General features: G+C 44.1%; 1 long non-coding RNA gene across 4 annotated transcripts; it reads right to left on the reverse strand.

The window, feature by feature from the left end:
• Positions 1-9,315: 9,315 nt before the first annotated feature.
• Positions 9,316-54,475, reverse strand: LOC116855261. Of its 4 annotated transcripts, none has more exons than XR_004380321.1 (3): positions 54,411-54,475; positions 9,890-9,969; positions 9,316-9,445 (listed from the first exon to the last, which is right to left on the reverse strand). It is a non-coding gene; the product is annotated as an uncharacterized LOC116855261 (long non-coding RNA). The 4 variants fall into 4 exon arrangements; XR_004380320.1 differs by having other exon boundaries at positions 9,890-10,014; positions 54,411-54,445; XR_004380319.1 differs by lacking the exon at positions 54,411-54,475 and adding an exon at positions 12,041-12,198 and having other exon boundaries at positions 9,890-10,014.
• Between the last annotated feature and the right edge of the window lie 10,634 nt (positions 54,476-65,109).

Below are 65,109 nucleotides of genomic sequence, written 5' to 3' on the forward strand. Positions count from 1 at the left end.
CTCTATCAAAAAGTTTGGAAGGAAAAAATGGAGCCCTCTCAATGTGAGGAGGGAAAGCACCCCCAGCCTGGGAACTGGCCCCAGCTGAGTACTGTAGAGTCTCCTGGACTAAAGTACTATCCTGGATGAAAACAGTTTAGACAGGGTGGCCCTACACTTATTCTCCAAAGTGTTCATCACATTGCCCAATTAGTCCTGAAATTGACAGAATGTTCTAGATCTCCTTCTTGTTTTTCCTATGCTCCCATTTAGAAGTTTCTTTGTCAAAACTTCCAGATGTATTCAAATTGATGTTTCTGTGGGAACTTCCCAGAATCCTGGTTTCATGCAGAAAGACTATCCTACATAACAGAAAGTTTCTTCCATCAAGCAAGTCAAAAACGTTCATACAATGTCCGTATAACTTGTGTGACCAACATGGGGACCCTTGCCAGAGTACTGGCTGCAGGTAGACCTTATCAGTGGGGACCCTGTAGCATGAAAGCATGGGCTTTGGCCGGCATGCATCCTCGTCTACCACCAGTCAAGTGGTCCCCAACACAACCCATCACCCTACATTGTGTTCCCAGTTCTGTTGTGGCTGCTGCTGTGGCATGTTTTGAGGGCAGGAATAAAATCTTGAGAAGGAAGAGAGGGATTCATACTGAAGAGCTGGCAGGTAAAGAAGACAAGCCCAAGGGGGTCCAATGTGGACCCCAGCCTCACCAAACACTAAGCCACCTGGTTGAGTTGTACATAGAGAACAACATCTGAAAGGCTGAAACCGTGGCTCTTAGTGGACTGGTTGTGCTCGTCCTCCTGTCCGCTGCCTAGTCTGGCCATGTATTATAGTAGCTGCTGTCTGTATTCCCCCAGGAGAAGAAAGCCCACATTTCCCCCTTTACTGGGCAGCGTCTTAGGCTCCAAGACCTCCTGGAAAAGGCTCATGCAAACTCCAGGGCCCTGTGGAAGCCGGGTGAGTTTGAACTCTGGCAATCCTTATTACCAAGCCTGGTGGGATTAAGCTGGATCTTTCCAAATAAGCATGGCACCAAGCCATGAAAATACTTGCTAAACTAAGCTTTAGTTTGTCTGTATTGAGCTCCTTTGCTCTCTATTCTTTTTTAAAACATCATAAACAGGGGCACCTGGGTGGTCAGTGGGTTAAGCATATGCCTTCAGCTTGGGTCATAGTCCCAAGGTCCTGGGATGGAGTCTCATGTCAGGTTCCCTGCTCAGCTGGGAGCCTGCTTCTCTCTCTTCCTCTTCCCCTCCCTCTGGCTTGTGCTTTTTCTCTCTTGCTCTCTCTCTCTCTCAAATAAATAAATACAATCTTAAAAAATAAGAAAATAAGTAAATAGAACATCAATAAGACCAGTCAAACTAACAAAAATCCTTAATACTACCTAAGATAGATAGCCTAAAGATGATTATTTGAATTCTGAGCAGTGATAGTTATTACAATAATCAGAGAAGAGATTATTGATTCCTTAAGCAATGCACCGAGTGCTTCACTGCTGCTGGATCAGAAAGCCTGCCATAGGGGGTCCTGAGGTTGTTGTCTTTTTGGCCTTACTATAAGTGTCCCCCACCTCCCTTTCTTGAATAATTTTTGTGGGATTTTGGTCCCTTAAAATCAATAGGCTTTGACAAAAATATCGGTAAGAAGCAGGGGCACCAGGCTTGGCGCTAGGGCCATTGTGGGTAATGTTTTGATATCCTAGAGTATTTCCACGGCAATGACAGACAGAAAGACTCCCGGAAATGAAAGATCAGTTCCCTGTTCCAGCCTGGGGAAAACAAAACAAACACCTGCAGAAAGGCAGCAGGAAAAGCACAAACGTACCCCAAACCCCACACAAGATTAGCACACGTTATCAGCAGAGAGAAGCCATGTAAAGGAAAGATAGCGCCTGAGCCAGTACGCAGGCTAATCTCTCCAGGAATTAAAGCTTCGTTAACTTGTTTTCAGTATTTCTCAGCAAGAAACCACAGATTTTGAACTTTGGCCGTTTGAATATTATTTCTTCATATCTCTAAGGAAAAAAAAAAAACCAACACAATCTGCCACATAGTGATTGCTTGATAGGGAAGACATGATGCTGACTGATATTTGGATCCTGTCACTTATTGACAATGTCTTTCCTTTTCCCTTCCGAGTCTGCCCTTACCCACACTTCTGGCAGAGACACTCACTATTCCCCTTGCCCTCTCTCCCTTATTTGCTCCTTGGAGGGATGAGTAGTGAAGGAAGGGTTGGCCAGGAAGCACCACTCTTTTTCCTCTCAGACTCTCCTGTCTGGGCTCACTGCCTCCCAGGAACGGGGCCATAGTGCCCCTGATGGAGGCAGAGGAGCACCTTGTCCCTCTGTCCTGGGTCACTGCCACCTTCTGAGACAGGGCTGCTCTGGAGCCACAGGAAGAGGCAGAGCCCAGAGGCTGTTGGGAGACTCCAAGCCCCTCCCAAAGGGAAAGCGAGTTTCCTGGAGCGAGCGAGAGAGAGAGAGAGAGAGAGAGAGAGAGAGAGTGTGTGTGTTCTGAGGAGAAGTGAGGTCAGATAAGGACCACAGAAAAGCAGAAACCATTCTTTGCACACCTGCTGCTTTCCAGACACTTCCCACAGCCAGGCCCCTTAGCTCATGGGGTCTTACACTGCAGTCTAGTTTGTGGTTTGGGGGATGCCCCCTCTGGACATTTGATAGAAATATCAAGCCTTCAAAAAAATGCCTGCAGTTGCCCAGCACCCAGAGCAGAAAAAGCCTAGAATTCTGTATTGGGGAAACCGAGATTCCAGCTCCATGCTGTGGGTTTTAAGGCCTCAGGCAAGGGGGTCCCTGGCAGGGGTGGGCAGTATCAGTGAGTTGTGGGCCCGCACACAGGCAGGATCCATGTGAGGCTTCCATGGGACTCCTAATGCCAGCAGAATGTTTGGGGTTTGAAGAGGGGTGATGGTATAAAAGGGAGAAGACTGAAGGCATGGTCCTGTTCCAGGAAAAGTACTGCTCAATTGTCCATCCTGGGGCAAGGGCCACTGTCTGGCGGGTACTTACCTCCTCCCGACAGGCTAGGAGGTATGACAGAGGGGAGGGGCTTATACCCCTGTTCTGCTGTGAAACAAAATCAATAGCCATTAAAGTGGCTGAAAACAACACATGGTTTCCATCTCACAGTGTCTGGGGCTTGGGCGTCCAGAGGTGGCTCAGATTCTCCCCAGGCTGGAATCAAGGTGTACGCAGGAGCTGTGATCCCATCCAGGGCTCCCCTTCCAAGCTCTCTGGCTGTTGGCAGAATCCGGTTCCTTGCACTGGGGGGACCGATGTGCTGTTTTCTTGTTGACTGACTGCTGGCAGTGGTCAGGCTCAGCTTCTAGAGGCCGCCCTTGGGTCCTGCCCTGATCTGCTCACCCACACACAGCATGGATGCTTAAAGCTGCAGGAGAATGGCTCTCCCCTTGAATCTCCCTCCCGGCAGGTATTAAGAATGCCTCGTACAATGCATACACGTGTACCGTGACCCAAGTACACCTTCCCTTTACTAATGTAATGTAACCTAATCCTGGGAGTGGCTATCCTGTAATAGTCACAGGTCCCACTCTCTTCAGGGGGAGGGTTATACAGGATGTGTACACCAGGGATGGAATCTTGGGGTTCATCTTAGCATTCTTAGAATTTGGCCTCCTACCAGGAGAAATTGTTCTGAGTCTGGGCAACAGGGAGGGGCAAGGGTGGGGCTGCCCACAGTTAGCAGGAAGCCTTGGTGCCCTCTTGGCTTCTAGAAAATACCATTAAAGTGACAGGACTTTGAAAGGGGTGGGGTGAAGCCAGAGCAGCCCCAGGCAGGTTTATTTCCTGACTTTCCCTTAGAATCATGGATATTTTCATGTATATTGAAGAAGTATTGGCAGGGGTTGGGGGATGCGGGTGGCACAGCTTATTTCTAATGCTGCTTTTCTGCGTAACGTGGCCCAGATCTATTTCTGAGACACACGGCATTATCAGAGAGGCGTCTGGAAGCTGTACGCATACAGAAATCATGCCAGCCAGCAAACAAGTTATCCCCACTTTAAAAACCTCCTTCAGAAGGGATACCTCCTTTTGAAGAGATTCCTCAGGCTGCTTCAGGACCCTCTTGTCCTAGTTTGTATCTCTGCCGGCAGGACAGACTATATTTCACCAAAATCCTTCAAGCTGAAGTTTCTTTTGCAGCCTTGGTGAAGGCAGAGCAAACGATTCAGACTCCACAAATGACAGAAAAAGAAACAGAAAGCTACAGAAAGGCAGAAAGTGACAGAGACTTGTACATCATCCATCCCTCATCTTAAAGATTAAGAAAGCCTCAGTTTGGGGTTAGGTTTTTCCCCAAAGACCAAGCTACAAAGCAGGCTAAGTCTCCTAATGCCAGGGAACCACTGAGGCAGGGAAACAGAAATTAAGGCTAGCAGTTGACACCGTCAGGCCAACTCTCGTCCTTTCTGAACACTGGTGCGCTCCAGCCCTGTCTTTGAGCTCCTACCTTAGGCTGTTCTAAGTCTTTCCCGTCCTCTTTTTGATAGGGTTGCTTGCAGCAAAAGCATTCCACGGGAGCTATTTATTGTGTGCTTACAATGTGCGAGGCTCTGCAGGAGCTCAATAAAGAGGCAGACATAAATGTGTGGAAAATTAAATGGCAGGACTGAATGCAGAAAACAAAAGATGCCAGGGGGTGGTGAGTGATTAATTGCCAGAGGGTGGGGATAAAAACCTTCCCAGAGTTCCGAAGAAGCAGTGATCACCTCATGCTGGGGTGCTGAGTCAGGGACTGACTTGATGAAAAATTTTAGCATGGGCTCAGTCCAAACCTTTTCCCCCCTTTCCTCACCCTCCGTTCCCCTCTCCCCTGACCTTCTGGGTGTCTGAAAGTAGCAGTGTTTTCCAAGCAAAGTTCTAAGGAGTCATCAGCTGGGGGTTCAAGCTAAACTGGCTTCCAAAGAACAACAAGAAAGCTCAAAAAGGGAGCAGCTTTTGGAAGTAACAATTCCTTTTTACTTGATGCAGTGTCTTCGTTTCAGCAGAAGGCACAGAAAGTCATGGATTGCTACCTTTCCTTTCTTTAATGACTTCTATTCAAATAGAATCGAAATAATTAATCACTCTGTCTAATGCCAGCTGGTCACAGGTGGTCAGTGATGCTGCTGAGTCTGAACTAACCTGAGGAACTTGAGAAGTCATTCAAAAAGCCTTTACTCAGCCCCTACTTAGAAAACAAAGCAGACTCTGAACCTGTCTTTCTAGAACTTTAGTTTATTGGCAGAGAGAGAAGTAACAGGTAATTCACAAAGCAGTGTGTTTTGGTATCTACTCCTGTATAAAAAACATCCTAAAACACAATGGCTGAAGAAAAACCAAAGATTTTTCTTTCTCACGATTTGGTGGGTAGACTGGGCTTGGCTGGAAGCAGCTGCTTTCAACTGGGAGCTTGGTGGGGGCTGGAAGGTCCAAGATGGCCTCTCCATGGTCATGTAGTAGCTTACCTTGGGCTTCTTGACAGTGTGGTGGCTGGCTTCCAAGGGAGAATGTTCCAAGAGAATAAGCCCCAGTGTGCAAGTCATAGCAATCATTTGTTTGTATCATTTTGACTAGGGTTTCAATGGCCAAAGCAAGTCACATGACCAAACCCACAGTCAACATGGGAGAGAACCACATAGGTTATGAAAACCAGAAGATGTGGTTCTTTTGGGAGCCACCAACATAACAATCTTTCACAGCGTGTGAGTCCTAAACCAGATTTACAGGTCAAGGGTGACTTCCTGGAAGAACAGATGTTAACTTGAGACAGGAAGGATTGGTAGTTATGTCAGGGACATCCATAGTTCTTACCTGCTGACCAACCCCACAATTTGTTCTTTCTTAGAACACTACTTGTAAGATTTGTATTAAGTATACCAAGCATATAAAGTGATTAATTGTTTTCACAAGTGATTGTTTTCACAAGAATTAATCAACAGGCAGAAGAGAGACTCATGAACATGCTTTTCACTGGCTGATTAGACGCCACCATTCTTCTCCTACTTGCTCCTATCCAGGTTCCCAGAAATACTGACCCTAACTTGATTCTACATAGCATTTCCAGCTCTTGCTTTCAACTTTGTTATTCTGGCTTTCAACTCCCTCAAACTAGTTATATCCTTATGTTGATTGTTAAGCTTTAATTCTTATAAGATTTTGACTGCCTGATTTCTCAACTGATTTTTCTTGAGATTCTGGGAAACATGTAAATTCCACCAGGAATGGCTGAGAAGGAATTCTTGCACAGGTAAACACTACTATTGTGATTGAAACAAAGAGTAAGAGGGGGAGTCAGTCAAATGAGGGAGGAGAAGTAGACAAAATAGGAAGAGGGAGGGTCTCATAAGCCATTTTCATTTAGAACTCTATCCTGAGATAAACAGGAAGTCATTGAAAAGTTTTTAAAAGGGGAGTGACATGATCAGAACTGAACTTCAGAAAGACCACCAAGGCTGAGATGTGGACAGTGGATTGAGACAGAGAGATCTGCTAGAAGGCTGATGAAATCATCCTAGAGGGAGGGAGTGAAGGTCTGAGCGAGGTAGTGGCCAAGGTGGTAAGTACAAGTAGACAGATTTAAGAAAATACTTAGGAGGTGGGGGCTCTTGGGTGGCTCAGTCTGTTAAGCATCTGACTCTTGATTTTTGCTCAGGTCCTGATCTCACAGTCGTGGGATCAAGATACTGTGCTGGGTATGGAACCTGCTCAGGATTCTTTCCCTACCCTCTTCTCCCTACCCTCCACTGTTTGTATGTGTGCTTCCCACCCCCTCTCTAAAAAAAAAAAAAAAAAAAAGAAAGAAAGAAAGAAAGAAAGAAAAAAGAAAAAGAGATACTTAGGAGGAACCCTTGACAAGGTTTCCTAATTGACTGGGCACAGGACATGGGGGATTGGGTGAAGTTTTTGCAGACTTTGGTCTCCTGCCTGATGACTTGCCCAAGAAGATACCCTAAGTCTTACCTGTTCAGAGAGCAGAGATCAACACCACTTCTTCTTATAACTATCCTTCTGCTCCCCCAGTTATTTCCTTTTGTGAACTCTCTCCCTCCCTCCTTATTCGGTATTTGCTTTAAACTTGGAGTTTCTTAAACAAAACTTGTCTTTAAAATTACAATTTTTCTATAATAATACTCAAAGGATCTCCCAGAGATAAATCTGTCCTATCATGTCTATTTTAATCTTAAATAGTATTTTATCTCATTTTTCTGCCAAAATCAAGCCAAGACAAATTCAAGTGGAATTCCAAGATAAAGAAAAGCAGTAGAGAAGATGTCTTTTCATGGAGCCACTGCTAGCCTATATGATGCCTGTGCATTTCCAGAAAAGGCACTGATTCTGCTTGGCCCATGCAGCACCCTGTGATTTTGTTTCTGGGGCTTACAGCTGAGAATGCGACCTGATTTGATGAGATAGAGACCTCTGCCTTCTGTAGGGAAGACGGGTCTCCATGGGGTCTCACGTTTCTGCCCCTCTTGCCAGCAGAGGCACTGTCTTTTCAAGGATGCATATACAGCAAATAGCCTGAAAGCAAAGATAGCATCTCTGTCAAGAGTAAAAGGCAAGTTTGCTTACCATACAGTATAGAAAAGATGACTCCATCCAAAGCCAGTCAGGCAGGTTGGCTTGCTTCCCATTATAAAAGATGGGGATTCCCTAAGCACAGGGTTCCTCAACTGTGACACCAACCTGCTGCATGGGCAGCATCCACTGGACGTTTCCATGGAGACTTGAGAAGCCAAGGGAATTGCTGCTTAAGCAGAGAGCTCACGCTGCTCCTGTGCTGTAAAGACCTTTGTCTTGGACCAGGAGCCTCTTGCCTTCTGCCAGCATCCACTAACCAGTGACAGGCTAATTTGTTGGCTTGTTAGTAGAGTAAAACCTCCAATCCTTCAGACTACTCATGGAGTTTACATTCTCACTGGGGAAGAGCAAACTAGTAAACAAATTAAGTAACTAGAAATTGTCCCAGTGTCAAGAAAACAGATTAAGGGTTAAGATAGAGAATGTGGGGCATGGCAGGGCACAGAGACGGAATGGGGAGGGAAGACCACTCAGCACCATTCCAATGTCTACAAGAGGAGTCAGAACCACCATGTGAACAATGAGGCCCAAGGAGGCCAGGCAGAGGGAACAGCATACACATCCTAAGGTGTATGGGGCAAATGGAAATAAAGACCAATGTGGCTCCAGGAAGGCAACGAGAGCGAGCTGTGGTCTGAGAGGAGGTGAAGGATGGGGGCGTGGCATGATCACACACAAATCCTTGTGTGTCATGGATGGGAGTTTGGCCTTTTGCCAGAGTTTTCAAGCAGGGTATCAACTCGCCTGGTTGACCTCCTAGAAGGTCACTGTCTCAGTGGCACTTCGAGTGGCAGGGGAGAGGAGTGGAGACAGAATGGCTAAAGAAACACTTGGGGAGAGAATGTAAATAGCACGTGGTAATGCAGGGTGGTGGACACCAAGGCCAGAGATCTGGCCATCAAACACTGATGACTGGCCAGAGGGCTCTAGTTTTTAGAAACAAGCCCGACTCTTTAGAAAAGATTCAGGGTTGTAGAAAAACATCTATAGATACATTTTCTAAAGCTAACATTTCCCCAATGACTTGCAAAAATGCAATGGGTTTATCTCCAGTTTGATTTTCCCCTGGCAGTGCCTCTGAACACTCTTCTCTGACCACCCTTACTAGTGCCCTGTAGGGAAAAACTGAACGTGCTAGGGACACTGCCAGGAACTTACAAAATGAATTCTCCCTCCTTCATTTGTTTTGCAAGCTCTGAGAGCTGTGTTCTTCGGGGGAGAGCATGCAGGTTACTTAGGTGAAGCCTAGTCTATGCCATGAGTCTTGCAGGCTGACGGGGCACTTGGCTAGCCGCTCCGGCTCTCGCAGTGGCACCATCGGAACACCAGCTCTCCAGCAACGGGAACCAAGGAGCCCTGGTTTTTAATTGCCTCAGCTCAGAAATGGCACAAATCACTTCCACTTATGGTTCCCTGGCCAAAAGGAGTGCTCTGGCTTCCACGTACTGGCAAGAAAGTCTGAGAAATGTAGAAAGTGTTTGGGGAACATCATTTCTGCCACGGCTTATCTATAACACATTTAGGAACCAAAAGGAAGAGGAAATGACATGGAATTTACTAAGTGGTGCCTCCTCGGTGTCAGGCACCTTGACTTGTATCCCCATATTAATTTCCCGTTGCTCCATAACAAATCACCACAGACCTAGTACCTTAAAACCACACCCATTTATTTGCTCACAGTTCTATAGAGCAGAAGAATGGGGGAGGGGCTCAATTGGGTCCTCTGCTCGAGGTCTCCCACTAAGCTGAAATCAACATGCTGGCCGGGCTGGCCTCTTCCTTGGGGACTCTGGGAATGATCCAACTTGGAGCTCATTCAGGTCACTGGCAGAATCCAGGCCCTGCAGAGCAAGGATGGAGGGGTCTCTCTCAAGCCCTCTGGCCCTGGCTTCATGCTTCAGACTGCTCTGACTTCTCCTTTGGCTACCAGTCTGAGGAAACTCTCTTTTTATAGAATGATAGAGGAGAACTTGTGAGATTCTTAGGCTCTGGCAGTTCTCAAAAAGCTGGGTGGGGTTCTGCCCCCCTGCTTCTTAGGCAGAGCCCTTATAAACAGAACTGGTGGTGTAGCCAGTCAGGACTGGGGGCTCTGTCATGTTCTTAGAGCTGTCCAAACCTGAGCATGGAGCACAGGCAGCAACACTGCATCTGTGCCCTTGAGTGCTGTGGAAGGAAGAAAACCACTAAAACTCAGGGGTCATGTGGACAAGAACAAGGATCTCTCTGTGGCCACCTGCACAGATCAAGGACAAAGGCCCATGCTGTAGATTTTAGGAGGTACTTACATGAGCCGAGAACAGTTTGGGGGCACCCATTGGGTCCTTTGGTATAAGGTACGCTCCCTGGAACTTGATGTAAGCCACAACTTTAGGGAAAAGAAAAGGTGAGTTTCTATCATCCAGGATATAACCTGGAAACAGAAACCTAGTTGAGATGTAGACACATGGGAAATGCTATATTTCTTATATACCTTGATTTTGCAACGTCTATACAGGTATCATTACTGGGAGTCTTTAAGTTGTTGTCCACCTGGGAGGCAGGGAGCTCCCAAAGTCATCTCAACTGCACAGTGTACTCAGTGTCAAGCCCAGACAGAAAAGGGGCTTTTACTTAAAGGGGGACATTTATTCAATGTTGTGCATCCACTTGGTACTATTCAAGGCGGTGGAGATGTTGCAAGGAACTAGTCAGGCATGGAGTTTATATTCTAATGGGGGGTGAGGTCCAATAATAAAGTAAAATATGTAAATGTTAGATTGTGTGAAGTGCCGCAGAGAGAAATAAAGCAGGGCGAGGAGATTGGGAATAGAGAAGTAGATGCGCAATTTCCTACAGGTGGCTGGGGAGGCCTCACCTTGGAGGGGACATGTCAGTGTGACCTGAGGAAGTGCAGGAGGGAGCCTTGCAGATATGTGGGAGAAGGGCATTCCTAGTAGGGGACACAAGAGGCAAGGCCATGAGACAGGTGCACACCTGACATTTGGGGACGGGAGGGAGACCGGGGGTCTAGAACAAGGAGGACCACAGGGTAACTAAAGATGTAGTCACAGAGCCACCAGGGACCCCGTACTGTGTACCCATTATGAAGATTTTGGCATTTATTCTGAGCCACAGGGGGAGCTCCACTGGGATTTGATCTTTGGAAATTAAACAGGAAGAACCTGGGAGAAAACAAGGACTAGGGAACACAACCATCAGCAGCATCCTGACACTCTTAAAAACTAGGGTGGTACTTAAGACTCTAAGACCGCGATCTCAGTGTTTTGCAATATTTCACCATTTTCCCCTTGAAGAGATCATGCAATGACCAGAAAAATCACTGCCCAGCAGCACTTACACAAATGGAAACAAGCCCCTGCTGGTCCTCAGCAGTTGCAGAGGGGCAGCCATCTTGTTTAGACCCAATGGTCGCCTTGTGAGATAGATCCCTACTCAACAGGTAGCAGGGAGGGCAGGGTTCTCTTTCTTTCCATTTGATTCCTTCCCCAAAGGGCAGCAACCCTGCAGGGTGAGTCCTGGTAGAGGAACCCACTCTGGTAAGGGTGCCTCATTATTCCTCACTGGCTTTTTTTGGCACTTCCCATGAGGGACCCTGAGGCCTATTGCACTAGAAGGACTCTAGGACCTACCCTCCTCAGAGTCTTGCCAGGGCAATTTCCAGGCAGCCCACAGAGCTGTATTCCCTCAGGGGCAGGGCGCTCACCTTTACTTTGTGTGTGTGTGTGTGTGTGTGTGTGTGTGTGTGTTTTAAAGATTTTATTTATTTATTTGACAGACGGAGATTACAAGTAGGCAGAGAGGCAGGCAGAGAGAGAGGAGGGGAAGCAGACTCCCTGCTGAGCAGAGAGCCCGATGCAGGGCTTGATCCCAGGACCCTGGGATCATGACCTGAACTGGAGGCAGAGGCTTTAACCCACTGAGCCACCCAAGCACCCCTCACCTTTATTGTTGATGGGGTCCAGACCTGAGGCTGGTCAGGTGGTGTCTCCTCTCTCAGGGCTTTGGCCATCTGTTTAAGACAAACCAAGTCTTTGGGAGGAGGTGGAGGAGGGGAGAGGTCAAAGGTTGGAATGGTGTGGATCTGATCCTTCTGCTCTGTCTAGCTCCAGGAATGTCTCCTCATTGGTATTTCTCCCCTATCTCATTGCCATCCAGGGTTCTGGGTGAAGATGACAAAGGTGCTGTTTCTGGGTCCCACCCAATGCTGGAGCCACTGGAACTCCGACTATATGTTACCCCTCATCCAACAGCTGAGCCCTAAGTAACTCTGTAGACCATGTCCAAGGTCTTGCATGGCTCTGTCTGGACATGCTGTGGCCTCCATGTATACATACCCACAGTCACGGGGATGAGTATCAACTGGGCTGTATAGTGTCACTGTCAGCAACACCTGTGCACCGATTCAAGTGTACCTTCTAGAGCTTGCTACTTTATACCTGTTACAGAACAGACAGTGTTCCCCCGAAATTCATATGATGAAGTCCTAACCTCCCAATGCAACTACATAAGGATTAGCGCCTTTAAGAAAGTATTAAGGCTAAATGAGGTCACAAAGGTGGGCTCTTAATCTGATATGACTGGTGTCCCCATAAGAGGAGGACAGGATAGCAGGGAGGCAACTGCACAAAGAGGACATGTGAGGTCACAATGACAAGGTGACCACCCATAAGCCAAGGAAAGAGGCCTCAGGACAGGCCAAACCTGTCAACACTTTCATCTTGAACTTGTAGCCTGAAGAAGTGGAGAAAATGAATTTCTGTTGTTCTGCCTCTAGTCTGTGGTATTTCATTAAGAACACCCTAGAAACTGTTAGAATACTCCTATGTTTTGATGATGGGGATACAGATACACGGTGAGATTGGGGGGGCACTGTGGGGAGAGAGAGGAGGTGAGAGAGAGAGAGGGAGGGAGAGGCAGAAGGGGGAGGCATTCTATTCTAAGACATCCTCACTTTTTAGTAAGACAGATCTGGGCTGCGAATGAAAAGCAGGAAATGGGACGAAATGCTGTTCAGTTTTATCATGACCCCACAGGATCTCCAATCTATGGATTGCATCCTGTTTCCTTTCCTTAATTATCATCAGGAGCCTAATACAGGGCCAACTGCTCTCCCATAGCCTCGCATTTGCCAGGACAAGACTTCTCTAACTGGGAGCTTATGCAATTCTCACTGCGGCGGGGATGCCCCACCACCCTCAGCCCTCGGACAAGTCCTTATGCTTAAGCCCCTACTTTTCTCACTGAAGTTGGAAACACTGGCATTCCAGGCAGGCAGTGTTAAGCTGGGACTGGGCACAAATAGCTCTCTGCATTGTTCAACCAGAGCACAGCTCCACGTGCCTTTTAAAAATAGCAGCACTGCGTTTGAAATTTTCAAGAGTAGACACGTAGGGTGTGTCTGTGTGTGTCTGCCACGCCCTCCTCTGTGTTCCTTCTAAGGAGGTGCAAAATTAGAACATTTCCGAAGGGAAAGGGGAAGGAAAGACCATGAACGTGTGGCTACGCCCACACACTCCCCCTTCACCTCGCTTCCCGGTGAGGCTCTCATGAGGCACACGGCCTAGAGACAGGGCTCTACTAAGAACTTGTCTTCTCCAAGCTACTAGCATGGACCCATAGGGGAAATCACGAGAAAATAAATGTGTAGACTTAAAACTCAGCCTTACTGATTAAAATCAGTTGAAAAATGCAACACTGAGAGAGAGAAAGAGGAAGAGAGTAGAGTGATTTTATAAATGGGCCAGAAACAGCAAAGGCAAAATCTCTCCTGTCCAAGCCACCTCAAAGCCACGAGGCCACCTTGGCACAAGAGCAGGAGTGGATGCGGGCTGCAGGAGGGCAGGCTCCAGTCTTCCACCCTCCCCTGACCCTGACGCAGCTGGTCATAGGTCTGTACCCAGCAAGGGGTATGACTCCAAGTGAGAGGACCCCAGGCGTTTGGACCCTCGTGAGCAAAAATAGTGGTGCTTGCAAGTGGCAGCTGAGATAGTTGGAATTGTGATGAGAAATTCTAAGAGGGCCACTTTCAGGGGATCCTGTGGGTGGAGGTGGAACAAACCCTCCATGCGGGGAAAGAAAAATGTTTCGAGAACCCTGTCATTCCCAACCATCAGCTCCAAGTTCCAAACTGAGCAAAATTTGCCTTGGAGAATGAAAAGAGAAGCTCGGCTACAAACCCCGTGTCCAGGGTGTAGCTGGCATCAGGCTTTGAGACCTTTCTACGAATCAGGCCACCTGCAGCACCAGCTGCCACCAGCAGCACCGCAGCTGCTTCCAGAAGCAGCTCTGCTCATGCCCCAGATGCTCCAAAAGGACCTGTCTTCTGCTGTGGGTCCCTCACACGACAGACATTTTACCAGAGGCCAAGGCCTAACTCCTGCATGTGTTCTGCTGCCATTTGAGCCACTTTTCCTCCCTTCCTGCTTCCTGGTGCTCCCTCTCTTCTGTTTTCTACACAAGGCAGCCATTATTGAGCACGTACCCGCAACTGCATACTAGTCCACGTCAGGAATTGAGGAGACCCTCAATCATCGCAACTGCCCTCAAGAAAGAGACATTATCCTCCATCACAGAGGAAACAATGGGGGGCAAGGAGAGGTGCCTACACTGGTCTAGACTGTACAGCCAGTTAGGATCAGGACAGGAGCCCTGCACTGTCCCGCCTCACAGGCCTGTGCTTCTCCAAGCCTGCGCTGCTCCCCATATCCTTCTCGCCTGCTTGTGGCATCAGGACCATGTGGGGATGGCTTTGGCAGAGTGTCCTAGGCAAAATGTCAAGATGGCTGCAAGATTTAAAACCCTCACCCGTAGATGTCCAAACCAGAGCCTGCTGCCCCCTCCCCCAGCATGAGACTCCCCCACAGGCCCAGCATCCCACTTCCCCAGGGCCCTTCTCAGTCAACAGCACCACACACTGTAAGCTTTTGGTGGAAGGCAAAGTAACCCCTCTTACAAGAAGGTTAGGGACCTAAGGCTGGTTAGTCACAAAGGTCAAATTGGCCCCAGGGAAAAGGGGACAACATCTTCTCCAAAATCAGACAGAAAGCGGACTCTTTTAAGTACATCGTTTACAAATCTCAGCAGAAACTTGGAGCTTCCACATGGGAAGAAAACCACCTGGAGCTAGCCCGTCTCAGACACACTGCTCATGTCCACACTGAGCCCCTTCATCAGCCCCCAGTCCCTCCAGCCACTGGCGGGCCCCGGACACAGGGCATGGCTGGCCCTGGCTGGGGAGGTCTCTGCACACAGCTGGTCCCAGCAGGCTCTGCTGAGAAAGCATCAGAGCCCAGGGTCCAATATGAGGAGGAATCCAGGTCAGGGTTGGGCCCTGAACAGAGCTGAATTGTTAACCCTTGCAGTGCTGAGTTTCACATGCACCAAACTCTGTAATGGTCAGCTCCCCAGAGCACAGTGTCTCCCCGCCAAAAAATGTCGATTTGTATACTTCCTTTACACCCCCCCCCCAGCTTATTCCCTAATTTTGCCCACCATCTTCTTAAAATATGCAAAAACTGCTTTGGGTGACTTCCCAAAGTAGACAGGAGGGGAGTTAAGCCCAGTTTAACTGTGGGATTAGTGTTACAATCAGATCCTGTGGGAAACACAGTGATTTCCTGCCCTTGCTCCGGCTGCAGAGCCCTCTCAGGTTGCAGGCCAGCACTTGGGGCAGCCTTTGCTTCAGAGCAAAGGAAATGCAGAGAAGGGAACAGGCTACTCAGTTCCTGGGGGCAAGTTTGCAAAAGATAATAACCGTTTAAAGCCCTGGAGGAAAAAGTAAAGAGAGGGGTGTATATGGAGTGAGAGGTAGAGAAAGGAAAAAGACAAGGGGAGGAAGGAAAGGGGTGGGAAGGGCTTGGAGGAGAGGAGATGAAGAGGAGAGGGTAAAAAAGAAGGGGAGGAGAAGGAAGAGAGGGAAGTAGGGAGAGGAGAGGGGAGGGGAAACAAGAGACTGGTCTGTCCTCTCAAAACCAAGGTTTTCAGCACCCCAACCAGAGCAGTTTCCGGGAGCCAGCAGGAAGGGTTAAAGCTCTGCAGGGCAGGAGCAGAAGGCTTGGCAGGACCAGCACCTGGCTGTGTTTGTTCAGGAGGCCTGCTGCCTCCCGCAAGCTATGCATGGGTTGCACACGATTATCAGCTGGCTGGAGGATTTGCTCCGTGAAAAGCAGCAGCTGCTCCTGATTGGACTTTGTTCAGGTTCCCCAGGCAGAAAACCGAGATGTCAAAATTCATGAGCATCTCTCTGGCTCACTAGGTGAGACCAAAAACGGAGCACTTCTCTAGGAACTGCCACCATGCTTGTGGCTAAGGAGGAAGCAGATCAAAGCAAACGAACACTTTCTTTAAGAAAAACACCAGCTGTAAGGATGGTTACCGCCTGGGTGAGGGCAAGCCACTCTGACCCAGGGGACTGGACAGCAGGTCTATGGCTGTGGTTGACACAGAAATTTTTCAATGACACGGTCCACCTGACCTGCTGAAATGAAGCGATGTCATTCCAGAAGTACTAAGACATGCTTTTCTGGGGGCTCCCGCTGTGTTTCTGGCATTTCATATACTGTGTTGGGATAGACGCAGAGAAATTTAGAATTTTCTGAGTAATGAAAGAAAGGCCCTACTTAAAAAATATCACTGTAACTAACGCTGTGATGTGAAGACTGATATCACAACAGTATTAAGAAAAATAGGACTGCCTTATCTAAAGCTTTGCTGCTTCCTTTCCAAGCCATTACTAAGACCAGAAATGAAATGGACTCCCGGTGACTTTAACCTTCATAAAGTGTGAACTTGGCCAATCTGTTGAGCAAACAGCACACAGTTATGGTCAGCCTCTGGCTGGGTGTTACTGGGCAAACATCACAGAAGTAGGACACTTGCTCCCAGGTCACAAGACCTTCTGTGCTACAGCCAGAACAGTCCCAGGCAAAGTGAGACAGCTGGTCACCCTTGGTATAACCCTCAAGGGGGCCCTACGCAGGCATTCCTCTACTCTCTGCCTAATCAAGTCTGGCCCCTGTGTCAGGGCTTAGTTAAGTCTGTCCATTCTCAGTGCCTGAATCTCAGGGATTTCCCCTCAGAGAATATCCGTGACACTATGATCTACCTCAGTGCTCTCCCACTTGGCACTAACGACATGTATGCTCATATGCCCTGCTCTTCTGGAGATTCTAGCCTCAGCACCAGCACCAGCTTCTCAGAATCCTAGCCCCCACCCCAAATCTGCATGTCTAACAAGATGCACCAGAGGTTGGCCTCCATGCTGGAGGCACAGTCCTCTCTCTTCCTCCAACTGATCTGAAAGATGGTCTTATTTCTCCCAACCTGGGTATCAACATCTGCACAAAATGAGGGTCCATCTTCTGCCATGCTAGTCACACAGTGGATGCTGGCGTACCGTCCATGCCTGGATTGGAAAGTAAATTGGCCAAGTGCTATGGGGAAATTATATCATCCTCTTTTCTTCCTCAGCCTCCATCACAATGCTCCCTTCCTGTTTCCAGCTGCTTCACAGCCTCCTCTCCCTGGGCACACCTTACTGTTTCCTATGGGAGTTAATCGACCAAAGAAGAACACGGGCACAAAAACACAGTGTTATGGCATCTGGTTAAGCAGTATGGACATTTGTGATTCTTCTTGGCCAACTTTGCATCTGAGCCCCTCCTGTGTGAGGAGAATCCCCAGCCTTGAGTCTTCAGGGGAGGCAGCCAATGCCTGATTTATGTTATCCTTTGTGGACCAGACTTTGAGTAGTAGGAACCTGACAACAAATAGCATATCCTCAGTGTTCATATCCTTGGTTTCGCCCTTCAGACACTCCACACTAGTCCTTATAGAGAGAACTGGTTCTGCAAAGATAGGGGCCCAGGCAACTACTCCCACTGGAGGTGAGGGTAGCTGAGCAAGATTCCAGGGGCAGACCAGCTGGCAGGGTAGAGCAAGGTGAAGGCTCCAGACCAGCATGGAACAAGACAGCAAGAGACATGGCAGTTCTCTCCCCAGGCTGGTCCACAACAAAATCCGTTTCTTGTAGCAATGAAGTCTCAGAGCCTGGTTCTCAGACTTTCCAATTCTTCCAGCCACTCAGTATACTTTCAATACATTCCATTTCTGCTTATATGGTTCCCTTTAAAAAGCACTGACTTATAAGAGATAGACGTTCATTTGTGAGGGTAAGGACCTCCTTTCTGGACAAAGAGGGTCATAGGTATCAAGGAAACAGGAGAACCCATGGGATTCAGATTCAGATTCATTAGTGCCTGAGAATTCAATCAAAGAAATTACATTTTTTGCTTTCCTACTACATTCTCTAAGCACGAACCAACTGATGATTTGATTACACTGGAAGATAAGACTGCAAGTCCCAGGGACCTATGGAATATCACACACAATGTACTCTTTAACACAGGGAAAAAAAAAAGCCATAATTATTTTTTGCACTTTGGAAACTGCTTGATCTGGCACCAAAGAACTCAGTCAATCCATTAAAAACTATGGATTGAACACCAACCATATGGAGACTTGGCTAAAAGTTTGCCCTGTCTGCTTGGCAGAGAATATCCAAGCCTAGACTCACATCACCCCACAACTGCAATCAGTTAGACTGATTTGTAGTCCGCTTTAGAAACTTTTGAAAAAGTAAATGTCTTCCTAAATCTTCCATTCTCCCTGAAGTTCTTTTTCTTTCTTATTGGGTGATGTGAGAAAGAGGACAACAGAAACAGCGTCCCCCTGAACCATTTCTTCACTGTGACCAGAGCTTCATTATTAAAGAAACAAAGGCAAAACCAAAAACCACAGAGAAAAAAATTATCCTCTACTGGCCAGGAATTAAGTACAATTAGCTTTTCCAGTGGACCCTGACTCTCACTGGTTAGAGGCTTCACAACTGCACAGCCCAGCACAGGGAGAATTCTCTCCAAGAAGAGTGAATGATGTTCCCTGAGCTTGGGTTGTTCTGGCCTGGAGTGCCCTTGGAACACCTCGGAAGAACAGAACCCACTAATCCACTGAACAGACACCTTGTGGAAACTTGGAGGATGTCAGCAGGACAGAACCCATTCCACGTGGGGATCAAAGGGCATCTGAGACACTGACAACAAAATGGTCCTGTTTCATCCTTCAGGACATAAACGAGATGTTCCTTCCCATAGAACGATGTCAACTCTACAGACACCGTGAACACACCCACTGGACTGCTGAAAGCAAGGCAAGTGGTCTCCCATCTTTTCCATGCTGCAGACTGGCTATTTGTGGAGTTTACATCTTGGTGATACTGCAACAGTAGTTATTATAGAGTGGTAAAATTTGCTATGCCCAAAAGATAGATAGATAGATGATAGATAAATAGATAGATAGTTTTTTGTTTTTGGTTTTGTTTTTTGGAACTTATTGGAAAGACAGAACTAATGAATTATTTGAAAAGTTTGGCTAACCCTTGCATTTGGCTATTGTTGAATAACACCCGATTTTTTTTTAAAGATTTTATTTATTTTATCTGACAGACAGAGACCACAAGCAGAGAGGCAGGAAGAGAGAGAGAGAGGAGGAAGCAGGCTCCCCCCTGAGCAGAGAGCCCGACGCGGGGCTCGATCCCAGGATCCCGGGATCATGACCTGAGCCGAAGGCAGAGGCTTTAACCCACTGAGCCACCCAGGCACCCCACACCCAATCTTTTTGAGTAACCTTAGAAACATAATCAATTTAGGGTTTCTGTTTCCTGTGTGGAAATTTTGCTGGAAAAGTTTGGCGCTCCAGCAACTCTCATAACCCTGTGGATGGAAGATGCACATGGAGAGTGGAAGGAAACCATCCCTAACGACTTCACAGAACTGGCCACGTCTCGGCTCCTTTACAGAAGAGAATAAAGCCTGTGTGTTTAAGCTACTGTGACCAGGTTTTTAGCTGAATACAATCCTTAACGGATAAAGGCTGTTCACCATGGCACTGTTCAAAGGAGAAAAAAAGAACACTTCAATCTCCAACAATGAAGGACTAACTAAAAGCTTTACAGTAATAGATCACTGACCAAGTGGCTCTTCATTCAACACTCATTCATTCTTTCATAAATTATTTATTAAGTGCCTACTATGCACCAGGAATAGTGCCGGACATTGGGGATCCAGTGGTAAATAAGCAGATATGGTCCCTGCCCTCAAGGAATTGTAGGAGAATGCAGATGGAACAGAAAGATGTTCCTGTATGGGCTATGATCACATGACGTTGTGTTTCCAAGGTCTGTCCTTTAGGCAGGATGACCTGAGTGGTTATCCTGGACTCCGGCGTAGGATGGGCTGGGTTTGGAGGGAAATGGGGGCACAGCTACTGTCTTGAAGGTCACTGCAATCATTGGGGTGAAAAGAATTCCCTGATGCAGTAGAAGTAGGCAGGAAGAGAAGGGGACAAATGTCCATAATGTTAGAGAAGGAATTTGCAGACCACCAAAATGCAGTGGAAGTAGGCAGGAAAAGAAGGGGACAAATGTCCATAATGTTAGAGAAGGAGTTTGCAGACCACCAAAACCCTGGATTCAGTGGGTGAGGTGAAGGGGAGACTGGAAGGTGGCTCCAGATGTCTAGCCTGAAGACGCAAGATGGCAGTGTCCAGCAATGGAGCTGGGAATGGGGGAGGAGGAACAGTTCTTTGGGATGAAGATGAGTTACCAACAGAGAAAGAGTGGTGAGTTTTATCTATTTCATTCTGCAAAAGCAAAGCAGAGCAAAACCAATTCAATTGGCAGGCAACGTGTGTGCACCTGCTCTGCACTTAGCACAGCATACTCTATAATCTTGTTATCAGACACTGCTGGGAAATATGCTGTCTACACCACCCCTCCACCAGCACTTCTTTTTTCAGATGTCTAAAATTTTTTGCTCATCTTAACTTTTTGGATGGGAAATTTCCAAGCTGTTATTACAGACTTTCTAACTTGTGAGCTCCATTAAAACAAGCATCTTATTCATCTGTACCATCTCTACATCATTCATAATTCTTTGAATATGGAAGGTACTTGGATTGAATGAAACATTTATTAGCCTTTCATACTGACCCAGAGACCATGTTACATACATCAACTATGGCTTTGTGATGCTTTAAAACACAGCCAAGTGTGCCCAGTACATTCTGCAGACACATGTCTGCGCTGCTGACTCTCTCTCTCCTTGATGGGTCTCTCGGCAATCATTTATGATATCTGCAGACTCTTCCTGTGACAGTCTCTACGTCTCTGTCTTTATATGCCACACAAGCAAGGGGAGGGAAAACCTCTTTTTAGTAGAGCCAGTAGGCTCTGAATCACAAAATAAGAACTTGTCTTTTGAGAAAAGCCATGAACTTATGTGCCCGAAGGCACCCAGCAGCTTTAGTGAGCAATGAACACAGACTGACCCATCACCATGCAAGGCCACCACACAAAGTGCTTTGAGAGTTTTTCCATCCGGCCCCCCTCCAGGGCAGGTGCTGCTGTGATGTCTATTTTGTAGAGAAGGAAATCAGAACTGCAGAGGTCCCATCATTAATAAGTCACAGATCAAGATTCAAACCTATGCTGCTGGACTCCTAAACCCATGCTTTGTAATAGGGTTTTACCCTTCCTGGAGGTCTTTCTGTTCTGCCTCTTTTCTCTCTTCCTCCCTACCTCTTCTTCCTCCCTCTTCCCCTTTCATTTTCATTTGTTTCAACATTCAAGGTATTATTCCTAAGACGCAAGTATGCCAGAGTCCAACCTTCAGATAAGCTATTTCTTTTTTTAAAAAGATTTTATTAATTTATTTCAGATAAGTTCTTTCTATATGATTTTACACTTGCCCTCAAGTAGTTTAAAATGTTGTTGAGGACTCTGGGTGTGGAATACAACACGAGAGCTGGAGAGACCGTGTCTGACTCCGTGATCAGCTATGTGTAATGAAGAGTTGGTTAGGTCTTTAATCCCCACCACAACGTGTTCTCATTCTGATCGCCTACCACCTTGGCCTTTGACACCCTATATCCCAATCTTGATCACCTTCCAGGTTTGTACTGTTTCTTTCCTGGAGTGCCCTCCTTCCCTCACGTCCCAATCCATCAGAAATTATATTTAGTCTTCAAGACACAGTTCAGGTCGTACCTTCAGAGTGCCTTCCAAGCTCCAGCTGCAACTAGCAGCATGCTGTGTTCCTTCTTTACTCAATCTGCTCTCTTCTTGTTCGTCTTCTTTGGGGTTTATGATGGTGTGTTTCTCTCCCACTACATTATGCCCAAGAGGCAAGAGTCTCAAAGCCTTTCCTGAGTCCAGAAGGGGAGCCACTGCTCGTGTTGCAGCGTGTTAGCTGAAATCTTCACGGGGAAGACACTATGTCTTTCAGCATGATCATGCTTACATAATCCCCAACACAAACAGTGCAGCTTTGGGGAATTTTATTCACTCTTGCTCTCCAATGGCCCCATCAGCAGGAAATTGCTTCTAGCAACATAAGCCTTGGAATGTGCTAAATTAAGTTGCATGTCTTTGTCCCATTCATGCTACAACAGGCACAAATGGCATGACACTTTGATTCTTCTCAGTAAGGCTCAAGAGGTTTCACAATTTAAATTAATAAACCTTCAAAATCTATTTTAGTGAGACTTGATGAAGTTTGCTTTAATCTAATACCATATTCAATGGAAGTGACTTTTTAGTGTATTTGCTTGAAACTATGACCTACACCAAAAATTACCAGAAAGGTCAGCAAAATAAATTGGTGGCTCTACTTAAAGGTTTGGGGGGCACTGCCCAGACATCTCAGCAGTAACAATCAGTCCAGTATTTTTTATGGCTGCCCAATCAGTATAGGAAAGGTCAGCTAGTAAATCTTCCTTAGTCTGTACTGAAAGTGATCTTTACTTATCTCTTCCTACAAATGACCGCGACCTATCCAAATATATGGACTGGAAACTTACCTTAGTAACATTTTCAGAGGATTGCTGTGTGTTATTTACTTAGTTAATTCAAATATTATCAAATGCTTACTCTGTGCCCGACATAATTCTGGGCACTTGAAATCTAGTAGTCCATAAAGCAGGTAAGAATCTCTGATTCAAGGAGCTCTTTTCAATGGATCACCTAGGCACTGTGCTGGGCAAGCTTTCGTCCCTATGAGGTAGATTTTAGCAGGCTCATTTGTTGATGATATACTGACGCTCCTGCAGAACAAGTTGCTTGGTCAGACTAACCAGCCAGTCAGCAGACAAGTCGGAACCCACAGCAGTTCTTCTGGTTGCAAGTCCTGCCTCTGTTAACCATGTGTTCCAAATCTATGTTCTGTGAACACTTCTCTGGGAGACAGGTGTTTCATACAAATGAATAGTCCATATTCCAGTATGTTTGGGAAGTTCTTTTTGTTATAGGCTGGGTTCTCCTAGAAGCAGCTGCTGAGATGCAGTTGTGGGTGGAAGAGGGTTCTTCGGGAATGCTTCTAAGATCAACCCCTGGGAAGGGAAGGGGCAGAAGGAGGATGACACAGAGAGAAGGTGAGTTGCTATGCAGTCTTAGGGGCAGGCTTGACTGATGTTGCAAGGATTCTAAAGATGAGATAGCTCTCCAAAGCTGGCCTGAGTTGGGGGCAAGACAACCAGGCCTTTCTATCTTCATGCCAGTCAGTTTCTGGATATGGTCCACTCCCAGAAGGGAGCATCACTTTGAATATGGTAGCTCTCTTTGGCTAAGCAAATCCCCAAAGGGTGCCAAGGTGGAAGGGATGCGCCAGGGCACTGCCAGCAGCTGGGGCAATGAGTCCTTCATTCCTGAAAAGGTACATCACAGGGGCACCCGGGTGGCTCAGTCAGTTAGGTGGCTGCCTGTGGCTCGGGTCATGATCCCGGGGTCCTGGGATCAAGACCGCATAGGGCTCCCCGATCAGTGGAGAGCCTGTTTCTCCCTCTCCCTCTGCCTGCTTCTCTGCCTACTTATGCTCTTTCTCCATCTCTCTAATAAATAAATAAAATCTTTGAAAAAAAAAAAAAGGTACATCACAGCATCCACAAGACTGTGGCACCTGTACGCATGAGATTAAATGGACCAAACCAGGATTCTTTACTGTTGTCTTCCGAGAGCCTGTCATGGGCAAATATGTGCTGTGAACTTCAAGAGGGGAATTTACTGTACAGAATTCCCCAAATGTATTTAAGTTTAGAATACTCTCGGGGGTCCATATTAATTAACTTGTTCTAATGTTAGGATACTTAGGATGCATGTGTACCAGAAGCTATAGTGCAACTGGACAAGTGCAAAATAAAGGAGACACACAACACAATAGGGTACAAAAGTGGACTGAAAATGGATCACAGACCTAAAACTATGGGACTCTTGGAGGAACACATAAATGTAAATCTCTGTGATCTTAGATTAAGAAATGGTTTCTTGGATATAATAACAAAAGCACAAGTGATACAAGAAAAATAAAGAAATTGGCTTTCATCAAAATGTAAAACTTGGGGCACCTGGGTGGCTCAGTGGGTTAAAGCATCTGCCTTTGGTTCAGGTCATGATCTCAGGGTCCTGGGATCGAGCCCCACAGCAGTCTCTCTCTGTTCAGCGGGGAGCCTGCTTCCCCCCCCACACACACCCTGCCTGCCTCTCTACTTGTGATCTCTGTCAAATAAATAAATAAAATCTTTTTAAAAAATGTAAAACTTCTGTCCATCATGGAATAAAGAAAGTAAAAAAGCAACCTGTAGGGACGCCTGGGTGGCTCAGTTGGTTGGACGACTGCCTTCGGCTCAGGTAATGATCCCGGGGTCCTGGGATCGAGTCCCACATCGGGCTCCCAGCTCCATGGGGAGTCTGCTTCTCCCTCTGACCTTCTCCTCGCTCATGTTCTCTCTCACTGTCTCTTTCTCAAATAAATAAATAAAATCTTTAAAAAAAAAAAAAGCAACCTGTAGAACAGGAGAACATATATGCACATCGTATCTGATAAGATACTTGTATCCATGATGTATAAAGAGCTATTTTGAGCCAACAATAAAAAGGCAAATAACCCAGTCTGAAAATTGGTACAGAATTAAAACAGACATTTTTCCAAACCAGATTTACAAATGGCCAATAAGTACATGAAAAGATGCTCCACATCATAGGCCATCAGGGAAAGGCAAAGCAAAACTATAATGTAATGCCACTTCACACCTATTTGGACACAGTCAAAAAGGCAATAGCAAGTGTCAGGGAGGATGTGGATAATTGAAACCTTCACACCTTGCTGGTGGGAATGTGAAATGGTGTAGCTGCTTTGGAAAACAGTTTGGTAGGTCTTGAAAAGACTAAGCATGGAGTTACCGTAAGACTCAGCAGTTCCACTTCTGGTTATATACCGAAGAGAACTGAAGACAAATGTCTGCATAACAATTTGTACGTGAATAGTCACAGCAACATTAGTAATAGCCAAAAAGTGGAAACAACCCAAATGTCCAATGACTGATAGATAACCCCAATACTATCTGGGTCTAAAAAGGAATGATGCAATGATGCATGCTACAGCATGGGTGAACTTTGAAAACATTTTAAATGAAAGAAGCCAGACACAAAGGTCACATACTGAGTGATTCATTTGCATGAAATGTCCGGGAAAGGAAAATCCAGAGAGACACAGAGTATATTTGTTGTCAATGGAGGTAAGGGGGGGTGACCACTAATACATATGGTACTGCTTTTTGGGGTTAATAAAAATGTTCTAAAATTAGAGAGTGATGATAATTGCACAACTCTGTACACATACTGAAAACCACTGAATTGTACTTAAAATGTCAAAGTGTATGGTATGTCATGATATCTCAATAAAGCAGTAGTGGCGTAAATGAGAGGACCACAGATTTTGTCGAGGGGCACTAGGGAAATCTGTTAGAGCTTTCTTGCTTGCAAGTGAAAAATCTCAAGCTGTATCATGAAAATTTTAAAAGAGGGCAGATGGGTGGCTCAGTTGGTTAAGTATCTGCCTTTGACTCAGGTCATGACTGGGATTGAGCCTCACCTGGGGGGGCCTGCAGTCCTTGCTCAGCAGGGAGTCTGCTTCTCCCTCTGACCCTCTCCCCTCTTGTGCTCTTTCTCTCTCTCAAATAAATAAGTAAAATCTTAAAAAAATTTTTTTTAAAGAAAGTGAAAAAGGGCATTATTGGTTAGCATAAGTAGGAAAGAGGGGAAGAAGTCCATAAGAAAGACAGCTATTCTCTTCCAATATCCTTAGAGCAATCAAAGGGAAGAATCTGATCGGCTCTGCTTGGGACACAGAGTGATTCCTGAACCAATCACTGGGTATAAGAGGGCTGGGATATTCTAATTAACTGTCTTAGGTCATGTGACTATCCCTGTGGGTGGGTATTTGTGGGGAAGTCTTGGTAATTTACAGTTTTCCAAGGGAGCTAGAATGTACACTGGATGTAAAAGGAGAAATGAGTTTGAGAGTGAAACAGAATATAGAAAAAAAAAGGCAAAGGAAGAGAATTCCAGTAGAAGGATTAATAGGATACCCTTTATTTTCCTGTGAATTTTAATGTCATTTCCCCCAACTATGAGAGTCCTTCCTAGAGAATTAATAGTGATGATATTAATCTAACAGTCTTACAGTAGTTTTATGTTCTACAGTGAAGACTAGTCAACCATATTCTAAAAGGTGATTCTTGGTATGAAGAAGTAATACAGACTCCAGGTTAGGACTAGCCTTACTCAGCCTTTCTTTCCTTCTGGATATTCTAGCTCAGCTAGCCTAGTCTGGCCTACCCCAAGATATTTTCTTCTGCCTTTCTTCTCATAGCCCCCAATCCTTGGCCATGAAAGAAATAGGCGCCACTTCCCCACAGATCTACTCTTCTGCAGAATTAAAATTCTCCCAGTTGCCCAAGGCAGAAACTTAAAATCACCTTTAACTCCTTCCTCAACATCTATTATCAATTAGTGGAAATAATGCCTTTTAACGGTCTCAGACATTGCCTCTTACTTCGATTCCCAACGCCAATGCAGTGATTGCTTTACCTCTTCATGATTTCTTGCTTGGACGACCATAATGGCCTCTCCCGGTGTCCCTCCTCCATTCCCTAAATCCATCCTTAGTACTCTGGTCACAGTGAACTTTTAAAAATGCCAATGGCTCCACCCAGGCTTAAAATTCCACAGTCAAGATATAGTCCATTGTCAATTCCCTTGGATGTATATTCCCAAATCGTCTGAACTCATGAAGCCACCCAATCTTTGGTGTATAAATAAAAATACTTCAAGCCGCCATCTCACAACGATGGAAACCCAGAGTTCTCATTTCTCTTTTTCATCTTAGAAACCTGAACCAGACCTGGCTCTGACCTTGTTTCTTCCTCAGTCCAAATGTCTTCGATATAATCGTGCAGTATTTCAGCATCAACTGAGTCACCAAGATATAATAAACATGTTTGCAAGTGAAAGAGGCCACTCTGTAGGGGTTGCAAAAAGAATTAGCTAAATATTGTTAAAATCCAAGCCCCTCAGTCACCTTGAGGCTACAAAGAAAGTCAAAAGTGGATCTGAAGAGGAAGGATTTTTGAGAACAAGTTCTTTGGAGAGCTGTGCCAGCAGGCCCTCCCCCTCCAAGCAGGCAAGGTGAGGGATGTGTGCCCATGACCTTGAGTTCAAGGCAGGTATCTCCAAGCAACTACTCAGAAACTTTAGTAGGTGTCCCTGATCTGGGGGAATAAGGGACACAGTAGACCCAAGAGAAATCTGACTTTCTACTGACAAGTTTAAAATGGAAGAGAGGCTGGCTAGCTGCTGATGAGTAGATCAAAACAGAGGTGAAGGCCTAGGATCAGCCTGCATGTCTAGAATTTGTTGGGACAGATGAAGAGGCTTCCATGGGCCTGATGTGGGCCATGAGCAACGTAAGCTAATGATGCCACCTTAGGGCAAGTTAGTAAAGCCTTCGGGTGGCATGTGTAGACCTCACTGTAAGTGTAGCAGAAAGAGTAAATGACCAGCTAAACGAGAGAAATATCCACTCAGGAAAGAGAGCTTTGGAATGGGGAGGCAGAGTAGGCTTAAAAGAAATGGGACCTCCAAATAACCTGAAAAAGTGTCCCTCAAGATAAAGAGCTTTCAACAACTGCCAATATTCCGAAAGCACAAAGCCATACTATGACCCTGTCATTTCTTTCTTATTCCTGGAACCTGTCCTCCACCCCTAAACGTGCACTAGCTCAAGTGATTAAAGCTGGGGAAGAAGATGGACAAAATCATTTCTCAAGAGTTAGGCAGCCTTCTGTGGAAGACCAGATAATAAACATATGAGGCTTTGGGGGCCATTTAATGTCTTGTTGTAACTACTTAACTCTGCTGTGGTAGTGTGAAAAGAGCCACAGACCTTCCATGCATGAGTGTGGCTGCATTCTAAGGAAACTTCATGCATAAAAGCCGATGGAGGGCTAGGTGGAGCTCCTGGTGCATACTTTTTGGATCCCTGCCCCCAGGCTGTAGGTTTCTTGAGGGCAGGAGCTTTGTCTGGTTATTATTGTATATGAAACCACCTGCACATTGTAGATAATAATGACCAAAAAAATAGTAGCGGCTTCTCCATTATGGAAAATGCAGATCCATTTAAAGACAATGAATCCTTTCGTTATCTTTCCATTAAGTCCCAAGAGAAAAGAGCCAGTATCAGGAGAGAAGAAACTGAACTAAAAGACATTTGACTACAGTCAAAGAGCTGCTTTCTCAGAGCGTGAGCCACATACTTACTGTAGCAGCACCCCAGAGGGGGTAAGCTTATGCAAGTTACAAAGAAGGCATGTTCTAGCACATTAAATACTATGCACAGGCTTGTAACTACATCACAAAAATATAAGCTTCCCAATTGGACATGGCTTATCTTCTTTATCTTTTCAAGATTGACCCGGCATGCTATCCCCTTCACAGGGAACAAAGATAACAAAGATAAATAGAAGATAAATAAAGGAAGGTCAATTCTATTTCTAAATAGCCAAAAGGAATACTCAAAAAATGCATATAAGATTGAAGACAAATCTTTATTGAAACCATTCTGTTAATAAAATGTATGGTAGTGGAAAGAAGGAAAACAGAAGTTGAGATCAAGCTATCAGCAAGAAGCACTACCTGATGCCCAAGTAATTTCATCTCTTGAAAGTTTATTGTAACTTTATTTTAGGACTACATGACATTATGTTAATGACACAAACTTTTATGAAGATTCTTTTCATTGACCATGTTAATTGCACAGGTTACTGGCATTGAGCTGCTAAGATCTCTGGGCTATATAAATGGAAATGCTAAGTTTGCACTTGCATTGTTCAGATGCAATTAAAATTAACTGAAATACCTACTATGTGCCAAATGTTGTGTTAGATACTTCAACCTGCATTATCTGGGGAGAGGACATAGAACACTGCCTTGGAGCACCAGTCCTGAAGCCCAGACTGCCCAGATTTGACCATGGATCCCATCACTTACTAGCTGTGAGATCTTGGGAAACTTAACTTCTCTGTACCTCAACCTCAGTCTTGCTATCTCTAAGAGGGTGACGAAACATAGTTCCTTCCTTGGAAGTTGTAAGGATTAAATGAGAGAATATGTGTTTAGTCCTTAACACAGTGCCCAGTCCATACTAACCTCTAAAAAAAATTAGCTATTATTATAGTTGATTAATTAATTAGCTATTTAATATATCTTCACAACGTTGCACTGAGTTTGGTGTGATTATCGCAACAGACCAAAGAGGAAGCTAAGGTTCAGGCAGTAATGACCCCGAGGTCACCACTGGCCAATAGGCAAGGATAACTGGGTCAAAGCCTCCTGGAGGAGGACAGGGTCAAGTACCACTGTCGGTGCATCTCTAGCTCTGGTTCCAAATTTGCTTTAAAACACTACTAATCCCTGCACTGCATCATTTCCATCTCCTCTAAAAGTTAAAATTATTTATGAGAACCTCCAAGTACAGTCTCCATTAAAAGTACTAGATTTTCCTCTATAACAAAAGAAAAAATTATTATTTGAATATAACATTGCTTTGTTAGGAAGTGTAATAATAGTCATCGTTTTGTGTAGTGTCCCTGGCTGCTATTCAAAGCCAAGCCCACTGTCCTTTCATTGTTTTTTCTTTAAGTCAGGAAAGACCTGAAACTTGGCTCAGAAATTTTCCTTAATTTGTAAGAAGAAATATTCCCCCGGAAGTCCAGTTGTTATGACCAAAGAGGAAAAACAAAGCTCTAACAAGAAATGACCAGCACTGAAACCACGGGGTTTTCAGAATTAAATTGTTGAATTCGTGTCACATCCTTTCTTGGCCATTCTCTAGATATATCTGCCAAAACTAACAAAAATTGTTGCTCCAAGCAAAAATCTTCATAGGTACTGACACTGATAATACCTCCCCATGCAGGGCCTCAGGGAAGCATCTGGTTGGAGCTCAAAGGCAGGGATGTGCTGAATCATTCCCCCAGGGAGGGGATTTCTTTAAAGCAGTTTCAGACAGAAGAATAGCCACCCTCTGACCTCTGAACAGCTTTCTCTGGCAATTTTCAGAATGTCTGCTTACAGAAACATCTCTTCCTTTGTTTCACCCCCCAGCAAAAAGCACTTACAAGACACTCATTCACCTCTGGGGAAGCATCAAAGACGCAGGGGAAAAAAAATCTTACTATGGTTCCTGCGGCCCTAGAACTTATAATCGAAGATGCAGACACACATGAAAAAGACAGACAGGAAGAGATATTAAGTCAGTACATGTTCAGACAGTAAATTACAGTACTTACATCATATTTACCTAATCCACTTAGTTATCTCTGGCCTCAGTTTCCTTTTTATAACTGAGGGAGGCAGGGATTCCACTGAGCACTAACATCCTCTGAGTTTGAGGATGAGTAAACATGTAAATTGATGCAAGCCACACACGAACTCAAACAGTCCTCTGTCCAGGCAGATAAAGGAAATGTACAACTTGTGTAGATTCCGGAAGAGACAAGCCTGCCGGAACTGTCGGAATGACAGAGGAAGACATGGCTCTGGGCCCGAAGTAAGAGACAGGGAAATAGGATTTTCCAAAGTTTAGCATAAACTTGTGTCAAAGCTTGACTGAACTCATTAGTGAGGGAACCAGGAGGACAGTCGAAGTCGGTTCAAGGAATATTTGAGAAACTAAGTTTTTACAGAACTGAAGAAAGAGTTTTGGAATGAGAAAGCTAGGTTAGGTTCAAAAGTGGTTCATGTCCTACAGGGCAAATATCAACATGTGGAGTTTTTGTTTCTATTACAGTGAGATAATTTATATTTTTATCAGGCAAAACTTTAAAAGTTAACACATTAATTCAGAGAGTTTGGGACCCAATCAATGAGCCAAACAATAGGGAAACCCCATCAATAAATAATCCTTGGGTGTTCCTGTTAGCTATGCTAACAGCTCATTTTCCTCATTCCCAAATTTTGGATGGAGCTGGTGATCACAAATAACCTCTAAGAATAATTTCTGATTATATATACCAAAAAAAAAAAAAAAAAGGCTGCTCTCCCTGTGGTTTTGTCTTAACTTACATAAGTATAGAAAGAGGAGTTGATTAAATATATAAGCTTGAGTATGGTCAGCAAATATAGTCATAGAATGACACAAAATGTTTGCAACTTCATGAGCAAACTGGGTTGCATTTTCAATGGCCTCTATAACCTCTATTATTTTGTAGTGTTTTGTTTTGTTTTGGGAATTTTTAATTGGCTCTTTTATTTCAGGCTAGGAAAACATATACTTAAGAAATTCATCTCCACTGGTTTCACATGCAATAGTTACACAATTGAGTGAATTTTTCCCTCTCCCCCACCTCCCAGGTCCCCACAATCAGTGAAAATTCCTGGCTGCCAGGAAGTGATCTTCTTCATGGCGGGAACCCTGCAAGCTATAGAACAGATACCAGGTAAATTTTCTAGAAAGGTTTTATGAGTGTTAGTCCCACATGGGTAGCATACCTATTCCCCTTTAATGGTGGGTTTGGCATATCTGATTATATAAAATTTATTTGTAAGGATGACATTCTAGGTATAACCTTGGTTATATAATTATTTTTTCTAACTATATTCAGGTTAAAAGAAAGTAATATTCTTAATGAACCTACGCAAATAACTACATTATCATGAGAAGTAAAGAAACTCAGTAAAATAATTTTTCCTGAATTCTGAAAGGTCACAGAAAACAAGTCAAATGTTTCACTTCAATTGTAAAAGCACAGTCTACTGTACTAAGTGCTAAAGATAGATATAAAGGAAAAAAAAGAAACAAGGGGGCAAAGAACTTAGACTTTTCTCCAAAGAAGATAAACAAATGGCCAATATACCCCTGAAAAGATGCTCAAAATCACTAGTCATTTGGGAAATGCAAATTAAAACCACAATTATTCAGGCACCTGGGTAGCTCAGTTGGTTAATCCGCCTTGGGCTCAGGTCATGATCTCAGGGTCCTGGGATCGAGTCCTGTGTCAGGATCCCTGCTCAGCAGTAGAGTGTGCTCCTCCCTCTCCCTCTGCCCCAACCCCCTGCTCATGCCTGCACACGTTCTCTCTCTCTCTCTGAAATAAAATCTTTTTAAAAAGCACCCCCCGACACACACAATTAGATACCATTTTACCCGTCTATTATGGATTTAAAAAAAAGAAACTAAGACGAGTTGGTAAGGGAAGTGGAGCCCTTGTCATCACTGGTGGAAATATACAATGGTGTGGCTGCTGTGGACACAGCATGGCACCCCATGTCATCCATCAAAATTACCAAGTCATCCAGCAATTCTCCTTCTGAATCTATACATAAAAGTAGTGAAAGCAAGGACTCAAGAAGATATTTATGTACCCATGTTCATAGCACTATACACAATAGTAGCCAAACAGTGGAAACAACCCTAGAGTCTATCAACAGCTGAATGGGCACACAAAATATACACAAAATGAATTATTATTCGGCCTTAAAAAGCGAGTAAATTGTGACACACACTACATGACTAACCCTAGGGGACATTATGCTGAGTGAAAGAGGCGAGTCACAGATGATATATATGGTATGATACCACTGGAGTGAGCCATCCGAGTAGTGAAATTCACAGAGACAGAAAGTAGGACAATGGCTGCCAGGCACCGGGGGCAGTGAGCAAGAAGAGGTAGTATATAAGGGAGACAGAGCTTTTGTCTGGCATGATGAAAAAGTTCTGAAGATGAATAGTGGTAATGGTTGCAAACAAGTATGAATGGACTTAATGCCCCTGAACTATACACTTAGAAGTAGTGAAAATGGCGCCTGGATGACTCCACTGGTTAAGCATCTGACTCTTGATTTTGGCTTAGGTTGTGATTTCTGGATCATGGGATCAAGCCCTGTGTCAAGCTCCGTGCTGAGTGTGAAGCCTGCTTAAGATTCTCTCTCCCTCTCCCTCTGTCTTCCTCCCTGCTTGCACGCTCTCGCTCTCTCTCTCTCTCCAAAAAAAAAAAAGTGGTTAAAATGGTCTTCTATTTTACCACAATTTTTTTAAAAAAGTGCACTAAAGGTAAAGCACAAACTGATACAAAATGTGCTAGGCATCCAGGACACTTAATACACTTAATGTGAAGGCACTTAATGCCACTGAGTTGTTTGATAATAAAACCCAAAGGAACAGCTTCTCTGTGATGTATAAAAATAATAAGCAAAAATATGTATATACATACACAGAGAACTGATTACATAGCTTGCAGGACTTAGTGCAAAATGAAAAAATATATATACATATACACACATACATATAATATCTGATTCAGTAAAATTTAAAGATGATGTTCCAGGTATGACCTTATTGCCTTATTATTTTGTCTAATTATATCTGGGTAAAAAGAACATCACATTTCTAAAATGTAGTTGGCCCTATATTTCAACAGATTATTGTATTTAAATTTTTTCAGGTATCCAAAAACAGTCCATTCATTACTTAATTTAATATTAACCCAAGGTTTTAATTTTAACTAAGGATTTTAAGAATTATACTAAGCTGATATAGTATAGAAAGACTACAGTAATAGTTGATATAAAAATTGTCCGAACTGTAATTCAAATTAGTGAACACAGACTCCTACACTTTTCAATTTTAAACTTTACACAGAAGTGACGTTACTTCACGTGATCAGTAATCCCTTAGGGACTCACTCTGGGAACCGGTAAAGGCCACTCCTGGGCCTCAGTGGCACAGGGGGCACTTCTTGGGCAAGTATGACCTTTTGGGTCTCTATGTGGAATAATCTCTAAAGCTACCAAACTTCCAAAATGTTAAAAACACAAATGTATAAAAACAGAGTAAACATGTGTCAAAGATTTATTTCACTCATTCATGAAGGAACAGGCAGCTAGACAAGCCGATTCAAGGAGCATGTGAAGTATGGTATTTACAACCACTGAAGAAGAATGTGGGATAAGATGGCTACTAGGTTAGATCTTCAAAACTGGTTTAGGCCCCTCCATAACCATACCCTTTGGGGCTATCTGTTCTACCAGAAAGAAATCATTTGTGTCTCTATCTGACATAAATCTCCAAGTAACTTCAGTAAATCTAGGTCCTGATCAATAGCAAATGGTGAGCCAAGCAAAGGTCCAGATCATTGAATAATCCTTGGGAGGGCCTTTTGGATCAAACTCCAGCATGACAATGAAAGGGCATTTCTCCTTTGCCTGATTTTCACATGGTGGATAACTTTTCTTAGCAAGGGAGGCAGATGGTGCAGTTAGGATAGCAGTATTGGGCAGGTGAGCCTGGTATGAGAGGCGAGCTGGCTGAGAAGGTATGGGCATAAAATGAGTGTTGTTGTAAGACCTGCAAGGCCCAGGGCAGTGCGGTTCTTTGGAAAAGGAGCTGGGCTGTTCGGACTGACAAGGAGAAGGCTGGAGTGTGACCTGGGAGCTGATTGGCACAGAGCACCTCAGGCAGGACACCCAAAACTACTTAGAGAGTTTTCTTACTCTGACTGCTCTCCAGCCTGAGCAGCCAATGAGGGTCTATGTCAAAGGCACTTCTAATGTGTGGTCTAGAACATGCATTCACATCACCATGCTCCAGTGTGTGTGGTGAAAGGCCACCAAATGACAGATCCAGGTAACCCTGGGAGCCTTCCCTTGCCTGAGGAGGGCTCTCCCTGAGGCTCTCTCATTGTATGTTGAGCTTGCTTCCTGATTCCATCCACACCTCTACCCTCAGCCACCCTTACCACAATACCACCAATACTCTGCAGTTCAAATTCACCGGCATTATGCCAAAGACAATCCCTGGTGCTCCCATCCCATCTCAGCCTACACCGCATCCCCCACCCCAACTCTGTCTGCTGGTCTAATGTTTTTTGTCTCATCAGGTCCTTGTCCTGTGGATACCCTCCTAATATTGCTCAGTCTGTCCTCCTCTTCTGAGCATGCTCAGCTACTTTTCTCCACCAGCAGCCATTTCTTGGCTCTGGGTACCTCCCCTTCCAACTAACTCCTGCTCAGCATAACCCCACACCTGGAGAGGCTGCATACCACTGTCCTGAAGTACTCTGCTTTCAGCTTTTCTATGTTCTAAATCTTCCTTGGCTCAGCCTTTAGGCTGGCCCCTCCACTCTGCTTTGAGACCACATCCTACTCTCTCCAAGGTTCTAAACGCACACCAGGTGGCCTGTGGATTAGACTTATTGGTCCCTGGGGTTATCCAGGACCTTGGACTATATCCATTATCTTTGTAGCCGTGGCTTTCCCAGGTCAGCTTCAACCGCACATGACCCAGGGCTGGGGTGGGATTAAATGTGGAACTCCTCCCTTGGCCCATATCCACCTGCTTCTCAGGGCCCTGAGGCTGGATCCCTGGAATCAGCTCATCCCCTTAGGTTCTCAGAATCTCAGAACAACCCTGTGTGAGTCCCAAGACACCTTTAAAATGGATCCAGGCTTCTTTTCAATCAGGCTTTCCAAGTTTTGGAAAAGCTTGAGATATAATTAGTGCAAGTATTTGTGTCTATCCTCCAAAGCCTTTAGAAAAACACATATAGGCAAGAGCTCTGCTCACCCCTTCTACTGGCCTAGGGACAAAAGAGGTAAACAGAGGGAAAAGGAGATGCCTTTGGCTTCTCTCCCTCTCCCCAGCCATCCTCAACTCTTCAGGCTGCCAGGGGAACCCTCACGGGGCACAAGCTCCCATGGTCCCCTTAGCATTGGGACTGGGCAGTACACAGGCCAAGCGACAGGCATCTGGGGAGCCTCTCCTCTGATGCTTCCAAAGGAATCCAGAGGCCCTGGTCTCTCCTACTGATCTTCCTCCAGAAAGAGTAGTCAAAGAACCTGCAAAGGTTCCTCCTAAGGAACTTGCTGCTTCCTCTTAAAGGGGCCAAAACCTTACAACCCAGGTTCTGAGTTGCACTCTGGCATCTAATGATACTTGAATTGGAACGACTGACTCATAACTTAGCACATCCACAGAGTGAAAATCATTAAGGCCCATCATACAATTCACAGGGGTTTTCTGAGGACCACAGGATATATAAATAATTTTGTAGACGATAAGCCCACCTAAATGTTCGTATTCCCATTCATGGTAATAACATAATGAATTACAATAGCAAAATTGAGGTGTATCATTAATACACTAATCATAATAACTTCTATTCTAGCACTACCTACCATAATAACAGTTCTTCTCAGTCTCTCCACAGACGACCTTTTCTTAACCTCACAGAGTGAGCCTCTATTTCCCCCATTTCTCTTGCCCATGCAAAACATGCATTATTTCCTGGGGATATTTTTAATACCCTCTTTCCTACTTCCTCCCCAAATTTCCTCCCAGACCCACACTTGGACAGTGGAGCCGAGTTTACATGGCATGGAAGCATGCCTCACCCCGCCCAGACCCTCTGTCCAGAAAGCAGTTCCTTCCTCAGCCACCCAGCACTCAGCTCCAGGGTCACCCATGACACCTCCCAAGTCATGCCCAGGCATCACACGAGCAAGCACATCTGGAAAATTACGGACAAAATTAAACTTGTTTTGGTTTGCTTGTTCAACTGCAAGACTTCCCAGACTTCAATGCACTACCACATGCTAACAAATTTCTAGGTGAAGGATGCAGCAGGCTGCTTCCCAAACCCACTCGGCTGTGGAATCCTTTTTGCTGGCTCAGGATCTTGAGGGGTCAGTGTCCTGTGGACACATGTCTTCCCCCATCAATGGGGATCCCTCTTCTGATCTAGCAGACAAAAATCTCACCCTGCAGAGAGGTTTCCTTCCACACTGAGCACCCAGTGCCGCCCGGTGCACAGTTCCGTCATTTCACAGGCTAAGGCAGAGTCCTTCGCCTTCCTGCCTCCTGCAGTGAACACATTTGGTCTAAATACAACCATGAGGAACTCAGCAGAGAGGATTCCTCTGCCAACCTTAGCAAAAAAGACAAGGATCAGGTGGCTGGGCAAAGGGATACAAGCAGGATTAAGTCTCCATCCAGGTCCCTCTGGCACTGACTTCTCTAGAGAAAAAAATCCCAATCCACCAAGGGGTCCAGGCCTATGGGCTCCTTGGTAGCCCTGGAGACCACCCCAGAGAAACTTCCATCCTTGACAGACAAGGAGATATTTATTATCCCATCCCAAGCAAGCAAGAATGCACTTGTCTCCTGGGTATTCCGGGGGAAATTCCACCTCCCTTTTGAAATCAGTTTGGGAATTTCAATCCTACTTGGGGATCTGGGTTTCTCTTCAGTTTAATGTTTTTACTTCATCTTGCATTCAGGCATGTGCTGACTGGGTGCCAGGTACTCTGCTAGGCCCTGAGGGGGGCAAAGCTGAAAGAAAATTGTCATCAGGGGAGCATAATTTGCACCTGAGGGACTTGGGACTCATGCCTTCTTTGTCTTGCCTGCTGTAACAGAGATGCTAGGAGCAGCCCTAGTGGTTGGGGGAACCAAGACCGGGTTTGGCCACCAGGGGCCATTGTCCCTGTGTGCTGTGACTCTATGCCTGAAGGGTAAGTTTGGAACAATAGCCTGATTGCCCTTTGCTGATAACCCACCCAGGGGGCAGAGATAATTTATGGTGAAGCTGTAAGAGCTTAAGCTTCAGAGCCTCTGACCTGAACAAGCCCCCTCCAAGATCCTGTCCCTGACTTTGGATTGATTTATAATTTAGCTTTCTTTCCTTACTCCCCAAGTGAATAGGTATGGGCTCCACAAATCCTGTATCAACCTTTGCGGGGTGAGAGGCACAGGCCTGTCTAATTTGGTCCCATTTCACGGAACATTACTGGACCAGAAGATGGTTCTGAACTTGATGTAACGTGACAGAGGTTCCTATGACAAGCTCTCAGGCTGGGTACATTTGCAGAGAAGACCATTTCCTGGGCAGGCACTGGAGTCTCTGGGTCTGAATCACTGAGAAAGCCCTAGTACAGTCATGTGCACTATGAGACAACAGAAAGCCCTGCCACTGACCTTGAGCAAGGCAACGTGCTCAGAATCTACCTAGCCAACCAGCCAAGCCCCAGAATGAACAACTCTTTTCCTACCCAACCTCATTTTCAGGAAAACTCTAGTGAGCACCAGGAATCTTCCAGCCTTCTCAGCTTGTTACTATATGTGTATGTTCCCCCCACATACCTTATTTTTTTTTCTTGACATAGTCCAACTCATCACGGAGCTTCCACAGCAAGCAAGTAGCATGCAGAGATAAATAATGACCAGTGTTCCCAATGACAGGACTTCCCAGCCAAGTCACAGTTCTGTCTGACCAGCTTGGGGCTCATGCCCTTAGCTTCAAACATTCCCACCAGGGTCAGCTTCCTGGGGCACAGCCCCTCTTTGTGTCCTGAAACTTCAAAGCAAAATGCTTCCTTGTATCAGGCATGTCAGGACTCACTGGATTCCCTTTAAAGTTCTCTAGAATCCCATTCCCCCACTTACTGCTTTTGCTGTAAAGCATCTTGGACAAGAAAATTCCAATGGATAGTTTCAGGGCTGTAATTTATTTGTGCTTTTGCCCCAATCCTTTGGGGATTAAAGTAAAAAACAAAACCCGTGCTATTGCCCAAGACAGCAGCCTCACTGGAAGCCTGAGATAGTCTCATTCCACAGGCAGAAAGCCAGTGCCAGGGAGACAGGCAGCTTGCAGGTAAGCAGAGCTGCTGCCTTATAAAATAGGAAGGAGCCCCAATAAAAAAGGCAGGCTTTGAAAGAGTCCCTGGGGGCCAGGCCCACTTGGTGGGAAACAGATGTGCTTGTGACCAAAGGGGATTCTTGGGCCCCGTTTCTCATCCCCCCCCACCCCCCCGCCTCCCAGTAGAGCCGCACCAAGCGCCTCACTGGTGAGCCCAGCATGGAGCCAGAGTCTCCCAGCTTGCTGAGAACAGAAGTGACCCTTCCAGCTTTCAGTTACTGCTGGGTGATTGGGAACTCCCTGCACTTGTGACCCTAATAAAAGTGTTCCCAATTAAAAAAAAAATGTCTTAACAAGGAGCAAGGAAGGAACCTCAGATCCAGTACTTGGAGGAAACAGGAAAAAATGTCTAACAATGTATCCTCCTTTGCTTTGGGGAAAAAGGAATTGATAGCTTTCTCTTTTTACTATTCAAGTCTTCTCTCTACAGAAAAGTAAGAAGGTTTCATGGCTGACTTCTTCCCATATCGATCTGTCTCCTGTCTGTTCCTTAACTAAAGACAGGGTCACATTCTGCCCTCTCCCACCTCAGGCTGCTGAGCTGTGGGGGCCTCTTCCCAAATCAGTCCTCAGGTCCGGGGCCTGAGCAGTGTTCTTGTCCTGGACACCGTGAGGACAAGAACACTGTGTTATTGTCCTGGACATCGTGAGCTGCAGGTCCCCACACGTGTCAGCAGCCATTTCCATATGTAGAAGGCTTACCTCCGGTTCCTTTATAATACAATATATATATATATATATATATTTTAAGATTTTATTTATTTGAGAGGGAGAGCAAGAGAGTGAGTAAGAGAGAGAGAGAGAGAACAAGCAAGGGCACAAGAGTAGGGGGAAGGAGAAGCAAACGCCTCACTGAGCAGGGAGCCCGATGCGGGGCTCAATCCCAGGACCTCAGGATCATGACCGGAAGGCAGCCACTTAACTCACTGAGCCACCCAGGTGCCCCATAATACATTATGTTTATAAGAATGTTGACAGTGTCCTGATTTTCTCCTAGTGTTATATTGTTGAGATGGAACCTGGGTCCCCCCATCTTGTCCCAAGTCCATGAAACAATGTTTACCCTGATTCTGTTCGAGCCTGACTTCTAACAGAGGTCTGGTTGGTAAATGTACCTTCTCTCTTTCCCTTTTCACCTTTGACCTTTTGTTCTCTTCGTACTAACCTAGAGCAAGCACTGAGCTCTGAGGCAGGCACCGTGCTAAATAAGCATTGCGCATTCCCTCAGTCTAACGCTCACAACCAACCTCCATCAGAGAAGGAGGCACTCAGAGCCCAGTGAGGGCGCACGGGTAGGCCAGGTGTGCCCAGCTCCAGAGGAAGAGCTCTGACCACTGCCCCATACTGCCCTACTCCTTTGCTGTATGTGTACAAGCACAGCAGAAGGAACAGAGTTATCTGGCAAGGATCATAAACTGTTCGTACTAGAAGAGACCCCTATGCCCCCAGGCTAGTGCCATGTTCATTGTACAGTGGGAAAGACTGAGCACCAAACTGGCTTCCTCAGGATCAGTCCACTTATTAACTGAAGATGGAAAGATAATATGGAACTCTAACAATATTGCCATTTTGTGATGCCTCTGGGAGAAATTTTATGAGGAAAATGGTGGAAACCATGACTAAAACTTGGGACTGAGATTTGTGTATGGATTGGTTTTTCCAATGCTTCTCCTCTTCCCACATGGTAGAAATATTGAGCTATGTATAAGCACCCCATAAAAATGTGGGATTTCTGCATGGAAGGGGAATAAGGGGGGAAAGCTACTCTCTAACAGCCTTGTGGCTTTTCACATAATGTCTTGTGTAACCCTCTTTTCCCTGCCCCACCTGTGACAGCTGAGGTGACAGTAACTGCGTCTTCTCTTGAGGTTCAGACACTTGTTTACGACATCTGGACTCACTGCTGACAGCTGGGTTATCCTTGGTTATCCAGAATAAGCATGGCCAGAAATCAAAGATGTATGGTGCGACCGGAATAAGCCAGGACATTTCTGTGTCTCCTCTCTGCCATCCTCTGATAGGGACGCTAGGGTCCCTTCTTCCATAACGCTGGCACCCCACACCAGAAGCTGCTTGCAGTGAAAAAAGCTCTCTCCATGCTCAAAGGGGAAATGGGTCACATTCAAAAGTAAGTTGAGCCTCTTTCTTAATCTTGGACACAATATCTGGGGGGAATCCAGCCTCTTTACCTCTCTTGGCTGATCTCAGGCTAATTTCTTAAGGTCAAGCTCCAGTCCTTCCTATCCTTCTCCTGACTCTTTGCTGATAAGCCAGTCCACAGTGATGTGCCCTGCCCCCACCTCTAGCTCTCTCTGAACTGTTCTGGCATTGAGCCTGAGCTAAGTTGGAAACTTTGTTCTCTTTTGTTTATTTCTTTTCTTTTTCTTTGTCTTTTTTGGTAGCTCCCATCACACCACCTAAATTTAGAGCCCCTTGAGGACCAAAACCTGGTACATCTACTCCGTGGGATGCCTTATACCTAGCACAGCTGAGAAAGGTCCTTGGGAGTGATCCACCCATGACAACACAGGCATCTGTACTGTGGTTCGTGTGTCCTGAAAGAGGAAGCCAGTGACACAGGTTTATAAAGGTTCTGTCTCTCACTAGAACTTTGCCACTTCTGGGGCAAAGAAAGCTGTTTATACATCAGGTGGTACTGCTTGGGGTTCATGAATGAGGGGCTGGGCCAAGTGAGGAGAAGGAAATGCTTCTTCTCTGCCTCACCTGTGTCATGAAATTGTTCTTGTCACTGTTGTCTGTGGGGAGGGGAAGAGCGTTCACTGCCTGGCCAGAAGCTTCTCCAACAGCTTCTGACTAGAAATGCAGGCCAAGGAGGCCCAAGCAGCAAGACCTCAGCCTTCCTCGGCTGACTAACCCCAGGGCCAGTCAAGCCTGTTGCTCAGGCCTGTCAGGCAGGGCTTTTGTTCATTTAATAAACAGTGCGGTGAATCTCACCCCTGCTGACATTTGTCAAGAAGACATTGCATGAAAGTCCCAATTGAGAAGGAATGCTAGCTGGGCTCAAGCCACTTCTGAGGCAGCTGCACAAAACCCGTGACCCACAAGGATGTCACAGGCTGGGCTTGGGAAACAAGGTGCTGAGGGGGCCATGGCTGGGGAGGGCAGTTCACAAGGTGGACCTGGCTCTGAAGGGTGGTTAAGATGGGGATCCTGTTTGGAAATAAAGGAATCTAGGATGTTCCCATTACCGCTAGATTAAATTATTTTGGTTTGTTGGTGTGCAATGAGCCCAGCTTTATGTTAGGTGACACTTGAAACCAAAAAAAATACTGATCACTGCCAGAGTAAGTACTTAAGAGGCAGGGTTCCTCTGGGCATTCATAGGAGAGAGACAGATATGACCGAACATGGTCAAAAAAGGCTGGTGGATTTTGTGTGAAGTCTACAAGGATAGTATACTTAGTACAGTTGTGTGTGTGTGTGTGTTGCGGGCAGGGGGGATATATTTGGGGGTGCATCCCAGGACCAGGACATGGCATGAAATGGACAAGAGAAAATAGGCACCATGTTTAGGGGTATCGGGTACTGTAAGAAGGTGTAGCCAGCTGGGGCAGAGGGGTGACTAGTAGCAGACAGAGGAGTAGAAATGCAGAATTTGTCATGTTGTGGGGTCCTATATGACAAGCAAGGGACTTTTGGTTTTTGGAATTTTTTTGGTTTGGGTTTTTCTTCCACAACCAAGGAAGGACCCCTGGCAGCTGTAGCACAGGGAACAGAATGATGGGATAGGTGTTTTGGAGAGCTGGCCTGGTTAGAGGGTCCAGAGTCTGATGCAGAGGGCTGCTGTCATGATTCCGGCAGGATATCAGCCTATACTGCTGTTCCAGAGACTGCGAGGAAGATTCAGTATCCTAATGGCTCTTCCTGCCTGGACAATGTGTTTGTTTCCCTTTCCAGCCAACTCCACACACTGAAGAATCTGAGAAGAGTTTTGAAAAAGCATTTCTTTAGTTCTTACTGCTCCTCCATTCACATTTCCAAGCTTCCCTACAATTCAATGCATGGAGCTCAAACTCCTCAGTTTGCCTTCAAGGCATATACCAGCGATTTGCACACTTTTTTTTTTTTTTAAGCAGCAGGACCTTTTCTTCAAAGATGACCTTAAAAACCAAGAGGTAAAATGTCAAAAGCAGAGCATCTCTACTCAAATCTGCACACAGGCCTAGGACATTCTCCCCCTAGAGGCAGCTAACCACCCCCCCAATATGTTTTAGTCTACAGTCCTTTAGTTACCCCATTCTGTCCCTACTGCCCCAGCCAGGGAGTCTCTGAACCCCTCCAACAAAACCCCAGGGCCTTGAGCACAGCTGAAGTCCATTTTCCTGCCAGGTCAATCTCAATCTGCCTTTTCTTCCACTGCTCTTCAGGCCCATTAAAGTGCTCAATCTTCTGCCCTAAACACATACTGAACCTTGACATTCCATTGCTGTCACTTGTCCTTACCCTGAAATGATGACCCTCATAGCACCTTACATGCTTCCAAACTTCACTACACCCCACTTGTGCCTATCCTCTGCTATCATTATCATCATCACCTTCACCAACATCATCATCATAATCATCACCATCACCATCAACATCATTATCACCATTATCATCAATACCATCACCACCATTATCACTGGCACCACCAACATCACTACCATCATCACCATCACCAACATCATAATTATCTTCATCACCATCATCACATTCTCAAGATCACCCAGCTGGGGAGAAGCTTAGCCAAGGCAGTCCAACACAAGAGCTCCCAATCCCAATAAGCACTCTACACAGCTCCACAAACACATATATGTAGGCTGGATGATGGATTAATTAGGTTGATGAGTGAGAGAATACAAGTAACAAAAGAGAAAACACATTTAATCATTCAGTAAATATGTATTAAGTTCCTCCTATGTGCCAAGCACTGTGCCAGGCTCCAGTAAGATGGTGGAAAAAGGTGGACACTACTTCTGTTCCTCCTGAAACTCAAAGCCTGGAAAAAGGAGTCAGAGATGACCACAAGTTTTCTAGTATGCATGATTCAGAAACTAAATGATAGTGCCACTGAGAATCCAGGAAGAGGAGTGAACTTAGGGGTAAGAAGATGATTTTGGCCAGTGGTCTGCTGTGCTTCATGGGCCAGGGTAAAGCAAATTAATAAATGAAATTATTCAGCGGGTGGGGGAGATACAGCTGGGATTTCAGAGAGAGACAACTATGGGAGATATGGACCTAGGAATTACATAAATAACATTGACATCTAAAGATACGAGCCTACGCCAAGATTAATATAGAGAAAACTAAGTCTAGAGACAGAAGCCAAGCCTTAGAGAATGCTCCAGAGAGGATGGACACCTCCTGAGAGAAGAAATGGTCATAAGGTATCAAAGAGGCCAAGAACTGAAGGAGAGGACAAGTGCCAAAGATCTCAGGTAGAGCAACAAAAAAGAACATGAGTTCTTTCCATTTCACCTTAAAGAAACTGTTGCTGATTTCTAAGAGCATGGTTTCAACAGAGGTGTGAGGGTAAATGAGAGATTATAGGGGACCTGGGGGTAGGGGGGAGACAGGCATCATGAGGAAAAGACAATAGCCCTTTGCTAAAGCTACCTCATATCGAGAAGCTGGCATGAAAAGAGAGTAATAATGGTCAGTTAAAGGAATAAAATAGTGAACAAAATCAGTTTTACCAATGATGTGACCTAACCCCAAATATGAATATGTTCAAATATGACAGTCACTGGATTTAAAACAGAACCTTTAAAGCCACGCAAGCTAAAACAGAACCCCCAGAGTGGACCTCCACAAATCCTGGGAGCTCCTATTCAAATGAATGGTGGTCTCTGCTCTCTGTTTTCTGTTGGTGATCATTAACTTGGTTTAGCTCAGCAGATTCTTTCTTCCTTTTATAACTAAAATTTTAAAAGTAAAGAAACAGTCTAGTTAATCCCCCAAATGTATTTTTCCTTAGGGAAACATTTACATTCTTATGATCCTAAATGCTAAGCCAATAAAAGCAGCAGCAGAAACCATTATTCACTGTTATCGGCAAAAAAGCAGAAGAGAATGAAAGGCTCAAAGAATTTTGGTGTTTTGGGGGGAGAAAAATGACTTTTTTGTCTTTGTATTTTTATCTCCTCTGCCACGATAATTTAGATAGACAGAAAACAGGCCTGGCAACTGGCCATGTACATAAGGCCAAATAGCTCATTTCCCAGAAGATGTAGAGAAAGATTGTTGGGGCTTCCTTACAAACGCATGGCAGATGCAGACTCGGGACCACGGGTGATCATGAGAGTGAACTATTTCTTATCGAAAGAGTTACTAAATTCACCAGCAGAATGCACTGACTTGGGAAATCATGAAGATACAGTCATCCTTGAGTACCCATCCCATACTGACCTGTTCCAGATCAGACCCAGACATTCAAGCAGTGGGCAAATCAGAAATCATGAAATCTCAACAGCCTTAAGGAGAGGCTAAGGCAACCAAGGTCGTTCGGGTGGAAAGGGAGGAAATGGAGAAAAGATATGGATCACATGAGTGGCTATAAGCTCTTTCTGTTAAGGACCAAACAAGAAGGAATGGTCTATACTCCCACAAGAAGTCTTTAGCTTGAGATCAGGAAAGACTTTCAGAACAATTAAGTTTGTAAACACGAAGTATGTTGCTAAGGGTCATTAGGATTACTCAAGTTCAAATCCTATCTCCTCCTACGTGACCTCGAGCAACGTCTCTGTGCCTCAATTTCCTCCAGAGTGGGAATTTAGTGGTCCCTGCGTTGTAGAGAGTTCATGGGTTAATCCATGTAAAGCACTTAGCAGAGGAATCAACGCTACGTAAGCCACCATTATCACCACTGTTATACCCAAGCAAGCATCATCTCAGCCCATATTATCAGACGGGATGGAAATATATTATTCTTTTTCTAAAACTGAATTTAATGTCTATTTTAAGCCCCCACTTGGAGAAAAATGCATCTTTGGCAATTCAGGGTTACCTCCTTTCCTTGTGAGCTGGGAGGGCTGTCTTCTGTATAGTCAAGGTGTTGAGGGAGGGGGTCCTGGGGTCATCATCAGCCCGCACCGTCATCCTCAGAGATCTGCTGTGGTCTCAGGTCTCAGTCCACACAGGCAGCTACCATCCTTGAGGCCTCCTTGGACCCCACTCTCTTTCAACTATTTCCATGGTCTGCATGGGGACAGATGGCGGGCCATGGGATCCTGGGAGGCACCTCATATGATTCTAGGCCCAAGCAGCTATTTCTACTTGGGGATCTAGTCATCTCCCCAGAGCTGGGCACAGGAGAATTGAGACCCAGGAGCCCTCACCTCCTGACTTCTCCAAGATCTTCTATTCCCTTCCTTAGGTCTTAGCCCAAAAAGGGAAGGCCGTGGGACCTACCTTGTTTGAGACCCAAACCTCTACACACACACCCCTCACTTCCTCTCTGAGTCACTCTCACCTATGGATTAGAAGAGTAAGTGATGGAGTGAAGCTTTGGTTATTTCACAGCATTATCCCACTGTACCCTGGATGTTAATCTTTCGCTTCAGCCCCCAGCAGAATGCTCCTGGTGTGGTCTTCCTACTGTTTCTCTTAAACAACTTCCAACCATCTACAGGGAAGGGCTGCAAGAGACTCTTTCAAAGAGCAGCCACAGAGAATGGCTTCCCTTTGTGCCCTTTTCTAAGAGCCCATGCAGACAGGCGTGAAGACAGCCACCTACTATTACAAAAGGGAACCCCAGGGCACTTATCACACGCAAACAAGATAATTCATTACACCTCCATCAGGCCAAATGGTTCAAGTAACCTGTAGCCAGAAACATCACTTAATTCCATTCTACGTATATACCTAAATAACTTACACAAAACACATATGGTACAAGACAAAAATAAAGGGCGAAAATGGGGCAAAATGAAAATAAGATGAATTGGGAATTCATGCCCACATGCATGGGAGTTTCAACTCTACTACAGGACAGCCACAAAGAGGACCCACCTTCCCAGCAGCCAGGGCATGAGTGTCCCCAGTCCCCTAGGGGCTCTCAGGGCCGGGAGAGAGGACAGGACACTGTACAACGGACAGAATTAAGCCTCGGTGATATCTGTACAGGAAATAATGCAGTGAGCTTCCCAGGCTACCTACTACAGCTGCCTGGCAATGCACCCAGAGTGTCTTGACAAAGGGAATTTCAGGTCACCTGGGTGACTCTGTTGGTTGAGCGTCCCAATCTTGGTTTTGGCTCAGGTCATGATCTCAGGGTTGTGAGACTGAGCCCGGAGTTGGGCTCTGTGCCCAGTACTGAATCTGCTTCAGTTTCTCTATTCCCTTCCCTCTATCCCTCCCATTCATGCTTGCTCTCTCTGTCTTAAATAAATAAATCTTAAAACAACAAACATATATATATATATATATTTTTTTTTTTTTTTAAAGAAGCAAAAAACAAAGGGAATGTCAGTAAAAGTAATTCTACAGGGACCAATACTGTGCAATTCACCCACACATCTCTCTGCTGTTTAAATAAATAATAAACAAGCTACAAAATTTTTAAAATAATAAATAAGCTAAATTAACCTAAGTCAAGTTCAATAGGCTTAAGAGAAGTGAACAAACTAGGCAGCTCTTCCCATACTGTTTTTGCTGGCTATTTACCTACAGTAAGTAGAAATAATGTGACCAACTGTCCCATTGGCCTGGGACTAAGGACTTTTGGTGGTAAAGCCAAGACAGTTCCAGACAAACTGGGACGGTTGGCCATCCTGGGTTAACATGACAGTTCCTGCCCTTATACCCGGATCTCAGCTCTCTTGTGTTGCTGGGTGGATGCAAACTGTAAAATTCAGACAGTCTGAGGTGGGGTGGATGCCTTCTGAGAGGGCTGAGGAGCTGAGAGGAAGTAGCAAGCTTCCAGACCTCCACAGGGAGGGGCTGAGGGAGCTGTGAAGGTAGGGCTAGATCCTCATCCAGAAGCATCTTCTCTCCTGCAATGCACACACAGGTCAAGGCCCCGCAATATCCCCAGCCTGTGTTTTGTCTTTCCTAGGTGCTCAGTAAATACCGGAACTCAAACTAAATTGGATGGACTAAGAGAGAACATTTCTAAGTCTCTTCTAGATCCTTTTGTTTCATCTTCCCTTGCACACTTCTCTGGGGGTACACATCACCTTTGCTACTCTATCCTTGATTCTACCCTCCAGTCGGGGTCGAGCTATGTGTCCTGGCTGCAGGGTCCATGGAGACAGAGAGGCAGGTCTTCTTCAGTGGGTGCCTAATGCTCTTCTGGGCTAGTCGGGGACTGACTTAACACCTCCCCTGGCTCCTACTCCAAGAAATTTTCTCAGTGGGTATCCCTTTCCTCCAGTCTCTGGACTGTTTCTTTACAAAGATTCTCACCTATCCCTGCTTCTCAGGCACCCCAAAGATCCAGGATGCTGGGGTTATAGCACTAGGATTGTCAGACAAAAATAAATAAATACATACATACATACATACATACAAAGCCACAATCCTTGCCCATGGGGGTTTTACGGTCTAGTTGGTCAGAGCAGTAAGTAAATACGTAAATGAGTCTCCTCATTTACTTTCTTTTGGAGATTTGGAAATAATTATCAATTACAACAAAATAAAACCAATCAAACAATAAAAAAGAAAACAAAGCCTTCTATTTTAGTCCTCTGAAAATGATCTCAAACTCCATTCCTCTACTAATACATCTTCCCTAGCTTTTCCCCTCCACTTTCTAGAGAAGAAAAAAAAAAAAAATCAAAGAAGTGGATTCTCTAACTCCTGATGTATTTATTCTATACTTACAAATTGGTTACTCATCTTTTCAGGGCCTGAGTTGTTTCACCAATAATATAAATAATAACACAAAACAACTATTTGGACAGTGCTAGTGGTGTGCCAGGCACTGCTCTAAGTACTTTGCTTACATTAACTTACTTTAACTTATTTAACCTTCACAGTAATATTGTGAGGTACATGTTCTCATGACCTTCATTTTACAGATGAGAAAACTAGGGCATAGAGAATTTAAATAACTTGCCCAAGGTCACACAGGTGGTAAGTGAGAGGGTTGGGATTCAATGCAGACTGACTTTAGAATGCATTCACTAACCATGGATGGATGGTGGATCGTAGATGGATGGATGGATATTGGAAGATGGTGAATGGTAGATGGATGGATGTTGGATGATGGTGGATGGTAGATGGATAGATGGTGGACGATGGTAGATGGTAGATGGATGGATGTTGGATGATGGTGGATGGTAGATGGATGGATGGTGGACGATGGTAGATGGATGGATGGAGGGAGGGAGGGACAGATGGTAGATGGATGAATGGGTGGTGGATGGTCAGATGAAGGCACTAGGCCAGCCATTGCTCAGATACCTCTCTTAAATATATATGATGTCAATATTTAAAATACATGCTCTGAACCTAAAATGTTGTTTTTAACATTTTTCTGTTTCAAAATGAAGTGGAGGAGTGTCCATTAGGAGAATTACTGGCTCTAAGCCGTGTAAGACCTCAGCCTCTAGAGCATTACACCTTTCTTGGAAAAGAAACATCTCCCACCAGCACTCATTTAAATCTCTGTGGAATGGAAGCAAAGAAGTTATGTTTTTCCAAAATGAATTAATCTCAGAAGATTTCCTTGAGAATCTTGGATATGAAATATTCCTTTAGAGCCAAGACTAACACATGTCTTACATAAAAGTGAAAAGAATATTTCCAGTTAACCCCCCCCCAAAACATAGATTACTGTCTCCAGTCAACAAGAGCTTATCTTAAACCTCCAAAGAATTAGATGAGCTCTCCTTAAATTTTACTTTCAAATTAAGAGACCAGTTTGAGGTTAGCCAGATCTGTGGCTTTGGCTTAGCAGTCACCAAACCTCACTGATAGGCCTGTTTTCCATCCCCATGATATTAATCTTTTGACCACCAAAATTTTTCTTTAATAAAAGCAGTTTGTGTGCCTTATTCTTAGCAGACTCCTAGAGACTGATTAGATAAGAAAGGAAGGAAAACACTGTAGATCTATAGAATTGAGTATGACTGAGTGCTTACTTTGCCCCAGAACAGTTTACATGCCATGGAAAACATTACCTTTGAAAAACTTAACCTTGGTAGATTTTCAAAGATGTATACAATTGCCTTTATATGATTTTGTTTAAGAGATAATAATTGAGTTTTATTTTCTAATTGTTCAATGGACAGATCTAATTAATGTCATCAGTATTTTTCACTGGTCTGGAATTCAACTGTGCCTATGTGAATTTAATTCTTACACCTCCATTTTCAGTTAGCACATGTTCTGAAGAATTATGCAAGGTAAACAGCACTGGGCAGAAGACTGGTATATTACTTGGGCTCTGTTATCTAGAGTCATAAACCACCCATGAATCACTGGACATTTCTCAGCAGCGGCTGTCTGACCAGCAACAGAGAGGTAAGGCTACTCACCCTACTACCTAGGTCCGGTACAGAATGCATCAACATCAAAGCTGGTGGCAGTGTAGCCATTAATATATTAGGTAACAGATAAAGGGAAGCACTCTGTTCAACAGAAGAAACCATGATAAAGTAACATTTACATCACTGTATTAACATGACTTTGAATCTAAGGGTAGGTTGTAACCAAGCTTCATGTACCAAACAAAGATAAATTCCTCTGAAAATAGCAGTGAGGCAAACAACAAAATAATTTACCATCATATATAGTAATATTTTTTTTAAGATTTTATTTATTTATTTGAAACAGAGAGAGAGAGATCACAAGTATGCAGAGAGGCAGGCATAGAGAAAGAGGAGAAAGCAGGCTCCCCGCTGAGCAGACAGCCCGATGCGGGCCTCGATCCCAGGACCCTGAGATCATGACCTGAGCTGAAGGCAGAGGCTTAACCCACTGAGCCACCCAGGCGCCCCATATATAGTAATATTAAATATGAGTTTCTATTACTGGCAATGGTATAGCCTACATGGCCTACATTTAGGTCTTTTGGGTTTATCATTAAAACACTATCTTAAAAAACTTACCCTTACTCTTAGAGTGGGTAAAGGAGGGAGCAGGTTGGGCATCATGGTATTATCAGGGGTAGGGGGCATTATTAGGGGGTCATTGGTGGCTTTTTCTCAATTTCAATTCTTTACCAGAGATGGGGGGAATTTATGAGGGTGAATGAGCTTGGATTTATGGTAGTTGCTGTTTCTAAGAGAGTTTAGAGCATCAAAGAATCCATAAGCTTTAATTCCACCCACCCCCTTCCTCCCTGTAAATAAAATTCTCCCTAGAGATGGTTGTATAAAACTGTCAGCAGCAAGTACATTCTAGAGCCATTAGATTTGCTTCCCTAGTACTGTATCACATTCTGCAGCCTGGCCCTCTAAAGATTCTTCCCAGGATCCTCAGCACTATTTAGGGGCTCAAATACCACCAGATGAGCCCTGACTTCAGAAACCTCTGGGACTCTAAAGATGCTTTGTCCATGTCCTAATGGCCAAAGGAGATGCCCCGCTCCTCCTTCACAACCTCTTGTCACTTAAGTAGTGTCTATTAATAGCTCTTTCCAGTGAGCCTTGAATGGGCCCAGCCCACTCATTTCCAGAGACTACTGCTCCAGCTAAGAGAGGGAAGGATCTGGGAATAACAACACATGAGGGAAGGCTGAAACTGCAAGAATAAAAAAGACTTAAAGGGGACAAGATTGCTGATTTCAGACACTTAAGGACATTTTTATAAAAAACGAACTACATTTATTTGGCATGGCATCAGAGAACAGAGCTGAGACCAACGAGTGGAAGTTACATGGAGGCAGACTGCTAGCTCAGTATTATGAGAAACAACCTTTAGCATCAGAATGGACTGTTCTGTAGGGTGAAGAGCTCCTTAGCACTGAAAGTATACAAGCAGGGGTACTCTGACACGAATTAAGAGGTGGATCATCTAGCACTGAATAGAAATTTGGTCTAACGGCTGCACTCAACGACTCTGAGGCCCTTTCCAATGGAGATACTAGGATTCCAAGTTCATTAGTGAGTTTTCTCAGACCTGGAAATTCCCCCATCATCTTTTTCAGGGCAGACCCCTACCCCCCACTTCCATCTTTGCGGAAAGCCTGGAGTAAAAACAGTTCACATTCTCCGGATGTCATTCTCCCCACCCAGTTGAAAAGGTGACTATGACAGACAGCCACCTGCAGGATAGGGTTCTTATTACTATCCCTGGGGGCAGAAGCAGGAGGCCAGTGAATGAAGTTAGCATTCCCTCTTTTGCTCAGAAGCAACCTTCTTTCTTCTTGTAAAACAAAGGCATTTGTTGAGTTCACCACATCTTTCTCCAGAGTACACAGAGGCTAAAGCAGGGCCTGGGACACAGTAGGTACTCACTAAACTTTTGCTAAAAGAATGAATACATTTTAAAAGCAAGAGAAAACAGTGTACAATGCTTGACTCAGAAATTAAATACCTTAGCCACACCAGATTCATCGCTAAGATGGGGTGAACACACTAATGGCAACTTGCTTGTGGGTTGCCCTAAGGATTAGAGGGTACAGTGAAAAGGTAATGTGCTTAGCAGAGTGTCTGACACATAATCAAGGTTTAAGAAATGCTAGCTCTCTTCATTGTTGTTATTTTGTTATTATTACTGTTATTTTAAATAATACCATCTGGGAGGGGGTGGAGAAGACAAAAAAAATTATTTAATATTAGAAGAGAACTTCTTTCCCATTATCTCTTACATCACATCGTATCACTTCATCTGGAGCTGGCAAACTCTTTCATGCTGACTCTGAGGAGGCAAACTGAGGACTACAGTTAGCAAAAGGGATGCATTTCCTTGCTTTAGAGAGTTGGATTCCTCAGAGCACCTGGCACTGATGCTCGCTGGTAATTAGAGATGGTGGATGGAGAATTACCCATGGAAATGAGCCTTGGGCTTCAAAAGGGTCTGGGATAGTCTAAGAACACTTTATATAGCGAATACTTGCTGAAAAGTGTCATAAAAGAATGAGTCTGTGATTTAAATTTTCAAAAGTACTTATCAACAGATGAGACAACTTGTGAAAAACAAAACACGTATTTTTAAAATCTTGTCAATTCTAGCTGTGAGCCCTGCCAATCACCCTGGGTGGGGCTGGACCCACTGCGACTGCATCTCCTTTCTACGGATGCTGTATCTGTTGGACCCCGAATGAGGAGGAGAATGGAAATGTGAGGAAAGCACGATGTCTTCCCCAGTGAGCAGTCTGCACACATATTTAGAATCTTCAGCGGCATCTTTCTTTGGTTCTAGCATTCCAGCAAAGGACCCTTACTTTATAAGCAATGAAACTCCTCAAGCATTCTGCTGACAGATGATATAGTACAAAGGCAAAATGATTTATCATTTAAAAAAAGACAAAGGCCTAAAGAGATTTTATTATTTGTCAGTAACCACAAATTATTCTTTTGCTAAGTGGCGTGAGGGCCTATAATCCAGGCTCCTAATTAACCATGAAACTGTATGCCCTGGCAAGAAAACCTCGAAAATTATCTAGTTAACACCAATGAATGTAAGCACCATAGAAGTACCGATCAAAGCTCTAGGGCGACCTGGATGGGACTTATTAGCAAGTTATAAATCAAGCCCATTCTAAGTAAGTAAGTAATAACAGGCCTTTCAAACACCTTTGCAATGTAACTAATTCCACCAGGTCCTGCTATAGCATAACCCACCAAAATCATCAAATGCACCCTGCACTCCCTGCCTTATGAATTCAAGATGGCGTGTAGATAGTGATTCCCAGAAAAGATTCCTAGAAAAGTAAACCGTGTTCCTCTCATTCATCAGAGGAAAGGAAAGCATAAATGTAAGTAATGTGCTGAGTTTTAGACTATTTACATAATTAAAACCATATCCTAGAAGAGATCTTGGAGAATTACCTTTTATTAAGTGTAGGTAGTCATGATATTATTGTTCTAAAAACAGAAGTTGTCTCTTTTTTTTCTTTCATCTGAACTTCCTGAGTGCTTCTCAGAAATAACCACTTCAATGTTCCCCAACTGATGTGAGTTTAATCTAAATTCTATGATGAAGAAGTTCATTGTAATTTGTAATAAATCTTTGCTTCTTTATTTATCCAACACGATGGTTATCTGACATCCTTGCTTCCTTCTCCTAGACCCTGGCCAGGATGCCAGACATTGTTAGAACACCACATTCATACCTAATTTCAGTGACTGGTTGTCATCAGATAATCATGTAGTCCATTATTGCACAAACAAAATTCTAGTATAACTATTAAGTAATTCTTAATTAAATGGAGTGTGATGGGATGCTTAAAGTGATCCCAAGATTAAACTCTCAATTTGGAATCTGTTTGATGACTAACGACCACTATCACCAATTTGGAGATATTACAACAAAACGCTGCTGCTGACAAAAATATTAACCATAAATGATGAAACATTTTCAGCTGGGACAAGAACATCTGGAGCCCATTAAAACTGGAAAATTTTCCCTCTAAATCCTAATTGCCAAAGTCAGAACCAACCACCCAGAAACTGTGGCCCTCATGCTAACTCAATGTTTATGTTTCATTACAAATGATTTCAGGGATTTACATCTTGCTCTATATGGCCCAGTTCCCATGATTACAACCTCAAATCTTACCAGGCATGTCCTTATGCACAGCAACGTTCCTCATCTCTCAGGTTTGGAAAGAGGTGCTTCCTGGGGAATAATTCCAGTTTCCTTTTTCACACCAGTCTGAAGAACGCACTACCCTGAGATAAACGAGAAGAAAAAACTAGGATTCAAGATCCAACATATTAATATTAAATTTTTAAAAATGCTATGCTAGGATTTGATTCTAAATATATAACAAACCTGTAATATGCAATAAAAGTGACTCATGGAAGTTATGTAATTTCAGCTGTGTGTTAGTTTTCTATCGTAATAATAACAAATCTCCACAAATTTAGTGGCTTAAAACAACACAGATTTATGATCTTGCATTCTCTAAGTTAGATGCCCAACAAGGGTCTTACTAGGCTACGGTCAAGGTGTTTCCAGGGCTGCATTCCTTTCTGGGGATTCTAGGAGATAACCCATGTCTTTGTCTCTCCCAGTTTCTACAGGCTGCTCACATTTCCTTGGCTTGTGGCCCCTTCTTCCATCTTAGAGGTCAGCAAGGTTGCACCTCTCTGACCCTGCTCCACAAGCATAATCTCCCTTGATTAATTTGGGCCTATCCAAATAATCTAGAAAAATCTCCCTAACTCAAGATCCTCAATTTAACCACATATGCCATACAAGGTACCATATTCCAGGTTCTATGGATCAGGATGTGGACATCTTGGGGTGGGGCATTTTTCCTCCTATATAATCTATTTCCAGACTCCAGAGAGTAAAGAAGTTTGAAATAAAAATTTCATCAATCTCTTCCCTCCTTATCATTTCTTTTAGAATCGAATCTTACCCTAGGAAATAGGAAAGAAGTTTTTGATGCAAAATGCCTTAAACATAGACCAATGCCACAAGTTTCACTAGTCCACAATGAATTTCTTGGCTGAAAGCTTCCCAAAATTTTCAGAGACAATTTTTTTTAAATTTTTAAATTTTTTATTAACATATAATGTATTATTAGCCCCAGGGGTACAGCTCTGTGAATCGCCAGGTGTACACACTTCACAGCACTCACCATACCACATAACTTCCCCAATGTCCATAACCCAACCACCCTCCTCCTACCCCCAGCCTGACAATTTTAATTTTAGTGGTAAACATGGAATCTATCTAGTTTTACTGTTGTATATCTATATGAGACACCCCACAATGGTTCTTTTGAAATGCTAAAATTTTCACTGAAAGCCTAAACTGGTCATGTCCCAGAATGTATGGAAGCGTGCATGCGGTTGGTAGAGTGGTTTCTTAACACACCTTTCACCCTGAGTTTACTCCCAGCATGCATTTCTGTGCATTGCAGGGCATAGAGCACCCATGGTTGGGGTGTGTGTTCACAAGGAGGTCAGCCCTTTTCTCAGGCCTATGTTTCCTACCTGTGCCTGGCAAATGCCTTTGTTCAAGCCAGTGTCCAGGAGGTTAGCTCTTTATGCTGCTTTCCAACATACACCACAATTATCACTTGATGCTTGGCAAAGGGTATTTCTTCCACCCTGAGAACTGAGGGTTTGCTCCTGTTTTTTAATAATGGGACCCTGAATCATTGTTCTAACAGTCTGAGCAGTATTAGTAAGTGTCCAGAAATGGCTTGATGAGCCATTTTGTGTCTTCGAGGATGCGGCTCTTATTGGCAAGAACATGCATTTCGGGGTACTGACCCAAGTTCTTGCAAAAGTAAAGGCACCAACTGCACTTTAGACCCTGTGCTAAGAGCCTTAAGAGCATTAACTCATTTCACTTTACAAAACCCTGTAAGAAAGACTCTTGCAATCGCCCCATTTTACAGATAGTGGAAGCAAGACTTGAAGTGACTTGCCCAGTCTCCCAGGGCTGGTGAGTGATCTGGCTGGGCAAAGTCCGGACTGGGTAAGGCAAGTGAGGTGCTCACCTTGGGTGCAAAATGTAAAGGGGACCCCCAAAACTCTGTAATCAGGGCAAAGAATTTGTTAATGGAATATTTTAGAAAATCAAAATTAATGAAAAAAAGTCCTGGTTAAAAAATACCGAATTTTAAATAAAGACAGGATTTGAACTTCTACTTGTAGGACTCAGCCTTACTTGCCTGATCCTGATCCCAGCCCAGTCAGTTCCTGTCCCTGCCCTGGCTGGGATTTGAACCCAAAACTGGCTGAGATCACAACCTGTGCTCTGAACCACCTCTCTGGGGCACTCATCTGCCTCCTTTGCTAGCAGGGAGCTAAGATGCACTTACATTGCTTGTCAACAATGCTGACCACCTGAGCTGAGTCATTTCCAGGTTGGACTGAGAAGGGTATCTGTGATGGCGAGAAATCATGTGATATGGCCCCCGAACCTTGCCATCAGCCAAAGTGACTCTTGATAGAAGTTCTAGTTTAGAAAGAGAGCATTTCTTAAGCAAATCAGTATTAATCAAGCTCTGAGCAAATTTTCTTCAGTGAAAGTGCCGTGACTCAGTTCAGATGGATGGAGGGTCCCCTGGCTACTGACTATTCCCAAGTGACCTTTCCCTCACTGGTGCCTCCCCACCAGCCCACTCCCTGCAGGTGCCACTGTGAACTAGGGGCCTCTGCTTGTCCTAGAATAGAAATTCCTTTGCCCAAGTCAATTGAAAAGTCATCTTCCTTGTTAACTTCTTAGACTTTTGCAATGCAACAGCTGCCAAACACTGGCCACTGCTCCCTGTGGCCAGGTTCACTGGTCCAGGACAGGCAAGCAGCTTTGTGGATCAGACACTAGAACCAAATTCTGCCAGGGAGAAACTGCTATGAAACTGTCATTGCCCCTGTCTCATTCTCCTTTCCAGCCACATCTGAACTTAGCAGCATATTAATTCTTACAGCATCTCCTTGCGTACCTCAGCTAAAACTTTAGGCTTTATTTCCAGTATCTAAGCTTAGTGTTACTTTCTTTAAATGCCATCGTGAAATAGGGCAGGGCACTTTGCTCTGACAGGAATCCACAGGAATGTCTGTTCACCCTCAGAGCTCCCTCTGAGCTTCAGCTGCACTGCTCTACTTCCCTGCTGAGTGCTCTGTTGGACACCTTAGTTCTTAAAGGCATAGTGCAGCTATTAACAACAACAACAAAAAAGTCTACAAACACACACAAACACAAATCCTTGCTCTTTCCTCTGAAAGCCACAAACATGATTTTCTCTACTTTTTTTTCTGCTAGGAGTATTAACAAATATATTCTTTATTTATTCATTCAACAAATACTTGTTTACCGAGGGCCATGTTCAATGCTATCTTGTAGCTTTTCCTTATAGCAGCTCCCAGTCTCTGAGAGTCTGGCAGATACCCTTCTAAACACTCATTTGACCTTAGATATTGACTTTAGTCAAGGGGTATCTGGATAGTTAAAAAAAGAGAAAGAATGTTCTAGTCTGTGAACAACAACAAAATTGGAGAATGTTCTTTTCCGAAGACAGCTCAACAGTTGTTCCAGCAAATACTAGCTAGCTAAGTTTGCCATGAAAAATAATGCACGAAAGTTAAGTAAGCCATAGAGGCACACACATTTCTAGACTGCATTTTAACCTACCACTTTCTACAGACTACTTTATTACTGTTTCCAATTAAACAATAACAATACTCAAAACAAAAATTTGGAAAACCCAAAAGAGCATTTAAAAAGTCAGTCATGTTATATGTCAATTATATCTCAATAAAGCTGGGTGGGGGGGGGGAAACAGGCAGAAGCCAAGCATCCAAGGTAACAACTCATGACTTAATATGTTTGAAACTAAGCTCCATATTTTTCCCCATGCTTATGAAAAACACATGTATTATAACCAAAAACTGACATATTCTTCCTACTACAGTATTTCCTGCACTGGTTAACATGAACTTAAACAGAAGCTGAATAGTTGCATCCTGTCCTTTGAATACACTGTAGCTTTCTCAATCACCTTTACTCAGTATTGGATACCTAGGCTGTCTCCAAAATTTGCTATCATAATGTTTTAATGAACTTCCACAAACAATTCTTTGCAGACATCTCTTCATTCTTCTTGGGGTAAAGTCCTAAGAAATTGAAATGCTGGATGAAGGACTATACAGTTTTTAAAGCTTTCAATAATATAGTAACAAAGTGCCCTTCCAAAAAAAAGAAAAAATTGCTAATTAACACCTCCATGTTGTGTAAAATTGCCAGGGAAACTTAGCTATCATAGAAGGGATCTCGGTTAAGAATGAGGCAATTCTGGGGGCAGAAGACATGAACAGGCATTTCTACAAATGGCTAATAGACACATGAAAAAATGCTCAACATCACTCAGCATCAGGGAAATATAAATCAAAACCACAATAAAATACCAGCTCACACGTGTCAGAATGGCTAAAATTAACAACTCAGGAAACAACAGACGTTGGTGAGGATATGGAAAAAGGGGAACCCTCTTACACTGTTGGTGGGAATGCCAACTGGTGCAGCCACTCTGGAAAGGAGTATGGAGGTTCCTCAAAAGGTTAAAAATAGGACTACCCTATGATCCAGCAATTATACTAGTAGGTATTTATCCAAAGGATACAAACATAGTGATCTGAAGGGTCACATGCCCCCCAGTGTTCATAGCAGCAATGTCCACAATAGCAAAAAATATGGAAATAGCCAGATGTCCTTTGACAGATGAATGGACAAAGATGTGGTGTACACACACACACACACACACACACACACACCAGGAATATTACTCACCTATCAGAAAGAATGAAATCTTGCCATTTGCAACAATGTGGATGAAACTAGTGGGTATTATCCTAAATGAAATAAGTCAGTCAGAGAAAGACAAATACCATATGATTTCACTCATATGTGGAATTTGAGAAACAAAACAGATAAACACAAGGGAAGGGAAGGAAAAATAAAGTAAGATAAAAACAGAGAGGGAAGCAAACCATAAGAGACTTTTACTTATATGGAACAAACTGAGGGTTGTTGGTGGAAAGGTGGGTAGAAGATGGGGTACCTGGGTGATGGGAATTAAGGAGGGCACTTGATGTAATAAGGACTGGGTGTTATATGCAACTGATGAATCACTAAATTCTACCTCTGAAACTAGTAATACAGTACATGTTAACTAAATTGCATTTAATAAAAAATTCTTTTAAAAAAGAATGAGCACTTTTTTTTCAGAGAGTGTCAGAAATTTAGCATGGGAAAGGATTATTGAGGAAGGTCACCCAATCTTTAACCTTAGCAGTAATACCCTAGCGTCATCTGGTGAGCTGCTAAAAACTGCCAATAGTGAGCCCCACTCTTAGAGATTCTGATTGTATTAGTCTTGGGATTTAAGAATCATCTTAAAGCTTCCCAAGTTGTTCTAGTGTCAAGCCAAGGTTGAGAACCACTGAACCAAGGTATTTTTAAATGAAAGAAATTTGCAGTTGGATTCAGATGTATGTCAAACACATTCCTGAGTTTTTTCCTTTAGTTCTTTGACTTTATAAAAATATTTCTGAGAAAACTGTGACAGTTTATAAGCCTCTGCAAGGAAATCGTGAATATATCTCTGACAGGTTCTTTTAGTGGTGTCCAGGTGAACAAAAAAGGGTGGCTCCACGGCCATCACCAGGACTGCAATCAAAGGGGAGAAAACAGCTTGCAGTGGGTGACTTTGCCGTCACAATTTGGTCAGTGATGGAGACACCCCTGCGTGGACACAGTCTGAGTCCTCAAGGACAGTATGAAATAGGGCAAAGGGCATGGCTTTGGGGACATACAGACCTATGATTGAATTCGAGTTCTGTCATTTGTTCCTGTTTGACCCTGAGCAAAATTTTACTCTTCCAGGTCACAGTTTTCTCATCTGTAGAATGAGGCCATATTGCAACTACGTTGTTGGGCAGTGGCAAGGTCGACACTATGATACTATGATAACTATGTATAGTTCCTGGCACTAATCAAAGATAACTACCTTTGTTTCCTAGCACCTGGAATGCTTCGTGCAGAGCCTTCTGTGCAGTGCACTTACTTTTTGATCTATTTTCAATACAAGGGGACACACTTACTCTGACTATACTCCGGGTTAGGATGTGTGGGTTCTAAGACCAGTTCTGTCACTCCCTCAAGTGCAAGTCATAGCTTTCTTTGCAGAACCTCAGTTTCCTCCTTAAAACATCTCCTCCCAACATCAACAATCTCTACAGGAGATCTTTTCCCTTGCTTAGAACTTCAGATATTCAAATTAACTGTACCATAAGAGAATATTCCATGGCATGATTTAAAAAAAAAAATCTGTTAATTTAAAGAGTGCCTATTGTGTGTATTCTGTACATATATGTTATAGCATTTAAAGGTCACAACAACCATAGGAGGTACATATTTGTACCCCCATTAATGGGTGAGGGAACAGATCCAAGGAAAAATATTTTATCCATAATTACACAGTCAGCATTTGACACAACTGAAATTTGAACACAACTGTATTCCAAAGCCCTTGACTCCAGCATGCGGAATTCCTAAGTGCTGCTGGTTATCGAAACAGGACTGATTATTCAGAGACAGACTCTTCCTTCAAGCTTTTCCATTTTCCTCTTCTTTCCTATTCTCTGATTTCTTACCAATTACTTTATTAACCCGTCCATGAGAAGTTCTACGGAAATGGGAAAAACTCTGAACTCTGATTTACTAGATTCCTGGGAGTGACCCACATCAATACATCCTACTAAATTCAAAGCAAGTGCACCCCCAACTCATCCTTCCTTAGCTGGATCCCCCAAATGTCCCAGACCACCTCAATGCTACCCAAGAGCTGAGGAAGCAGGAATGGAAACAAATGGCAGTCTTAACAGATTCCAGCTAAAATAATTGCACTTTTCCAGGTTTATAAAATATATGAATAGGTAATCAGACTGTGAAGGCCCCTTCCTGGGCCTTGGAAAGGGTCCCTTGAAATGAGGAGCCCCTAGGTGTTTGCTTCCTCAGCAGCAGAAAATCCACCTCCATGGAGCATTACCTTGCTCCAGGGCATTTTGCAATGAGACTTGCTCTCATTCACACGCGGATACAGATGCATTCACGGTTAAACAGAAATAATTACTGCTATTAATGCGGCCTAATTTCTCTGTTATTACAATCATACATGACACATTTTCCTTCTTGCCTTAAAATTCAGTGTTTTGGGGTTTTAATTATTTTCAGCCATCACATTATCAAAGAACTTCAGAGCTCTACTAATCCACAAACCAGGATTTTCAGGGAGGCCATGTGACCCAGGCAAGCTCTAGAGACAGGCTCTTGTGCCCAGCAGGGCATTGCTGAATGCTTATTCTGCCCAGGAGAGCTGAAGCACAGGCATGGTCACCATTCCCAGGGATTCTGCTCTTGTTGGCGACTTTATATATGTTTAATGCAAGACCGCAGAAGATAAAAGTAAAATTATTATCAGAGGCAAGAAGTGTGATCTGTACCCATTCAATACTTTTAGTGCTTAAAATATAAGAAGCTTAGTAGCTTCTCCTATCAAACATGAGGCTCCTACCACTTATTCATCCAGTTTCTCCTGAACCAGGGGGGCTATGACGTCCCTTAGGGTTTGAAGATTATATGGTTTGAAGAAACTTCCAAAGGTCCTCCCGTTTTATCCAAACTTTATTGGTTTTGGCCAGGAGCCTTATAAAACTTTACTGCAACAGACAAGTACAGCGTGTTCTATAAACAGGGTGTGTGTTTGTGTGTGTGTGTGTGTGTGTGTGTTTAAATAAGATAGAATATGATGTTTCTGAGACTAGAAATATAAAATAGTTGCATTAATTCTAGGAGAAAAATTATCAACCTAATAAACTGCTTTCCAAATTAACTGCAATCGCTAAAATAATTTTTGGATCAATTTTAAAAGAAATCTTCACAAATACAGAAACTCCATACAATGAATTCATGTCAATATTCAAGTGCAAATGGCTTATTGCTTCTGGTCATAGTCTTCAGTTAGAAGGAACCTTGTGCAAATAATTTCCAGGAGATTATGGGAGGAGACAAAGGAGAAGTGGGATAATACCCTCCATCCAACCTTAAGGTTTTAACAGCTTTCTTCTTTTTAAAACCATGGAATCAGGGGCGCCTGGGTGGCTCCGTGGGTTAAGCCTCTGCCCTCGGTTCAGGTCACGATATCAGGGTCCTGAGATCCAGGCCCTGCATCGGGCTCTCTTGCTTTCTCCTCTCTGCCTGCTTCTCTGCCTACTTATGATCTCTCTCTCTGTCTAATTAAAAAAAAAAAAATGGACTCTTTCTTCAAATGGAATGGCATGAGCTCAGTAGATAAATACAATGAAGGAAGTTGTTCCAGTTAAGGCAGGGGTGCAGGTCCTGTTCTCCCATCTTCCCCTTGCACACATGAACACAAAGACATACTTCTCCCAGTTCTGGTCCCTAAGGAAGCTGTTAATCCCCAGGAGACCTTGCCCTTCAGGCACAAGGGTTTTTTTTTTTGTTTTTTTTTTTAAGATGTTATTTATTTGAAGACCGAGATCACAAGCAGGCATAGAGGCAGGCGGGGTGGCGTGGGGTGGCGTGGGGTGGGGGGAGGTTGGAAGCAGGAAGCAGGCTCCCTGCTGAGCAGAGAACCCGATGCAGGGCTTGATCCCAGGAACCTGAGATCATGAGCTGAGACAAAGGCAGAAGCTTAACCAACTGAGCCACCCAGGTGCCCCAAGGCACAAGTTTTTAAAGCCTACTTAATAAGCACTACAAATAAATATAAATTAAGGAGCTAAAGGAGTGCATGGACTCACAGACATGATGTGGAACCAAGATTTTTGAAAAAGTTTATTTTAAATTGCAGAAGATCAAAGACTCTAGAATAGTGCTGTCTGATAAAATTTTTGCAATGATGGAAATGTTCTGTGTCTGTGCCACCAAATACATTCACCACTAGCCATGTTTGGCTACTGAGCCCTTAAAATGTGGCTAGTGGGATTGGGAACTGAATTTTTAATTTTATATAATTTTAATTAATTTAAATGTTAATGTAGATGGCCTCATATGGTTAGTGGCTAGTACGCGAAGCAGAGCAGTTCTAGAGCATTTCTCTTTTGTAGGTAAAACTACAAGGATAGACTTTCCAATAAAATATGTCTACTCTCCTTGTGGAAACATCTGCGGCAGCCCAATACCCCCTCTTCTTAATCTCCTCTCTGTTCCACCAAAAGGGAGGCTCAGACAAAACCCCCTCTGTATTCGCTTCCTATTGCTGTTTTAACAAATTACTATAACACAAGTTAATTCTCTTCTAGTTCCTGAGGTCAGAAGTCCACAGTGAGTCTCAGCAGGCTAACCTCAAAGCATTGGCAAAGCTGCATTCCTCCTGGGGGCTCTAGGAAAGAGCTGGTCTTCTTGACTTTCCTAGCTCCTCAAGGTTGTAAGCATTCCCTGGCACATGCCCCTTTCTCCATCTTCAAAGCCAGCAGTATAGCATCTTCCAGTCTCTGTTTCCATCATCACATTTTCTCCTCTGATTCTCTCTCTCAACCTTCTGCCTCCCTCTTATAAGGACCCTTGTGATTACCATGGGTCCATCTGGATAATCCAAGATAATCTCTTTAAACTCAAGAGACTTAGTTTAATCATAGCCGCAAGTTAGGAGGTAACATATTCACAGCTTTCTAGGTTGCGGGCATCTTTGGGGTGGGGGGCATTATTCTACTATCCCACCTTTGCTGTAGATTAACTAGAAATAAGACTAGTATCTTTCATTAAATTCATTAATACCCAGCTTCTAAAAGGTACCCCTGGATGGTAAGGCTTGAATGCAATTACCCAAAAGTGAGGTGAGGTTTTCTCAGTGTTTAGTTTAACATGATGGTACCCCAAATTTAGCCAGGATCAGATCACCCATAGGCTTATGAAACAGATTGGTGGACTCAAACCCCAGAGTTTTTGATTCAGTAGGTCTGGAATGGGGCCCAAGAATTTGCATTTTTCAACCAGGTGCAGTACTTTTAACAAATGTCCACAAGTTCTTTGACATTCCTCCCTTCAAAAAAATGGGGCCTTACTTTCATCCTTTTGAACATGGACTAGATTTAGTGACTCAATTCTAACTATATTTGATGGATGTGATGGCATGTGATTTCAAGGCAAGGCTTGCTCTCACACTCATTCTCTCTCCTCAAGCATTAGCTTCCAGCCCCAGTTGAGCCTTCAGATTACTGCAGCTCTGGGAGACCCTTGACTGCAACCTCATGAGAAACCCTGCACCAGGTTCACCGAGCTAAGTCACTTGTAAATTCCTGACCAACAGAAACTGTGTGAAATAATATAAGTTTATTGGTATTTAAAGCTACTAAGTTTGGGAGTTACTTATTATACAGCAAGAGATAACTAAATATGTCAGGTAATGCTGATACCACCAGTCTGGAGACCATATTCTGAGAGCCACTAGTCCAAGCCACAGACTGTGTGAGGCACATGCATTTCTCCTGCCTGTGTTGAGATGCTCCAGAGAATCAGAAAAGGGTAACATAACATTCTCTGCTTTGTATGTATTGCATACTTGTTTTCTGCAGACATATTCCATTAATGCCAGCTACTCTATTGTGCAAGTGCTTTTACTGGGAAGAATAACAACAGTATGTCAACTGATAGCTGTATTCTAGAAGCCTTTTTCTGTCTTCCCAGGCATAAAAATGTTCTGCACATGGGCAAAGGATCAGACAGATTTAGGGAGAAGAGGAAATGACTGAAAGACTAGACCATCTCTCTCTCT

The sequence above is a fragment of the Lontra canadensis genome, unplaced genomic scaffold (genome assembly GCF_010015895.1).
Source record: "Lontra canadensis isolate GAN:19392208 unplaced genomic scaffold, GSC_riverotter_1.0 scaffold100, whole genome shotgun sequence".
Lineage (NCBI taxonomy): Eukaryota > Metazoa > Chordata > Mammalia > Carnivora > Mustelidae > Lontra > Lontra canadensis.